At 35.8% G+C, this 72,089-nt stretch overlaps 1 protein-coding gene across 1 annotated transcript; it reads left to right on the top strand.

Moving 5' to 3' along the window:
• The first annotated feature begins 17,856 nt into the window (after nucleotides 1-17,856).
• LOC143589965 (cysteine-rich receptor-like protein kinase 8) lies at nucleotides 17,857-64,415 on the top strand. The gene is made up of 7 exons (XM_077070577.1): nucleotides 17,857-18,652; nucleotides 19,679-19,804; nucleotides 62,678-62,802; nucleotides 62,891-63,101; nucleotides 63,304-63,541; nucleotides 63,642-63,792; nucleotides 63,873-64,415. The coding sequence occupies exons 1-7, from the start codon at nucleotides 17,857-17,859 to the stop codon at nucleotides 64,188-64,190; spliced, it is 1,965 nt and encodes a 654-aa protein (XP_076926692.1). The 3' UTR covers nucleotides 64,191-64,415.
• Nucleotides 64,416-72,089: the final 7,674 nt, after the last annotated feature.

Here is a 72,089-nt window from a genome sequence, read left to right as displayed (position 1 = left end):
CTTTGTCATTTTTAATTTTAGCTCTTTGAATAAAACCAAATGCTTGTTATTTTATTTTATTTTATTTTATTTTTATCAAAGACCCCATCTTGTATGCAATTGGCCAATTGGGTGATGTCCTTGTTGCAGAGATTATAAGCAACCCATCCTTATAATAAACAAAATATGTCCCAAATAAATAGCATTTAAGGTGGTTGGTTTTGACATTGGATGACTTGTATGATTCTTTTGAGCTAGCTTCCTTTACCATTTTAACATTTTTGAGTGTACACTAACTTTTGCTCAAAGTTATAACCTATTTCTTTTAGGATTACCATTTAATAGCTTGAAAATATATGATATCACCCTAATATTATATATGTAATCAACAAATATTTTTTAGTGTGGCAAGAAAATCACTTAGTTTATAACTTGGGTGAGAATTGTGTTAGATTGACTAATTGAGATTCTTGAGCCTAAACACCGCCCATATATTTATTTGTGTAAAAAAAATTAAAACTGAATCCAACACACTTACAACCATCTAAGCAAAACGCAAGCATGTGACCCATTTAGCTAAACAAGTTAAATGAGTTGGCGGCTCAAAACAGGTTGACATTTGTAATCAAGTCGTAAATGAGTTGTAAAAATGTTATAAGCGGTTACCTAGATTGAATTAACAGATTCTATTTTACTTTTGCATTTTAACATTAAACAGGTTAGTTGGGTCGACTTGCTTAATTGTAGCATAGTCTGACACAACATGCTTGTCAAGTGTGCTAGATAGGTCAATCTAGACACAAACTTATTTGTTACGTGTTACACTAACGAAATCAAAACATGCTTATTTTTGTGCTGACTTTGTATTATGCTTATGACTTATGAGTCATTGAGAAACAGTCATCCTTCTTTATATAACACATCATGGGTGGTTTATGGGTAAGTGTTTGGCATCCTTGCTAAAGTTCTAGAATTCTCTAGCACATCTAGTTACCAGGTGTACGTTTATTGAGTTTTCTATAGAGAAGCATTATTTCGGTGGTTCTGGTTTCACTTATGCAAAAGAAAAAAAATAAGATACTTTATTATAAAATCAAATATTTATGTTATTTATAAAGTTTATTGGTATAACAGCTGATAAGATGACGTTGAAAATATGAAAAATGGTGATGATTAGATCGTGTATGTATTGGAAAGACGCTAAACATTTAAAGACTATGAACAAAGAAGGGGGTTGGTGAAAATGGAAGCTAGGACAACTTTGATGGTGGATGGTGGTTGAATTAAGGTGAAAAGATTTTGTTAAAAACTTGAAACTTGAATAGTAAGCAACCACTCAAGATGGTTGGATAATTAGTTACATAATAACTTAACTTACTCAAAACTTTTGAAAACCAATTCATCACCCAACTTTCCACCTTTGAAAGCATGTTAGAAGGTTTTACATAATATATTGGCAACTGCTTAAAACTGATTATTTGGGTTAAAATAAGTATAAATTGTGAAAGTGTCAAAACATACGAGGACAGACGCATCAAATGTACCAAACAATTTGTGTTTGTTAAGAACATACAATCATACGATTCAAGTTTAACCATGTCACTGTTATAAAATTTATAAGCTTAGTCAGTCCAATTGAGAGAACACCACCGACCACCATCATGTGTTGTCACCACGCCCTCTCTCACTACTGCCACCAACAGTGTCACCGTCACCTACAGTCCCACACCACTAGGCTACCACTATTGCCTCCACCAACGTAGTTGTCACCCATTCTCGTAATTGTCACCTCGCCAGTTGTCGTTGATTACCATCATCGCATTTGCGTTCATCACCACCTTCCACCACCCCTTCTCCCACAAATGTTGCCACCTCCATCATCTTTGTCGTCGCCACCCATCCCATTTTGCCATGCTTAGCTTTGACTAGCATAACAATACTTTTCGTATAGCTTAGACATATTTATTCCTTTCATAATTCGACCTACTTTTTATACATTCCAATAAGAGTTAAACTATTGATTGATAAAGTGAGGTGACAAAAAAAATCAACCGAGAGGCCATGATAGTTTTTTGCATCTACTTTTAAATACTCAGTTGAAAGTAATTTTAAGAAAATAAACTATAATAAAAAAGCAGATGATTTATATCATGATTAATTTTTTTCAAAATATATTGGTCCCACTACACATTTTCTAACAAATTTACTTGTTTTATTTTTTGCTTAATCATTTATATTTACTCATGTAAAGTATTAACTATAAATCTATCCTATTTCATTTAATAAAAGCTTGATGGAGTATTGCAGTGTATTCATATTCATAATATTTGGTGGCGTAGTTGGAGGTTTGTAGAGAATGCGTGTTTGACCTGTTAAGACGAGGTCATATTTGGTGTATACATACTTGGGTCCCACTTGTGGGACCTCCCACGTGATCAAATACCCTATTATTGTTTCTTCACATTTTTCTATTTTATAAAACTAAATAATCCCTCATATCACTTTCACTTACAAAATTTCAAAATATCATATAAAGCTACAATAAATAAAAAATCAAATGCTTATCTATAGTAGTTAGAAAAAAGTTTTAACGCCCAAGGGGAGGGGGTGATGTTGCCCAGATCACACTTGAGACCAAAGTTGTATCCATAACGCCCAAGGGGAGGGGGTGATGTTTCCCGCTACATATCGTCTTATGTTGTGTTACATATAGTTTTCGGGTTTGAAGTGTATGACTAAGAAAAATAATCGTAAGATTGCCATATTATAAACCTATTAAAAGTAAACTTTAATATTTATGTTTTATATATTTATATAAAATATATTGGTTATTACTAAGTAAACCCTATTACGTATAAAAGTATATGACGTAAAATGTAAGACATAAAATTACGTAATGGGTGCAAATAAGCATATCTCGAGTTCAGTACAGTCTGTGACATTCGTCAATTTCGGGTCTTGTTTGTATTCGTTTTTGTATTTATTTATTATGTAAACCGACCCGATTTGTAAACCGAAGCTTATGTTATAATCAAAATGATGGATTTATGTTACAATATTGTTTCACACTTGTTTGTTGGGTCTTGAAAACATCCTACCTTTATTTTTATTTTTATTTATTTATTTATTTTATTATTTTTTTTTTTTTTGTGTTTTTGTCTTGATCCATTTTGCATGAAAACTTGTGTCTCACACCCATATTTGACCACCAACATTACCCTATATATACACCACCTTTCCTCTTCATTTTCCCTTGCAACAACTCCAAAAAAAAAAAAACTCTCTCAAACATTAAAGATTCAAGGTTATCTTCTTAAGTGTTCTTGAAGGATTTTGGTCTTTCATCTTAATTAGTTTATGTAGCCTTATTAATACTTTTTTATGGTTGTGCAACATATATATAATATACACCCCTTGTTTACCTTTGGTAGTTACTTCTCCGATTCCGGTCGGTGAGGTTTCGGACCCCATAAGGCAAGGCTTCATGGAGGACTTCGTGTCCTTGATATATATACATCTATATAACTTGTTCAAACATATTAATCTTGCTTATTTTAGTTTGATGGTCATGTTTACAAGTTCCATGGTTATGGGTTTTTAATAGTCTATGCTTCGGTTTAACCGTAAATAGCTCTAAACCGTAAACCGAACTTTGTTACTAGTTTTGTTTGTTTAAACATACTTAGTGTTAGATCTAAGTTTCTAAAATCATTTTTACAAATTCTATGGTTATGGGTTTGTAGAATCTTACCTCGGTCTTAACCCGAAACACGATCCGAACCGAAAACCGAACTTTTGTTTAAAGACTTTATTATTAACTTTTGGTATTTTTTTTATTTGTACATACAAGTTCTTTAGTGTTTGGACCTGTGGAAACCATCTATGAACTTGTTGTGAGATGGAAACCGAACCAAACCGATTCTTGCTCGCTTAAGACACACAAGTGTGGTTTTTTTTAGCCATCAAGACTTGTATATTTCTTTAAAAATAGTTACAAATTGATTTTGTTAAAAATTGTTAAAAATATAAGAATAATGGAAAAAACAGAAACTTCAAAAAAAAAAAATTTTTAAGTTAAAAATAGTTTTTAGGACTTTTTAAGTTTTCTCTTTAAGAGGAGTTTTCGCTGGATCCCACCCCTATATATATATATATATATATTATATATAGGATCAGGATCATGTGAGAACTTTTTGGGAATTGAGAACTATGAGAACCATTTTGGACCACAAAAAAACCCAATAATAAAAAAAATCATAAAACACAAAAATAAAAAAAGTAAAAAAACCAAAGTTCTTATTTATCATCCCGATTTCTAAAAAAACGTAAAAAAAAATTCTCGGTTTAGCTAAATTATACATATACGTATATGTATAATATGTACATATATGTACACACATGTTTTTTTTCATATACACATATGTATAATTTAAGGTAAATGATAATGTACATATGTGTATATTACATAACTAGAGATTAAATGAAAGTATACATATGTGTATAGGTATAATACGAATTAAAAAGAAAAAAAATCGGTTTTTTTTATTATACATATATGTATAATATGTACACATGTTTTTTCCTATACACATATGTATAATTTAAGGTAAATGATAATGTACATATGTGTATATTACGTAACTAGAGATTAAATAAAAGTATACATATGTGTATAGGTATAATACAAATTAAAAAGAAAAAAAAGTTGGTTTTTTTTAATGAAACCGGAATGAAATATAAGAATTTTGATTTTTTTACTTTTTTAAAATTTTCGGTTTGTTTGTTTTATAGTTTTTTAGAGGGTTTTTTAGTGGTCCAAAATGGTTCTCAAAGTTCTCAATTTGCCAATGGTTCTCTTAGGATCCTTACCCTATATATATATATATATATATATATATATATATATATATATATATATATATATATATATATATATATATATATATATATATATATATAGGGAGAGGATCAAGAGAAAACTCACCTTTTGAGAGAAAACTTAAAAACTCCTAAAAAATTATTTTTAATTAAAAATAAAAAAATATTTTTAAATGTAACATCCCGAAATTTCTAAAGTAATATTTAATATATTATTTTGTCGGGTGAAATAAACGAGTTAGTAGAACGATAATAATAATAATAGCAAAATATGAAGACTTAGTAGGATAGTTAGATGGTATTAGATAGGGACCAAAAGGAAATATGGGCTTTTAGTCCATGGGCTTAAGGGAGTATAAATACCCCCTTAAACCCCAATCATTTCCATTCCATCCATTTATCCATCCTAATCTCTACACACCCCAAAACACACAACCCGAACCAAGATCCAAAGGCGAGGACCTGAGCTCGTTGGTGCTAGATCGTCGTGACGAACCAAAGCAACAAGACCAGCTCGTGTTCGTAGTTCGACTCATTTACGGTACGTTTATATCGAGAACTTGTTCGTTTAGGTTTGGATTAGTATAGAAATGATAGATCTGTGTTTGTATGGTAAAAACAAATCCAACAAAGCTAAACTTACTGAAAATGGTTACGATTTGATGGGTTAATCGATTGATAAAAGAACCCGTAACCTATATGCCTAAATCGCACCCTTTAAACATCGATGTTAGGTCGATTTGATGGTTGGGGTTTGTAGGCGCTGGTCAGACGATTCCGTGGATACCTAAATCGAGTTATTTGGTTAAGAAACGAAGACGATTAAGGACGAAGAGTAGCTGCAGCCGACAACTTCGCCTGCAAGCTAAGTTCGCCTGATGAACTTCGCCTGCAAAGCTAAGTTCGCCTGATGACAACTTCGCCTAAGGTTTAACTTCGCCTAAAGCTAAGTTCGCCTAAGGTTTAACTTCGCCTAAAGCTAAGTTCGCCTAAGGTTTAACTTCGCCTAAAGCTAAGTTCGCCTAAGGTTTAACTTTTCCTAAAGCTAAGTTCGCTTAAGGTTTAACTTCGCCTAAAGTTAAGTTCGCTTAGAAAATAAATTAAAAACCTAATGAAAAATGTGTTAAGACAGTTAATGGAAATAAAATTTTTCCAAGCTGACCTGGCAGCTCGACCCCAGCCAGGGGCTCTGCCCCTTGGACCCTGCTAGGGGCTGCCGCCCCTAGACCCCGCTGCCAGGGGCGCTGCCCCCGGACCCCCGTTCGTTGTGGGTCATATAAAGATAGAAATACAATATGAGTAGTGATAGTTAATTGATACGTATACTTGTTATACAGTCAGCCGTGCACAACTGAAGAAAGGGATTACGATTAACGGTGAAACGTAACCGTGTTCAGGTGAGTTTCTATCCCCATTTCCTTGTTATGTTTTCGGGGATGTGTGCATACTCGATGTGAAGTGTGAATACACTTACCTTAAGTGGTAAGTGTATGCTATAGATGTTATACGAGGTAGCTATTATATAATACTTGTTGGTGCGTGAACGATCTTCGGATATTGCACGCATCGCCAGGGATAGTGATTGCCAAGTGGTTATTAGTGTGTATGAATGCTATGATGTGACTTGCTTATTATGTAAATGATATGAAGCATGTTGTAGACAAGTAGAGGTAGAGCGTGTTAGAAGTGGCAAGAGTGTAGTAAGAGTGTTAGTGGCACGACGATAGTACGTGGTAGGGTAAGCCTATACGTGACTACGTTATTAAAGCGGCAAAGTGGCAAAGTGGCATAACGTTATATGTTATCAAAGTGGCAAAGTGGCATAACGTTATACGTTATTAAAGTGGCAAAGTGGCATAACGTTATACGTTATTAAAGTGGCAAAGTGGCAAGGTGGTAGGTGTAAATAAGAGGCTAAGTGGTAAGGTAAGCAGGTTAGATAGTGGACTACGTGTCTGCGGATACGTATATGATGCATGTAGTGGTTGTATGATAAGTTGCTTGATTAACTAGAACTCACTCAGCGTAGCTGACTTTTAGTATGCACGCAGGTGATCAGACCAAAGAACTAGCATGAGGATGGCACATGGTATGGATTGAACGGCTGGCATCTTAAGATGAAAGAAAAGATGTTTTAAATATAATGATTTGTTTTATAGTATCAGAGAAGAGATTGAATGTTTTGTAACGAATGCTTCAAGTAAACGTTTCCGCGAAAGTTTTAATTAACTCTGATTGCAAGAACTGTGTTTATGAGTAAATCCGACGCTAAAGTAGGGCTACCGGGTTCAGGGCCTTACATTAAAATTCTGCTTTAGCCATTATTCTTATATTTTCTTACATTTCACTCGGAAAAAATAAAAAAATAAAACAAAAATAAAAAAAACCGCTGTAGTGCACATACGTATTACTGTGTGATACCATTGTATTACACATGTGTATTACTATGTATTTTTGAGTTTAATAGTGTTTTATTGCATATATTCAATATTTGTGTATTGTATATGTGTAGTAGTGCTGTATTATATGGAAAAAAAATAATAATAAAATAAAAGTCGATGTGGTGCACATGTGCGTTAATGCTGTATTACACATACGTACTAATGTGTATTCGATGTGTGTATTAGTCTTATATTGCATATATTCAATAGTGTGTATCAAATATGTGCAATAGTGTTGTATTCTATGCAAGACAAACACTTTTGCATATATGCAATGCACACTATTACACATGCGCATTATACCGACGAGGTTACCGACAAGTTTTTTTTTTTTTGTTGAACCAATAACAACATATAAGAATAATGGAAAAGAAAGAAACTTCAAAAAAAATTTTTTAAAAAGTTAAAAATAGTTTTTTAGAAGTTTTTGTAGGAGCTTTTAAGTTTTCTCTTTAAAAGGAGTTTTAACTATAACCCGTCCCCTATATATATATATATATATGTATATATATATGTAGACACATGTTAAAATATATTACATATTCGTTGCATTAATCCAAGTCATTTGTTACATATTTGTTCTATTCGTCTAAAATACTTATTAGTTATTTACACGACTAAAATTAACATCACACGCCATATTAACTCAATATCACAAGTTGAATTATGAAGCAACATAAACGTGTCATTGCAATATATCGCAACCCGCAGTATTCCGCGGAAACTTAACTAGTATGTGTGTGTGTGTATATATATATAAATATATATATATACACACACACACACTACTATATAGGATTAGGTTCATTTCAGAAGTTTTTTTAGTACGAGAAGTGATTATAACCAATCATAATTTTTCTTTTTATTTTTTTTATATTATGTATAAGGGTGTATTGGTAATCTTTCCTGTTCTTATATATGGTAAATATTAATATTTGAAAGTTTCATTTTTTTTTAATATTTCTTTTGTAAATACAATTTGTTATGTTATTATACGACATCCTTAACCATTCAACAACATATACATCCTCCCTACTCATAATCCCATAAAACTAATTAAGATCAATACATATCAAATATCATTATATCATATTACATAATATAACATATTCATATACGTGCACACACGATCAACAAAACCTAGATTACATATATGACTTAAAATCTTGAATTACTTTACAACTGCCTTATTACCTAGACATTACATAGGATAAAATTTAAACATACATAATTCGAAATACCACCTACACGGTACATATGTGAACCTAAATTATAAATAAATGCTCCTACATATGACAAAATTTAAACATACACAATTCGAAATACCACCAACACAGTATATAGATGAACCTACACATGATAAAATTTACACAAACGCAATTTATAATACCACATACATAGTACATATATGAACCTACACACGATATAATTTACACATAGACAATTTGAAATACCAACTACACAATACATATATAAATTTACACACCCTACACAGTAAAGATTTATTCCTACATACCCTATATAGTAAACATAATTATCCTGCACACCTAGCATATAAAGTATTTTATCCTACATACTCTACATAGTAAGCACAATTATTCTATACATGTAATATTTGTTGTTTGTTGGTGAAAATCAAATGAACTAAAAATACCTTAACATTGAACTAATCCCTACAAGGTATAATATATGTACCAACACAATACATAATTCAAAATACCACCCTACACTGTAAATAATAATTCCTACATATCACACAATACACTACTATATAAACATTTATTCTACCAAAACATACAAATTTGAATTCAATAGTTAACTATACTTTCACGAAACCCCTACACAAAACTGTATGTTCCTAATTTTGGTATGTAGGTACTTTATGAAAAATCCATAATATACAACGTTAACGTAATGAGAATATATATATATATATATATATATATATATATATACTTTATTGCAAAATTTAATGAGAAAAATTAAATAGTATTAGTCATCTTATGAGCATTAATTATGCAAGAAAAAATAACCGCTGAATAAATTAATGTCTGGTTTAATAACACCAACACCACAAAAGACATGCATGTCCTTTTTAATTGAAAATATGTCATAAATATGTGTCTTTATTTACGATAATGTCATTTCTATTGTTGACCATTGATTAAACACAATCAATTGTCTAGATTCATTTCTCACATTTCTCGTTATAATATCATTTCTCGCATGATCCATCCCATATATATATATATATATATATATATATATATATATATATATATGTATATATGTATATATATATATATATATGGTTAAGTTCATGCGAGAAGTGATTTTAATGCGAGAATACGAGAAGTAATTCCAACCAATCAAAAATTTGCTTTTTATATTTTTATTAATTTTATTACGAGGGTATAGGAGTAATTTGGAAAAAAGATTAATTTAGTAACTACACTAATTAAGGCATCTTCTTTAATATTAACTAGTGTTTTATCCAGCGCGTTGCGCCCGGCAGGTCGGTAAAACTCAGGCGTTAATAAAACCCAAGCATTGTAGATCCTGGCTTTGAGGCGGTAAGTCGAAACGAATTCGGTCAGTTTTGGTCATGTGCATTATGGTATCAGAACTAAAATAAAAAGCAAAACAAAAACTATTTAAAAACTGAGGTGAACCAATGGGTGGCTTCTGTTAGTAAAGCTCGGGCATTGGTAAAACCCAAGCGTTGTCAATCTCAGGTGTTGGGGTAATGAGATTTGGTCGGTCTCCACCACGTTCGTTACGGTACCATAACTAAAAAAACAAAAAAACAAAAATAAAAACAAAATTGATATTCGGCCAATTTTTGTTACTATACCGATATTAAAACAAAATGCAATGCGGTTTCATTTAACAACACAACTATCTGGTCCACACCAAAGTTATGTTGAAAGACAAACCATTTTAAGATACACAAAAACATAAATAACACACTTAAAAAACTTAAACAATTCTAAATTCTAACGAACACAAAAGGCATAACACACTTAAAAATTTAAAATTAGCACGTCCGCAGCTTTAGAGAGTCGAACCCGGGTTCCAACCCATTACATGCACTTACACTTTTACCAACAAACCATCCAACCAACACTAATCTATATGCCAAGTACCAGAACTATTAATACATATACAGAAACAAAAATAACACCCTTTGTGGCACCAAAGTTCTTAATTATACTAATTTATAATTATAACTAGCTTTAGAACCCGTGTATTGCATGAGTTTTGTCAATGTGCAAATTAATACAATTAATTATTTGAAATAAATAAAAAAATCACTAAATATTAAACATAAGAACATAATCATGTAAAAAATGTATTACAAATATATTAAAATATATATACTACAAGTATTAAGAAGTTTATAATTTACAAAAGTGAGAAAGGTAAAAAGGATTACTTGCAAGAAATTGTCATAAACATGAATGTAAAATGTATTTTTTTGTAGATACAGTTAGTCTCTCAAAAGTAAACCTCTTGTTAAAAGCCGCCCAAAAGAGCAATGATCCCAACCGCAAAATGGATTTTCTTTTGCATTGGGCTTATTGTTAAACATGCATTTTATCAATTTAGTAAAAAAGTTACAAATAAAATAGCTCACCCGTGACCAATGCCACTGTGGCGCTAAAGTTTGTAAAAGTTTAACAACAAAAGAAGTTGATTATGAGTCCGCTGAAACATTTATTTTCGTTGGAATGTTTGATATGCAATTGCATAATAAATCAAAAGAAAAGACTTAGATATGAAAACTTAAAATAATGAAGGTGTAATACGCTTGATATAATTCAGAACACATTGATCAATTGCAAAAGTAATATTCTCAATTAAAATTGTATATTTTTATATATAAGGCGGATTAGAGAATAGTTCATAAAAACAATTCGAATTTTGTTATATTAAATAAATGTTGGGTTGATCAGCTATTATTATCACCAACCTATTAATTTTTTTTTTGTGATTTAAATATGGTTTTTAAATATAAAAAGATTTTTTTAGTTAAATAATATATATGTATGTATATACTTATTGTTATGCAACAAAATATAGATATTTAGAAAAATTAAAGATACTAAGGAAAGTGATTTAATTTTTAAATGAAAACGTAATCTAAGAAATCGTATATTATTATTATTATTATTGGTACATTTATTATTATTATGCATGAAATCATTATATATAATAAATTAAAATTGAGATTGATTAAATATTTCAATTCCAATTTTAGTTTTATATTTTCTCATCTAAATTGCAACAAACAATATTTGTTTTATTAGGAATTGTCTAATTTTAGAATTTATAATCTTTATTTATATGAAAAGTTCCTAAGAGCATTCTCATCAAACTCCTTATTTTATGTGAGGGGTGTTTTTATAATTTAGAGAGTGATTCAAGGTGTTGTGAGTGAAGAGTTTTTATATTTTAGAAAAAGTAGTGATTTTTCTGTATATTTAAAAAGTTACTGTTCATCCCTGTAACATCCCATTTTTTTTAAATATTAATAAAATATCTTAGTTTATACTGAAGAATAGTTAAAACATGTGCTTGACAAGTTAAATGAACTTTTAAGATATTGGATGTTTATATGAGTATTTAAATATTGTTAAATGAGTAAATAATGAGTAATATGGTTATCTAAGGTATGAGATATTGAGACAAATGATTAATATTATGAAATGCTGTGTAATAATAATAAAATATATCATATTTGACCCTGTTCCATTTTTAATGAAACTTAGGTTGAAACGTAGAGAAATATGAGCCTGTTTCAATGACATATTTGTAATTTTATAAAGGGGAAAGTGAATACGGTGCTGTTAGACGTCCAAGCTTACACGTGAAACCCATCAAAACTACGTAGTTTTGATTAAAGGTTTCATAAAATTCCTCATTTAACTAATGTAGTTATCCCTTTAGTTCTTTCTCTTCAACTCTTACTCCATTAGGGGCTTTGGAAATGGGCTTGGACCCGGGTATCAATTCATGATGGTGAATCCGCCACCACTTTGGTGGTACTCCTAGCAGTTCTTCACAAAGGATTTTGAAATGAAATCAAGATGATATGGAAATCTTAAATACATTATTTAGCTATCCAAGGGTAGGTGTAATGTGAGTTAGTTAACAAATAATTCACACAAAATTGTTAGATCCATAGCGTTAGTTCATCATCATCCGTCTCCTTTTTTTTACATGGACATGGGTTTTTCTTTTCTCAAGTAATTAATGGGTTTTTCTTTTCTCAAGTAATTAATGGGTTAATCTTTAAAATCTTGTATTATTATATGAGATTTTAGTTAAATGAGGAATTTTAGGAAACATTTGATCAAAACTACGTAGTTTTGATGAGTTTTACGTTTAAGTTTGGACGTCTAACAGCACCGTATTCACTTTCCCCCTTTATAAAACTTTATATTTTGAAAGTTACAAAACTAAAACGAAATTTAAGCTAAATTAATTATGATAATATGATAATAATCAAAGTGTAACATTGTGTAAACCAAACTTAATGCCCACGCAAAAGGATTTTTTTTAAATTCAAGCAAATCATCTGATATCATCACATAAGTCGGCAAGAATAAATAAATTAATTAATAAAACGACTATATATATATATGGTAACCATGTAGAATCTTAAGTATCTTTCACTCTCAAATATCTTTCACCAGAAAACGGAGCTAACCAGGCATGCGTTATTAATATTTTAATTAATTAATTAATTATTATATAATAATATTCGGTTATTGTTTTATTAGACTTAATTTAGGAACCTCGGGTATAAACCACAGGATAGAAATTGTACCCCTTTAATGTTTTAATAATAAATTGTCTTAAGAGTTAAGGGTAGCAACCCATTGAAGTAGGGCGTATAACCTTAGCATAACCTGTCTAGTACGTGCATAACTGGCTTTGTGATATGATATGACCGCTTTGATCATAACCGGTCATAACCGGTTAAGATAAAATGTATGTGAGTGGGTATGGTTGTTGAACCATAATATGTATGGGCTAAATTGGTTGTGCACGTTAATGATGGTTGTTATGTAAAAGGCCTATAAATATTAGAATATTACTTATTGGACATGAATAAGTAAACAAGTATATTAAATCCTAGATTTCAGTTGAAGTGGAAAGAGACACACTAACTGAAGAAAGTCTGTTCAGGTGAGTTACTTAAAATATTTTCAAAACTCTGATACATGCTCATAAAACTATTTGGACTGTGATTGATCATGTATTTGCATAGCGCATATGGTGTGGCACCCAAGGTGCTATATATATTATAATGATCATTATATTTTCCCGAGGGGACATGCACTTAATACAGCAGCAGGCGTGCGTAAAGTCTGTATGTGCGAATATATAATGCTGGCCCGACTTTAACGTGAAGCGGACGGGTTATAATTATGGCATGACATGCAATGAGCTCATACTTGATTAATAAAACCGTTTTAGTATCAGTTTATTAGATGCGTCGGTTTATGTGACTCACCAGCTGTGTGCTGACGTACTTTTATCCCGAGTATGCATTACATGTTGATAAGTAAGGAAGGGAGGTTAGCTGCTAAGTGTTGGGCGAGTTAGAATGTTTTACTTTTTGTTGTATTATAATAGTTAGACATGTAACAAATATTTTAGTTTTTATATAAGATTATGTTTTCGCTGTAAGTCTGTGCTGACTGGTTACTCTAAGGGCCCCATCCTGGGTGGGGTGTGACAATCTTCTATAATTTTTTAATATATTTTGAAACTGGTTGTGAGTGGATAAAAAAGAAAATATCATTATAAAAGGTATAAACAGTATTATTTAATTGAAATGGAGAGAGAAAATGTAGTGAGTTTTTGTGTAATTTTTGGTTTGGGAATAGAGGGTGGGATAAGAATGCTCTAAAATACCTATAAAAACATATTTAGAATTTGAGCAGGAAAATTAGCTAAGAATTAATATGGGACTGCAACATCATCTTAATTATTTTCTTTTATTAGTATGGGTAAATTATAATTCTCTCTTTTAGTTATAAAAATTAAAATTTTGAATTCAAAAGTGAATACGTATTGTATTGAGATATCTTATGGTTTTTTGAAAATTAATAATTCCTAACGATTATATCTAATTCAATTCAAATAATATATTAGAGTGCAGTTAATCTATACTTCTCATATTATTTCTTTTTTGTTTATTTAAAATCTAAAAAATAATTTAACTGCAACTAGTTTCATTGGTGATTTTCGTTCTCTTTTTTACGTTGAAAAAGACCACCGATGTAAAGTTAATTGATTTGAAATATCATTTACCATTCACCTCCAGGTTAATACCAATAAATACATCAACTAATTTCTTATTTATTCTTTTATGATTATTCCTACACACAAAAAAAAAGAAAAAAAAAACAAAAAGAATAGAAAAATAAAAACCAGACTAAAGTCACCTACAAACTATTTATTAATCTTTTGTTTTTTTTTTCTTTCTTGATATTCGTTAGCTAAATTCCTAAACACAAATTAAAAACAGAGTAAAAAGAATTATATTTTCTCACACACCCTCTAAGTTTCTTATCTTATATATTTACAATCGTCCTACACTTTTACATACTTTCCTACACATATTGATTGGTTATACTACACAAAATCCATCTTATGTATTTACAATCATTCTACACTTTCTTATAGTTTCCGACACACACATATATATATATATATATACACAACACCTAGACATCGCATAGTACTTACATTGTTTGTATATCCCAGCACATATATATAACACCAACACAAATCATCATTAATTACCTACACATATCATCATCACACATTGCATTCTATTTCATCATATTATAAACAAACAGTTTCAATAGTATATATTATTTACTTATCACATATCCCTACACATACACATATAATACCTACATTGATCATCATATATTTGCCCTTAGCATTTTGTTTCATCGTGTTGTAAACAAGCATATCTTTTATTCCTACACAAAATCATTATACGCCTACAAACATCAAAAAATTATCACCGCACCGTCTATATATCCCTACACATATTTGCAACATCTACACAGAACACGTGTTAAAAACAAACAAAATAACAACACATGTTGTCCTATATTATTCTAATTCTTCCATTATGTAGATCCATAAAGTAAACGCGCAGTAGTTAGTTGCTAATAAAAATTATGCAAGCTACCAATTACACTTTATAGTTTCTACTCTCTTATAATTTTTGCTAGGTTTATAAAAGAAAATATTTTTCTTAACAAATCGAATTGAACATAACAACCCCAATTTTAAACAAAAATAAATAAATAAATAAATAAATAAACAATTGAAAAATGTAATGTAATTATTAACTATTCAGCTTGTGAGATCATTTATGAACTTAAATATTTAATAAAAAAATATAAAAAAAACAACTAAAACAAAAAAAGCCAAAAAAATAGTTTCACATACAATGCGAGATAATGAAATCTTTAAGTAATGTAGGAATTTTTTTTATGAATTGTTGGTAGGCTTATAAGAACTTCCAGCAAGTGTGATTTTTTAGGAAGTTAAAAATTAAGTTATGATTAGGAGACATTTAATGGATATGATTGCATTTTAAATTCTATTATGAAGAACAAAATACCAACCTATCCTTTTCTTTTAAAAGCATTAAAATTAGACATCAAAATATTACAAGATTGTCATCTAAAATGTAAACCTTAGATCAAACATAATCAATAGTTGTAATTAATTTCTCGTATTTCTCGCTATAAAATGACTTCTCTCCTGAACCATCCCCTATATATATATTTATGGAAACATGATCAAATACATTTTATTCTTAACATGATAACGGTGAGAACCAATTTGCTGTTATCATTAGGTTTATTTTTATAGGTATTTGCTGTTATATTTTGTTCGTATTTGCTAATTTTCGATCATGAGACGTTATAAGTATTTGTTGATTTATATTTTGTTGTTATTATTAGATTTTTTCTTTTGCTGTTATAAGTATTTGCTAGTATATGATGTTATTATTTTGTTCTTGGTTTTGATTCTTTTGTTGTAATTTTTAGGTTTTTTTTCCTTTTTATTATAAATCATTGTTTATGTAGATTGATATTGTTTCTTATTTTCTCGTTTTTTTTTATAAATTGGTATTATTTCTCACGTTCTCATGTTAAGATTAAAATGCACATAAACCTTCCCCTATATTTATGTTTACATTTTTTATTAACTTTAATTGTAAACCACAAGATTCAAACTTTAATTAATAACAAGTGGTTGAGAATGAGTTTCTAGAGTTTTGACAACTCAAATGGGTTTTTTTAGCCTAACCCTATATATATATATATATATATATATATATATATAGGGGTGGAATCTAGAGAGTACTCCTCTTAAAGAGAGAACTAGAGAACTAATAAAAATTATTTTTAAGTTTTAAAAAAAATATATTTTGCGATTTTTTTTCTTTTCTCCCAATAAGATGATATTATTCCTAAAAAACCAAAACAAAACAAAACCCTGACGTAGTGCATATGTGCACTAATGTGTATTGCATATATACAATAGTGTTTTATTGCATATAATACAACACAGTTGCATTATACAATACACACTATTATATATGCAAATACAACACTAATAGTTGTACTCAAAACACACTATCGTATATACATAATACAACACTAATGCACATATTTACTATATTGTTCTTTTGGTATTTTTGTATATAATATAACACCATTGCACCAATACAATACAAAAAATTGCATATATGCTATTCAATATTATTGCACATATTAAAATAAACACTAGTGCACATATGCAATAAAAAAAAGTCGATGTATTGCGTATGTGCACTACAACGAGTTTTTTTATTAATATTTTTTTATTATTTTTTTTTTATTTTTTTCGAGTGAATGATAGCAAAATATAAGAATAATGGCAAAAACGTAAATTTTAAAATATTTTTTTAATTAAATTAATAATATTTCTCTATTAGTTCTTTAGTTCTCTCTTGATCATCTTTCTATATATATATATGTATATATATATAGGCAAAGCATAAAATGAAAACACACTTGAGTTGTGAAAACCCTATGTAACATCGTTTTTTTTTTGTTACATGTAATATATGTTTTTACATTTAATAAAAAATATCGAAAAAAATAAAAAAACATGTTTTGTTATTTTTTTTACATTTTTTACTAATTTTTATTTATGTTTTCATGAAAGAGAAAGTGTAAATTAACTTTAACACTTTTTATTAACTTTAATTGTGAACAACAAAATTTAATCTTTAATTAAAAACATGTGGTTGAGAATAAGTTTCTGGAGTTTTCATAACTCAAATGAGTTTTTATTCTAACATAACCATATATATATATATATATATATATATATATAGGGAGAGGATCAAGAGAAAATTCACCTTTAGAACCCACCCTATATATATATATATATGTATTTGTGGCCTCTAAAATTCTATTTTCCCTCGTCAGGATATCTTTCTTCCCCACAAGAGCGTGAGAAGAAGATGAGAATTATGCTCACCGGAAATTCACTTCTGTTTTCATGTCTTATTTTCATCTACTTTATTACTTTTCTCATCAAAGCCCAACCTGAATACCCTTTCCCTGTATGCCACAACGATAGTATTTACGATACAAATTACAGCACAAATCTTGATACCGCTTTGGAAAAGCTGCCGGGCTCCGACTCAGGCTACGGCTATTTCAACTCTTCCGAGGGTCAAGGAGCTGATATAGCCAATGTGATCTGCCTTTGTCGTGCCGACGTGGAGGATCACATGTGTCGAAGTTGTTTTAAGGAGGCCGTTTTTCGGTTAAGAGTATTCGCTTGTCCTAACCAAACGGAAGGCGTTATATATTATGAATTTTGTTTATTAAAGTACTCTAATGCCGAGATACTAGGAACTAATGACATGAAAAGAGATTTGTTATTTTTGTTTAACAAAGATACCTTCCCCGATAAAAATCAATTCAATGGGTTTCTCTATCCATTTATGAACAAGTTGAGAGACGAAGCAGCTGCTGGGAGTTCACTTCTGAAGTTTGCTATGGATAACACAAGCGGGCCTGATACTTCCACACTATATGGCCTTGCTCAGTGTGTTCCAATTTTATCGGAGGCACAGTGCAAAGAATGTTTGGCCTATGCAATAAATCAATTGTCATCTTGTTGTGACGGGAGAATTGGTGCACTAGTTCTTATGGCACGTTGTAATATCAGGTACGAGATTTATGAATTCAACATCAACACAAGACCTCTCCCGCCACCATCATCGACCTTCGATCAGTCATCTCCGCAAGGTACCTAAATGGTCACTTTACATTCAACCGTTTATTTTATAGGAAAAGTCCTTTTCAATGTGGTGTAGTGGTAGGGAGTTTGGGTTTCCTAATGGAGACCCAAGTTTAATTCTCACTTATAACACTTTGGGGGTGGGCTTTCGGGCAGGTGGGTTTTCCCCGGAACTAGAGATAACTTGGAGGCGATTAAGGGCTACGTATGGCTGGGTTGGGCCAGCTGGCGGTGGCCTTTTGTCATTGGGTCACCCCGTACGAAGTTCCTGGGCATTTTATGTTTGTTGGCCGTAAAAAAAAATTATAGGTAGAGAGTTTTGATTAATCATTTTATATAACAATCAGTTTTATACAAATATAGTTAAAATACTTTACAACACTTTTTCAAAATAGTGTGTTAATTTTTTATTTGTTTATAACTTTATATACTGCTGCTCCTGCTACTGCTAAACGTTTAAATCTAGAGTTGGACATTAAGTGGATAGAAGAGTCTTTTTGGAATCTAGGAGATTGGTCTCAAATTAATACTAAGTATTTGTTTTCTTAATATTTTTATTTTAGATTATAAATTTTATATTGGTAATTTTATTATATATTATAAATGATATATTGGTAATTTTCCCATATAGATCATTGAAGTAATTCGTTCTAACAGTTAAAAAAATGGCAACTTGAAGAAACTAAAAATATATAATTGCCAGGGATGAATTTTATTGTTCAATAAAAACTTTTTTTGAAAAGAAAATGTGTGATAGAAATGAAATAATAGTAGTAATAGGGTCAACGTACAAAACGTCTATTTAACTCTCAATTGAGTTCTTAAAGTGTCCATATATATTTTTAAAATTCCCAAAATGTTCATTCATAAATGCCCATGGTTTACCGTTTAAATTGCACAAGAACGCAACAATATCCAGCTTTGTTTATCATAATTTTTTTTTAAGTTTTTTTTTATTTTCATAATCTATTGGTTTATTTATTTTTTATTTTCAAATAAAATTCTTTATTCTCTTTCATTGGTATATTTCGCAGGCAATAAAAAAACAAGTGCAACTCGGACAGCAATCTTCGTCATTATTCCGACTGTCATTGCAATACTAATTGTTTCCATCTGTATTTTCATTGTATTGAGGAGGAAGAAAATTCTGGTCGAAAAGGGTGAGATTAGTTTTTGGCGAGTATCTCTACAAGTTAATATCGTAAAGACAAACCATGTCGTTAAAACCTTTGATAGTTGATTAGGTTTAATGAAAAAGTATTAATCTTTAGTCGTTGATTTTAAGCCATTTCATATACCACTTAGGCACTTTAACAAAGCATGATTCCTACAAAAGTTAAGAGGAAAATGGCTATATACGTGTTATTCTATATAGGATCAGGATCATGTGAGAATTTTTTGGGAATTGAGTACTATGAAAACCATTTTGGACCACAAAAAAACCCAAAAATAAAAAAATTATAAAAAAAACACAAAAATAAAAAAAGTAAAAAAACTAAAGTTCTTATTTATCATCCCGGTTTCTAAAAAAAAACGTAAAAAAAAGTTCTCGGTTTAGCTAAATTATACATATACATATATGTATAATATGTACATATATGTACACACATGTTTTTTTTCCTATACACATATGTATAATTTAAGGTAAATGATAATGTACATATGTGTACATTACGTAACTAGAGATTAAATAAAAGTATACATATGTGTATAGGTTTAATACGAATTAAAAAAAATCGGTTTTTTTATTATACATATATGTATAATATGTACACACATGTTTTTTCCTATACACATATGTATAATTTAAAGTAAATGATAATGTATATATGTGTACATTACGCAACTAAAGATTAAATGAAAGTATACATATGTGTATAGGTATAATACGAATTAAAAAGAAAAAAAATATAAGTTTTTTTTAATGAAACCGGAATGAAATATAAGAATTTTGGTTTTTTTACTTTTTTAAAATTTTTGTTTTTTTTTGTTTTATAATTTTTTTAAATATTTTTTAGAGGTTTTTTTAGTGGTCCAAAATGGTTCTCAAAGTTCTCAATTTCCTAATGGTTCTCTTAGGATCCTTACCATATATATATATATATATATATATATATATATATATATATATATATATATATGGGTTAAAATAAAAAGAGATAGTAAAACTAGGAATAAATCATAGCCATTTGATCATACTAACCAATGGTTGAGATTTAAAATTACCAAGAACCGACATAGTTTCCTAGAATTATTCTTTCACCATTATAACCGACATAGTTTCCTAGAATTATTCTTTTATCATAGATTTTAATGCCATATGTCAAAAATCTATTGGTTCTTACAATTCTTAGGAAACTCTTTATTCTTATTTGAACCATTTTCTATATATATATATGTATATATATACACACACACATATACACACACACACACACACACACATATATATATACAGGGGAACATTTATGTACAAAATGATCGTAACATGAAAACGTAGGAAACAATATCAACTACAATACCAATCAACCTAAGCAATGTTTTATAATAACAAAGAAAAACCCAAATAATAACAACAAAATAATCAAAATTAGCAACAAAATAATAACAACAAACACTTATAACAGCATAAAAAAAACCTAATAATAACAAAAATATAAATCAACAAATACTTATAACGTCTTATAATTGAAAAATCAAAAAATATGAACAAAAAATAACAGCAAACACTTATAAAAACAAACCTAATAATAATAGCAAATTGGTTCTCAATGTTTTAATGTTAAGAATGATTTGTATTTGATTCTAAAACTCTCTCTTTCTCTCTCTCTCTCTCTATATATATATGTATAGACACAGATGTTCATCTATATTAAATCTATAAACTGGACATTTACACAAATAACTAACGTATACAATATATTTGTCTATGTATACTTACTACTCCCCACAAAGTACCGATCACTCGTCCCCATCAGGACATGCTCTCACTCGTCTCCATCGAGACATGCTATCACTTGTCCATAATGGACGTGCTATTCGTCTCAAGGGACAATATATTTTTAATTACATAACATAACGCATAACTTTACAACTGGAATATATATTAAGACATAAATATATAAACGTTCACATTCATTGCTGTCTATATTACAGTATGCATGCCAGCCCTAAAATGTATTTTAAATACATAAAAAGGGTATCTAGAAACTCACTTGAATCTTGTTGTGTACAGAATTAAGAGTAACTTCCTTAGATGAATACGACTAACTGCTAAACAATTAGTCGTCAATTAATGATTCAACAACTTAATTATATATACTTAATTAGTCGTCATTAACTTAACTGTGCCATTCCCATTTGCAAATACCATTCTAATTTGCAAAGACCATTCTCATTTGCAAACGAGCATTCCAATTATTTTTATGATCCAAACCTTACTCATTTAACATGAACTTGTCCAAACAACTCGTTTATTATAAAGTTTGAGACTTTAACAAGCGTTCCATCATGATCTTGTGGCATTCAAAATTTAATGAAAAACCGTCTTCAATGACCCATCGTTTTTACGAACCAAACTTGACTTTTTTAACAAGACCCGTTTATTATCGATTTTGTTACTTTACCATTAATCTGACCTGATCTATCATCCTACCAACTTTCATATCAAACCAAACACTAAAAGTTTCCTTTTTAACGAAACATACCTTTAATGAGTGAGATCCGAATCATGGAGACGCCGTTTATGATACGGCTTTTACGTTTCTTCTTATTCTTTGTTCGATCCATACTTTACTAAAGTCTGATCTTAAATTTTCTCCAAAAACGAAACTTGGATTTGTTGGAGCTTAGGTGTGTTTGGATGGTGAAATATGGAGAAGCGAGAGTTTAAGGGTTTATGGACCCTATTTATACCCTCAAGCCAACACTTTTAAAGTCTATTACTAAAATTACTAGCTAAGTCCATAAGTAAATAATAATAAACCTTTGATTATTATTTCCTCTGAAATACCGAATGTTACAAGTCTATCCTACTCACATAAGGTGCTCGTCCTTGAAACCTGATGTTACAAATCAACCCTTTCTTTAAAAACATTTCTTCCTTGAACCTAATAATCCTCTCTCGTTGTGATACACCCAGTATCATAGTGATTTCTGACTCTTGCTTTAACTGGTCATTCAAGACGTCTTATTTCATCAATACCTTCAATTTTATGACTTACGTTTGCTTGAACGATGATCATGATATATAGTTATATAAAAGGAAGCTTAATCCGAATGTTCATGGCAACCCTCAATACAGCTTACTCATGCCCTCAGTCAAGCTGATTCTTTAGGAAATTCCTTAGGGAATACCTTTGAATGTTAGGAAATTCGAGAATCCTTTCTTCCTTGCGTCTAACTTTTGCATCGACTCCATACAACTTCTGAGCATCATACCTTCGTTGTCTGCAACTTTCATGTTTTGGTTATGAGGATGATCCTCCTGGCCATCGAAGCCTGCTCCTGGACTATCAGCTCCTGCCTCAAGGTGAGTCCACACCTTTCATTGCATCCTCTAAACCTTGACTTAGAAACTTTTCTTCACCTACTACCACGAACTTTAATACTAACACAACGATTCTTACCAAAAGAATCTCATAACTAAAACTCTCGGGTTTCCCTGACTAACCTTATCGATTGTGGAGATTTGGTCACACTCGCCCTTATTCCTAGATTAGGTAAAAGCATAACATTCGCATTATAATAAAAGAAAACTGTCATACATGCAACCATAACTAGGTCGAACACGAATAAAGTCAAGTGCACATAAAGTTAAACACATACAACCCAAAAGTTAAAACATAACATAAGCAACCCTAACTCTCCTCCTTACCCCCTTTATCCATGTTTTAGCTTACTGCATTCCTTTGTCACGTGTCCATTCTCACCACATCGGTAACAGTTAACAATACCTGGGCACTCACGGGAGTAATGCCCAGTCTCTACGCATTTAAAGCACATGTTCGACCCCAAACAACATTTACCAGGACGTGTTTTTCCACAAGTTGTTGTCCTTAACTCTTTCCTCAACATGTTCTAAGGCCTCTGTTTTCGCCCTCTTAGTTGTTTTCACTTGCTGCTCCTTAGGTTCTTCAGAATCTGGATCCCTATTGTCAATACCATCCCAAAAAATTCCACTCAAAGTAGTAACTGACTTGAACATCTTTGGGTCATTTTCATTTACATAAGCTCGAACCTTCTGCGGTAAGCCTCTGATGTAACATTTCATATGAGCTGCCTCGGTGCTCACCAAGTTAGGTACCAAAATGATGTAACATTTCATGATGAGTCATGTTGCCCATTCTTAATCCTAAGAGTTCCATCTCAACCCTCTCCACTTCACTAGGCAGACAAAATACTTCTAGAACTAGCTGCTTCAGATAATTCCACCTCAACTTTTCTGGTGCTTCAGTATCGGTATTATCGTTCTCGGCTTCGCACCTGAACAAATCTTGATCTTCAAAAGAATGTACAGAACACATTATGGCTTGATCCTCTCTACACTAACTCATCTTAATTCCAGCCTCTATAGCAGTGATCCACTTGATAGCAGCCACCGCATCCTTACCACCATCAAACTTAGGCGGGTCACAGCCTTGAAGGTCCTGTAGAACCTTGACCTGGTGCTATCACAGTCTGAACATCATCATCCTTGTCATCAGCATTACCAGTTACCCTCGAGTTCCTGATGTTGACTCTAGCTGCTAGTTTTGCCTCCCTTGCTACTGTCTTAGCTTCTGCTTTCTGTGTTTCCTAATGCGCTTGCTCTTAATGCCGTGATGCTTTCAACACTTCAGATAACATGAAAACCAAGGTAGTCTACATCATAGTTGCAATCTCTTTCACAATGGTTTCCTTCACCGCTGGCTCAAATGTAAATTGTTCCTCTTCCTTAAGATGAGGTTGAGTTACTGATTTCATCTTCATTAACTGTATCACTTGCGACGTCATAAGCATGGCCATTCACTAACTTTTCTGCTTTTGTCAAGACATTACGACGGCCTCGGCCGTCACCCCTACCTCGACTAACAGTGCCCTGATCTGCCATCTCAATACCTAAGAGATATGAGATGTCAATATTGTCGTTAATAGGTATAAACTTAGAACACAAATAAGTAAAGTAAACCGTTAAGAACGTTGATCAAGTGCTACCAACCTTTACGTTACTACATGGGTTCTAACCTCTTTTTCTATCTCAGAAAACTGTACAAATAAACTTTAACTTATGCAACAAGTTTTATCTCGCCTTTTACAAGGAACATCTACACTATACTCTTTACTGAACTTTGTCAGCTTGAGCTATCCATGCTGGAATCCTTAACTGGTCTCATTGAACACGAAAATCAGTTGTGAGAATCATGTTTGGTGGGTAGACAAACTAGGCATTTGTTTCCAGCCATGACCTTATTTAGAGAAATCCAACCTTTAAAGTTGGTTCATGGAGATTTGTGCGATCCCATAACTCCATCCACTATCTCCGGTAATAGGTATGTCTTTGTTATTATAGATGATTACTCGTGATATATGTGGGCATTTTATTGAAAGAAAAGGGTGAAGCATTAGAATGTTTTAAGAGGTTTAAAGCCCTAATCGAGATGAAGGTGGGCTTACCAATGAATACACTCCGAAACGATAGGGAGGAGAATTCACTTCACATGATTTTAATCAGCTTTGCAACGAAAGTGGAATTATTTGGCATTTAACCGCCGCGTACATGCCACACAAAAGCGAAACCGAACTTTAATGGGATAGTGTTGAGGCGATGCAGGTATCGAATTATATGTGGGGAAAAGCCGTATGAAACTCAACAAATCTTGATCAATCGGGTCCCAACTTGGGCTTTGGTTAATCAACACCATAAGACTGGCTCAAGAAAAAGAAACTGATTATAGAACACGCTCGAGTATTTGGGTGCATGGCCTAGGCTAAAGTTGATAGTATACATCTAAAGAAGATTGACAACAGGTCGAGACAGCTTGTGCATCTTGGGTCAAAGACTGGCTTAAAAGCATGCTGTATCTTTGATCCGAACACCTGAAAAATAGTTGTTAGTCGGGTCATTGTGTTTGACAGTAATAAAGGGTGGAATTGGGTAAAAAAAATGAGACGAATGACTATGAGTCGGGTATGCTTTGTATGGTTTAGAGGGTGTGGTTGACAAAGGAATTGGTCAAATCAAACCTATTATTGAAGAAACGTTTGAAAGCAACCCGGGAAGCCCAAGCTCCGAACCTGCATCATCGGTTCAACCTGAGTCCAATGGATCAGTCGAACCGAGTCATATCGGGCCTTAGCCCACTCTCAATTTCAGTTGACAAGTAATGGGTCACAGGTCCACTCGGGTGAAAACGAGGCCCAAAAGGGTCTAAGACGTTCAACCCGAGTCTCGAATCTACCAAGAAGATTGCAAGAAGATTATGTGCTACAGGTTAATTCCGATTATGAGCAATTACTTCTCACAGCAAGTGGCGAAACGATTAGAGATTTTGAGGATAAATCAAACCAATAATGGGTTCGTGCTATGAATACCGAGATCAATTCAATAAACAAGAATGAAACATGGATGTTTTTCAAACCTTCAGAGGGTGCAAAATATATCGGGTTGAAGTGGTGTTCAAAATCAAATGAAATATGGATGGAACGATAAACAAGTACAAGGCTCAGGTGGTTGCAAAGGGTTACATGCAACAATCCATAATTGATTTTGTTGATGTTTTCGCTCTGGCATCCCGAATCGAGACCGTTCGACTACTACTTGCACTTGTTGCATCTAACGGGTGGGAAATCCACCATGTTGATGTTAAAACGGCTTACCTTCATGGTGATTTGAAAGAAGTTGTGTTCATTTCACAACCCGAAGGATACGAGAATAAGGGTGAGGAAGAAAAAGTTAACAAGTTGTCAAAGGCCTTGTACGGGTTATGGCAAGCTCCCCGAGCTTGAAACACAAAGCTCGATAACATCCTACGAGACATGAAGTTACAAAAATGTTTCAAGGAACAATCGGTTTATCAAAAGACGGGTGAGAAACATTTTTTGATCGTAATCGTGCATGTGGATAATTTGTTTGTGAATTGTACAAGCTCGAGTATAATTTACAATTTTAAGAAGGGTATGGCGACCAAGTTTGAGATGTCAGATCTCGGGAAGTTAACCTACTATCCCATAATTGAGGTATTCCAACGAGAGGATGAGATATTAATTACACAAGAAGGATACGCCGAAAGAATTTTGAAGGAGATTGGTATGAAAAATTGTAATCCGTCTCATGTCCCGATAGAATACGGTGTGAAATTTTCGAAGGCCGAGAGTGAAACTGAACTCGATACAACTGAGTACCGAAATGTGGTAGGTTGCTTACGTACTTATTACACACACGAACAGATATGGTGTACTCCGTGGGTATTGTTAGTGGATACATGCAAAGCCCACAAGAATCTCATGTTATGGAAGTACGATGCCTATTGAGATATTGAGAAAACGGAGAGTTACGGGATCAAGTACGGGAAGAATGGGTCCAAACGACTTGCCTGGGATAGTGAAAGTAGTTACAATATAGATGAGGATGATGGTAGAAGCACCATTAGGCACATGATTATTTATGGGCAATCTCCAATTACATGGTGCTCACTAATGCAAGCGGCAACTGCACTCTCATCGTGTGAAGCTGAGTACATGGCGGTTTCGGGATTCGTATGGCTCTTAGAGTTGTTGAGTGAGTTTACTGGAGAAGCGTTGCAGAAATTTGTGTTGAAAGTCGATAACATGTCCACAATAGCCCTTGTGAAAAATATGGTTTTTCACAAAATTGAACGATCATATAAAGTGTTGGTTTCATTTTATCCAAGATTGCTACAATGATGGCAAGGTTGATGTTGAGCGCATTAGCGGAAAAGAGCAATGTGCCGATATACTCACTAAAGAACTCGTGAGAATCAAGTTCACGAAGATGCGCGAGTTACTTGGAGTTGAAGACCTTTCTAATCCGAATAAGAAATTAAGGTGGTGAACGTTGGATTAATTTATATATCGGGCTACAAGTCGGTAAACCGGGCCCAAGAGGTTTTAACAAGACGGTTATAGGTTAAGTGGTATTATAAAACTTTCTTCCATCTCCTTGGTGAACGAGTTGACGTTTGTTATGAATTAACAAATAAGAACACAAAATTGAACTATTACACAAAAGATTATTATTACCGATTAAAAATGAAAGTGTTTATAGAATTAATTGAAATGAAAATCAGTAATCAATACAATTGGATGCGAGCCCTAATACAACCCTGATTCCAAATTAATCCATAAACAGACTTGTAACAACCAAACTTTGCAGATGAACACATTTAGCCCCTGGAGTTTCAGAAACTTGACTCTTGCATTTGCAGCTTTATTATAACTAGAAACTATTCTGAAATATGCCTCAAGAACCCCTCCAACTTGTGTTGACCTTTAATATGACGATCTCCACCTTAGATTCAAATTGACCTTAACCAACTCCTAACATATAAACACAAAACAAGAACTTTGGACCAAGAAGAACCTTTGTGAGCATATCAGCAGGATTATCTTCAGTTTTTACCTGATCCACTTTAACTTCTCTTGACTTAACAACTTCTCAAAATGTAGTTTAACACCAACGTGCTTTGATCTTTCATGAAACATACTGTTCTTTGATAACTGAACAGCTTCTTGATTGTCACAAAAGACTATGACATCTACCGAAGCTTTCCCCAAATCTAATACAAAACCATTTAACCACAATGACTCTTTTACCCCTTCTGTCAGTGCTATATACTCTGCTTCTATAGTACTTAAAGAAAAAAGCCTTTTCAATTGAGCTTTTCAACTTAATATATTACCAAGCACCTTAAAAGCATAACCAGAAATTGATCTTCCTCTGTCTCTATCTTTAGCAAAATCTGCATCAGCATAACCAATGACTAAATTTCCCCTTGTACAACATCTATCCCCATCCACTAACCCAACTTCTTACCTAACAGGTATCTAAAGATCCATTTAACTTCATTCCAGTTGTTTTTACCAGGATTTGCTAAATATATACACACTATACTAACAGCATAGCCAATGTCAGGTCTAGTACAGACCATTAAATACATCAGCTTCCTACTGCATTCCCATATGGCACATTCTTCATAAATCTCTCATGTTCATCTGTTTTTGGAGAATCTAAAGTAGACAACTGAAATGTGCAGCCAAAGGAGTTTTTACTGCATTGCAATTTGACATTCCATAACTTGTCAAAATTTTATGCACATAAGAGCTTTGAGTTAATTTAAGCTCTTTAAGGCTTGTATTTCTTTGAATTTCCATATCTTGTTAGCTTCACCTAACTCTTTCATGTAAAATTCTGATATAAGCATTCTCTTAGTTGCATCAGTCTCTTCTTTATCTTTACAAGCTGATAGCATGTCATCAACATACAACGACAAATAAACAAATCTTCCTTTGCTATACTATTTGTTATAGGCACAGCTATCATAAGCACTCCTGGTAAAACCATTATTTACCATATACTCATCAAACCTATAATACCATTGCCTTGGGACTGTTTCAAACCATAAAATGATTTCTTCAATAAGCATAATTTCTCTTCATGACCATTAACTACATACCCCAATGGTTGTTTCATATAAATTTGTTCTTTTAAATTTCCATGAAGAAATTGTTTTAACATCTAACTATTGTAATTCCAAATCTGGAGAAGCAATTAATGACAAAATTACCGTTATTGAAGAATACTTGACTACATGAGAAAACACCTCATTGTAGTCAATTCCAGCTCTTTGTGTAAACCCCCTGGCCACTAATCTTGCCTTAAACCTTGATTTTTCACCTTCTTTCACAACATCTTTTACTTTGTAAATCCACATGCAAGATACCAGTTTGACATCTTTTGGTTTTTCAACCAAAACCTAAGAATCAATCTTATAAAGAGACTCCATTTCTTCATTCATGGTTAGGCACCACTTGTTTGTAAGACCCCGAATCCTGGGAATCCTACAGTTAGTGATCATACATGAAACTTAAAAAATTCTTAAACTAAAAACAATTAATTTCATTTCAAAAACCATTTCAGAGTATAAATCAGCGGAAAAATCATAATTATTAAAACAAGTTCCCAAAACCTGGGAATTATACCAAAACCAAATTTCAATGTCTTAAGTATTAATTGAAAAGGACAATGTTCGTTAACAAAACTTTCCGACTAGATATGCCTTCAACCGTCCCAGTAGCCTTGAGCACGTCCAAGCGGTAAGCATCCTCCTCCTAACCTGAAACTAACACTAACATACACACAAAGTCAGCTTGAGCTGAGTGAGTTCAAGTTTTAATAATTGACATTCATATTAATCATTCCAAGTTTTAAAATAAAACGGGATACGAACTGTTAGGCCATCGTCAACAATAAGTAGTCATACTTATATATATGTACATCTATATAATTATATCCCTATAGATATCATCCAAGTAATAACATCAGGTTCGAGCACACGTACAACCCAAACACATAATATCCAAGTAATAACATCAGGGTCGAGCACACGTACAACCCAAACACGTATCATCCCATTCGATTGTGATCATGCCACACGAGCCTCCCCCCCTTACGGGCTTTCCAGGGCCTGTCACAAGATTTAAGAACCTGAGTAGTATAGTTTGGCCCGGCCAAGATCACCATCCATCCGTATGCAAACACAAAGTAAACATACGCAAACATCCTTAGTCGATAACGACTAATTAACATCGCCAATTATTGGCCATACAATAATACATGTATAATCATACGTACAAACATACATAAATATCATCCCAATGCATATTCTATACAAATAAGCCTATGCAAAATAATTTAACTGTTCATCAAGCAAAATCGCTTAAGTGTGTATGCTAGCCCAAAACTTGAAAAGAGTAAAAAGGGGCATCATGAAATCACCTGACACAAGGCACGAATTCACCAAGGGCTAGAGAACCCCTAAGTATCCTCACAACTCAAACGCCTGTCGGTTTACATACAATCATTACTAACGACATCGAAAGAACTCGTTTATCCTACGAGATGTTCTAACATAGTTCGAGTTACCTAAAGCCTCGACCTCATCAACTCAATCATAACAGCCCCCGGGGCCTTACAATTACCGAAACGGCCCATAGATACTCCCGGGAATAAAGAATTCCCAAATTACCCCCGGAAGCACTAGTTGAGACCAATATGCTCGTTTAAGAGTTGTTAGGTACATAACATCCAACTCAGCCCCGTGTGGACCCAATTAGATAAATTCACAACCAATAAGTCCACACGACGCTACACGAGTCGAATGGGTCGATAACTCGCAAGCACAACGCACTAACTATTCAATAAACGCTAATACGCGTTGTACCAACCCATTTGAGTAACCGACAACCAATTCAGCCCCATTACTTATAAAAATAACTTTTCAACAGCCCGTACCTCAAACCGAGGTCACCCGAACTGAATTGTTCATTAATTACTTCAACCTTCGCGTTAAACGCAACAATTCACTATTCTAGATAACCGAAAACTAATTTTCAATCTACAACTAGTTGGCCAATCAAACGAACACCAATGCACATGATTTTAAAGTATGTTATATTGGACATACCTAGGAAGATTGTGGAGCAAAAACCTTAGACAAAACAGCCCCGAAAGTACTCAAAAGGACAGCCACCCGGTAAGCCTAAAAACGAACTTATCGATCAATATGAGTATAAAATGCAGATTTTAGCATGCGAAGATGTATTTTATTACATAGGAAAACCAAAGAAATAAATTATGAAATTTTTACCAGAGTTTAATACATGTCTTAGGCTTTCAAAAATATTTTTTTTATATTTTTCTATTACACACAAAAATCATAAAAATTCCTCCAACACAGAACGGTACGTTACCTATTTCAGCGCGCAACAAAATGGTTTTATTTTTATAAAAATCATTACCAAACCAAATTAAACGATTCCAATTGGGTTTGATTCCTAACTCAAAATATTAAGTTCCAAAAGTGGAACCAACCAATTTGGACATTTCAAAAAAGAGCTATCATGTCAGGAAGACAGACCAGAATCCGTCATCCCGCATCAGCTTTGACACTCGATCTTATAAAATCATAAAAAGCATTCAAATCTCGTCCAAAAATTACATATTATACCTTTCTGGAAACTAGACTCAATGTAGAACATAATAGAAACAAGAATAGACCAAAACAAATAAATTTTCATCTAGTTACAGACCGAGCAATAAACGATTACGAATCTGTCAGCAACTGTTTTAATCAAAATTCAAACCCTAACATGCTCAACAAAGTGTTTAATGGTGAAAAGGACCTGTATTAGGGTAGGACCGACCTTGAATTGAAGTTTGGCACTGCGAATTGGCTGCAAAAAAAGAAAAAACGAGCCCCTATGGTCTGCTCTCTACTCCGATCGGCCAAGGAAGAGGGAGGCTAGGGTTTTTTTATTATAATGTGAAATATTACACTCTAGTCCCTTGAGTTGGAAAGATGTAACAAGTTGTATGAAAAGTAAATTAATTTTAACGCACCGGAATGACGAGAGGGTCTCCGAAGAATGCCGGATAAATTCTGAGAAATGTACAAACTCTACTAGGTTTAAGTCTTTTAACGGAAATTTGCGGGCGTTACAAGTTTACCCCCCTTAAAATGGGATTCGTGCTCGAATCCCGTTGCAATAGGAACAAACACGGATAAAGAAGAAATCTAATCATATTATTGCACAAGAGGACGGTAGGGACGAAACCTTTACTAGCGCCCGAGTCAAACAGAAACGAAGCTTAAAGTTCAACAAGTAAAAAAGGAACCTAGAGTTACAGCATGCTACGCATCAGCTAAACAATTACGCGCTCGAGAGGATGAAAAACAAACAAGAGAATTTAAGGAACGAGATGAACTTTAACGCTAACGACACGAGCATTAGCCATATCCTATCCGTACAAAGACAGAACCCTAACACAGTCAAGCACAAGTAGTATTTAGAACAAGGTAGGTAACGGTAAACTGCTAATAACGTTGAACAATTGTTATTAATTGTTTACTTTTTCCGCCCATCCTAAGCACCCCCTGCCCCTAACCCTATTAGCATACCATCTAACACTTAAGCAAATATACACATAATAGAACCCTAATGCTTATAAACATGAATAAACAAATATTAAATGTACCTCTTGGCGTGCAACTACTCGCGGTTGGCATTTCTAGTCTTTTCTTTACAGTTCGAGTCCAAGCATTCAAGAATGCTCGGATCCCTCGAATTATGGCTCTGATACCAACTTGTAAGACCCCGAATCCTAGGAATCCTACAGTTGGTGATCATACACGAAACTTACAAAATTCTTAAACTCAAAACAATTCCTTTCATTTCAAAAACATAAATCAGCAGAAAAATCATGATTATTAAAACAAGTTCCCAAAACCCGGGAATTACACCAAAACCAAATTTCAATGTGTTAAGTATTAATTGAAAAGGACAATGTTCGTTAACAAAACTTTCCGACTAGATACGCCTTCAACCGTCCTAATAGCCTCGAGCACGTCCAAGCGGTAAGCATTCTCCTCCTAACCTGAAACTCACAGTAACATACACACAAAGTCAGCTTGAGCTGAGTGAGTTCAAGTTTTAATAATTGACATTCATAATAATCATTCCAAGAGTTTTAAAATAAAATGGGATACGAACTGTTAGGCCATCGTCAAGAATAAGTAGTCATACTTATATATATATGTACATCTATATAATTATATCCCTATAGATATCATCCAAGTAATAACATCAGGGTCGAGTACACGTACAACCCAAACACATAATATCCAAGTAATAACATCAGGGTCGAGCACACGTACAACCCAAACACGTATCATCCCATCCGATGGTGATCATGCCACCTAGCCTCCCCCCTTACGGGCTTTCCAGGGCCCATCACAGGATTTAAGAACCTGAGTAGTATACTTCGGCTCGACCAAGATCACCATCCATCCGTATGCAAACACAAAGTAGGCATACGCAAACATCCTTAGTCGATAACGACTAATTAACATCGCCAATTATTGGCCATACAATAATACATGTATAATCATACATACAAACATACATAAATATCATCCCAAGGCATATTCTATACAAATAAGCCTATGCAAAATAATTTAACTATTCATCAAGCAAAATCGCTTAAGTGTATATGCTAGTCCAAAACTTGAAAACAGTAACAAGAGGCATCATGAACTCACCTGACACAAGGCACGAATTCACCACGGGCTAGAGAACCCCTAAGTATCCCCACAACTCAAACGCCTGTTGGTTTACATACAATCATTACTAACGACACCGAAAGGACTCGTTTATCCTACGAGATGTTCTAACATGGTTCGATTTACCTAAAGCCTCGACCTCATAAACTCAATCATAAAATCCCCCGGGGCCTTACATTTACCGACACGGCCCATAGATACTCCCGGGAATAAAGAATACCCAAATTACCCCCGGAAGCACTAGGTGAGACCAATATGCTCGTTTAAGAGTTGTTAGGTACATAACATCCAACTCAGCCCCGTGTGGACCCAATTAGATAAATTCACAGCCAATAAGTCCACACGACGCTACACGAGTCGAATGGGTCGGTAACTCGCAAGCACAACGCACTAACTATTCAATAAACGCGAATACGCGTTGTACCGACCCATTTGAGTAACCGAAAACCAATTCAGCCCCATTACTTATAAAAATAACTTTTCAACAGCCCGTACCTCAAACCTAGGTCACCCAAACTGAATTGGTCATTAATTACTTCAACCCTCGCGTTAAACGCAAAAATTCACTATTCTAGATAACCGAAAATTAATTTTAAATCTACAACTAGTTGACCAATCAAACGAACACCAATGCACATGATTTTAAAGTATGTTATATTGGAAATACCTAGGAAGATTGTGGAGCAAAAACCTTAGACAAAACAGCCCCGAAAGTACTCAAAAGGACAGCCACCCGGTAAGCCTAAAAACGAACTTATCGATCAGTATGAGTATAAAATGCAGATTTTAGCATGCGAAGATGCATTTTATTACATAGGAATACCAAATAAATAAATTATGAAATCTTTACCAGAGTTTAATAAATGTGTTAGGCTTTCAAAAATATTTTTGTTATATTTTTCTATTGCACACAAAAATCATAAAAATTCCTCCAACACAGAACGGTACGTGCAGCTATTTCAGCGCGCAACAAAATGGTTTTATTTTTATAAAAATCATTACCAAACCAAATTAAACGATTCCAATTGTGTTTGATTCCTAACTCAAAATATTAAGTTCCAGAAGTGGAACCAACCAATTTGGACTTTTCGAAAAAGAGCTATGTTGTGGAGAAGACAGACCAGAATCCGTCATCCCGCATCAGCTTTGACACTCGATCTTAAAAAATCATAAAAAGCATTCAAATCTCGTCTAAAAATTACATATTATACCTTTCTGGAAACTAGACTTAATGTAGAACATCATAGGAACAAGAATAGACCAAAAAATATAAATTTTCATCGAGTTACAGACCGAGCAATAAACAATTTTGAATCTATCAGCAACTGTTTTAATCAAAATTCAAACCCTAATATGCTCAACAAAGTGTTTAATGGTGAAAAGGACCTGTATTAGGGTAGGACCTACCTTGAATTGAAGTTTGGCACTTGGAATTGGCTGCAGAAAAGGAAAAAAACGAGCCCCTATGGTTTGCTCTCTACTCCGATCGGGCAAGGAAGAGGGAGGCTAGGGTTTTTTTATTATAATGTAAAATATTACACCCTAGTCCCTTGAGTTGGAAAGATGTAGCAAGTTGTATGAAAAGTAAATTAATTTTAACGCACCGGAATGATGAGAGGGTCTCCGAAGAATGCCGGATAAATTCCGAGAAATGTACAAACTCTACTAGGTTTAAGTCTTTTAACGGAAATTTACGGGCGTTACATTGTCATTATTAATTGAATTAATAGCTTCATAATAAGACAATGGTTCATATAAACTTTCTATTTCTAGTCCCATAAAAACTACAGCAGAAATGTTCTCTGAATCTCTAAATCTCAGAGGAAGAATGGTATTTCTTCTAGTCCTGTTTCTTGCCAAACTAGGACTTTCATCTAAAATACCTAAGTTACCCCTGTGACCACCTATTTCTATTTCACTTGAATCACCAGAAATAGGATCTGAAGTTGTCTCCACCTTAATTTGAACATCGTGATTATTGACTAAATTACCCCTGGATGAACCCTCACCACTGATTATCACATCTTTGTAGACAACTTCTTTATTAAACTTAAATCACTACTTATAACAACCCTTTGATCTTTTTCGTTTAATCTTCATACCCTATAACCTTTTACACCTTCTAGATAACCCAAGAACATACACTTAATAGCTCTAGGCTCTAATTTCCCTTGGTTCACATGAGCATAAGCTACTGATCCAAAAACTCTTAGACCACTATAATCATGCTTATTAATCTGACCAAGCCTCCATTGGTGTCATTAAATCTATGGCCGCTTATGGTGATCTATTGATCAAATATATAGCAGTAGTGACTGCTTCTGCCCAAAAATTCTTTGGCAGGCAAGAACTAATCAACATACATCTCATTCTATCACATATTATTCTATTCACCCTCTAAGTTAACCCATTCTATTGTGGTGTACCATTCACAGTTAAATGCCTTGCAATACCATGTGATCTGCAATATTGATTGAAATCATTACTACAAAACTCTAACCCGTTATCAGTTCTTAGTTTCTTCAATTTTTTCTCGGTTTGATTCTCAATCAATGTTAACCATTCTCTAAAATTTTCAAATGCATCACTATTTTTTTGATCATACACACCCTCACCCTTCTAGAGTAATCATCAATGACAGACAAGAAATACCTAGCACCACCTAGAGAATCATGTTTAGCAGGACCCCATAAATCAGAATGCACATAATCTAATATGCTTTTAGTGGGATGTTTACCTTTACCAAATTGACCCTCTTGTGTTTCCTAGCATACATCCTTCACAAAAGTCAATATCACAATTTTTGAGATTTCCAAGAACTTGTTGTTTGTTTAGCTCAACAAGACCTGGAACACTAATGTGAGCTAACCTTTTGTGCCTCAAAAAGGCTGCACTAACATCAACATCTTCTTGTGGTATATTAAGAGAACTATACTCTTTGGCATTATCATCTAACAGATAAATGTCATTTTCTTTCCTAGTTCTTGTTAATACTACCATTGATCCCTTAATCACTCTAGCCTTACCATATCTTAAATTCACATGATAACCATTTCTTTCAAATGTACCTAGTGATAAGAGACTTCTTTTCAAATTAGGGATGCACCTTACCTCTTTGAGATCTATTTCAATCCCACTGCTCATCTTTAAAGTTGCTGAGCTAATGCCAAGCATTTAACAAGTACTATTATCTCCCAACTTGATAGAACCAAGATCTTGCATTCTTATGTCATTAAAGAACTTCTTAGCATGTGTAGAACATCCTGAATCTAAAACACACTGATAATTTTTCACCATCTTCAACAAAATAGACGTCAGCACTGCCACATCCCTCAGATTATTCATCCTGAGAAATATGACTATTATGCCCCTTAGATGAACTTCCTTTTTCCTTTCTTCTTCTTGAATCTAGGAAAATCTCTTTTAAAATGTTCATCTGAATTACACATATAACACCTCTTCTTGAATTTAGACTTGGACTTATGAAAGAGCGTTAAAGAACGTTAGGATCGACGCGTATAAATGTGTAAGAATGATATCTACTCTCATGGATATGTGCAAAATCCATAATCAAGGTGAAAACACAATAGAAATCTCTTTAATCTTCTCTTATTCATTGATAGAAGTGAAGTACAACAAGAGATGACATATATAAGAACATGTACAAAATGGACCAAAGTCTTAGAACATGAATGACATGATAACCTATATATAGGAGATCTTGTGACTTATACACCGTATAAGTTACACGAAACATAAGTTATGCGCCGTGTAAGTGTCTTAAACGGCGTATAACTCTCTTGTATTCGACACATTGTAATCTATTCCAAATCACTACTATCAAGACCTACAACACAAGACCGTCACCACCATCGACTTTGTAATTTGATCTTTTCTTTGGTTCTTTTGAGTTTAGAGCAACCAATACCTCTTTCATGGTTAGGGTTTCTCTACCATACATCAAAGTATCAACAAAATTCTCATAGGAGGAGGGCAATGTTGTCAAAAAAATAATGGCTTCAGCTTCTTCATCTAACTCCACCTCTATATTCCCAAGATCCAACACCACTTTATTGAACTCATCAGTGTGATCTTCAAGAAACTTTCCAGAAGTCATATGAAACGTATACAATCTCTTCTTCAGATACAGCCTATTTGCCAATGATTTGGTTAGTTACAGGCTTTCTAACTTCGCTCAAACCCCTTCTGCAGTGAATTCTTTAGAAACGTCACGAAGAACCATATCTCCAAGACTCAATATGATCGCTGAATGAGCCTTCTCGAGTATATCTTTCTTTTCCTTCTCCGTCAACCCGTCTGGCATGCTCGGCTCACCCAATAGTGCTTCAAAGATGCCCTAAAGAACAAGAAGAGCCCGCATACTGACTCGCCAAAGGCTAAAGTCGTTACGACCATCAAACTTCTCAAGATCGAACTTCATAGTCACTATTGAAACCGTTCAATTGCAGAAAGAATGATCATCCTCCTCAATCTAAGCCAGCATGGCTCTGATACCAAATTGTTATGAATTAACGAAGAAGAAAACAAAATTGAATGATTACACAAAAGATTATTATTAACGATTGAAAGTGAAGAATGTTTAAAGAAGGAATTGAAATGAAAATCATTAATTAATACAATTTGATGCAACTCCTAATATAGCCCTAATTCCCAATTAAGCCATAAACAGACTTGTAACAACCAAACTTTGCAAATGTACACATTTAGCCCTTGAGTTTCAGAAACTTGACTCTTGCATCTACAGCTTTATTATAACTAGAAACTATTCTGAAATATGTCACAAACACCCCTCCAACTTGTGTTAACCAACGTTGACTTAGTGAATTTGATCTTTAATACTAAGAACCTTGTTGGCCAAGTTGACTAGTTGAGACATAATTTATGTTTATGCTTGGTGACCAAGTTGGGTGACTACTATATATACATCTACAAAGTTAGTGTTAGATATCACAACAATCACCACCATCACAACCAAAGCTATTGTAATCAGTTTTTTGAGCTATATTTTTCTGGTTATAATATAATTGGTTATTCTGGTTATAATATAATCAGTTTTTTGAGATCCATGACTTGTACCCGTTGACTATTGACTTTTAACCCAGGACCTGACCCGTCAAGATTACCCAGCATAGTTAACATGAAGATCTCTCATATACTTCATGTATCATTTGGTGTGTCCTCTTGGTCTGATTTTGTTTGAATAATCGATTGAATGTTGGAAAACCTTCGGTTCCCATAGGGGATGAGTTTTTTAGTAAATTTTGTTTGATCAGGCAGATTTTATGAGGTTGTGTTTGTTGGCTCAATTGTTGTTTGGCCCAAGTGTGAGGCCCAGCCCAAGAATTATTAGGGTTTTGTAGGTTCCTGGACGGATCGTACACGGGATGTCGCTAACAACGCAGGTGCGGAATCCCTGCGTAGGTAGATACGAGTGTAGAGTATGTAGAGATCGAACACACAAGCAATAAACCAACCACGTTATATTGATAACAAACACGTGACCCGAGGTCACTGTTACAGACAATGACACGTAACACGTTCACTGAACAACTGAAACGAAAACCTAAACGACCAACAACAAACTGTTTCGGCTGAAACAGTTTATATACACGACAACTTCGCCATAGGCGAAGTTGTCAATAACTTCGCTGGTTCAACAAGTTCGCCAGAGCGAACTTGTTGACAACTTCGCGTATTACTAAAATAAACATAATCAAAACATAATTGCATTACAGACTCGATTACAAATGCTAGACTATGAACTACTGACACACATGTACCAACAGACTCCCCCTTGGCAGTAGCTTCATATCTTGATCTTCAAATCTTGAGTCTTGTAATCTTGCATCTCTACGCGTGCGCTCCTTCTCTAACACATACCGACACCACCCATTGATATTTCCTAGCTTGATCCTTCCAAGCAGGAATGTAGAAGATCTTCTTCTCGTTGAGCACTTTCAGATCAGCCTGCGATAGATTAACAAGATGCATCGGGTCGTAAACCCGAAGTACTTCTTGTTCATCCTCATCTTCCATTACCGCCTCAGCTGTCTCACAATCCACGTACCACCATTTTAGATCTTTGAGCACATCCTTGGGCATGAACTTCATCGGTACTTCTTTAAGGCACCGGATCGGTTTGTATTTCATGACCATCCAAGGTTTTCCATCAACTCTCAGACCTCTTTCCTGTCTTCGACAAGTTTCCCCTTTTGTGGTTTCAGTAGCTCAAACTTTTTCTCTTTAACGCACTCTTTCCACACGATCTTCGCAATGATTCTAGCCATGTTGTCTTCACTTCTGTTTACCAATCCCAATCTGGCTAAATCTTTTACTTCACATTCTGGCAGTGTGTTTAGAGATCTCAACTTTCTCTGGAAGTACTGAATGCCATCGTATCTCTTGATCACAAAGAGCCGCAGCTGCTCGTCGTATAACCAGCAGATAATACCTTTCTTGGCTTCCGCGTATCCCTTAATATTGTAACTTTTTCTGAACATCTTAGGGACCGCCGGCTTCTTCGTCTTTACGAACCAGTGGGCACAACCCTCCTTCCATCTCGGTTGTTCCTCCCACTCAGCATCTTCCTCCACGTTCTCATCACCCAACTCTGGTCTCTCAACCTCCGGAATCTCGTGTTCCACGGAGTCATCAACAATCTCACCTTCTTCTATCACGTTTTCAACCGTAATCTGCTCTCCAATCCTCTCGATCTCATCAACTGGCAGCACATCATCTTCAATCATAAACTCATCATCCTCCTCATCCAACTCTTTCAATGCGTCGATAACATCTTCAACATCAGCATCATCATCACCATCTACAACGTCGTCACCAGCTGCATTTGTAGACTCCCCCTCAGCTGTGGAAGCCCCAAGAGCCTGAGAGGTTCTTGGCAGCTCACCACCTGCACCTTCCGGTGCATTGGGATCATCGTCATGATCTTCTCTCCGTTTCGTCCTCAACTCATCTCCCCTACACGTCTTCTCCCCCTAAGATGCCAAGAATGCCTTGAAGGCATCTATTACCTTTCCGTGTTCAACCAGGAGGGCTGCTTGTAGTCGATTGGATTCCACTAGGCTCTGAATGGTCTTTGTCTGATCAGCAACAATCCGCTCTAGTGATGTAATCCTCTCAGAATCTGAAGTAGGCGTTGGAGTTGGCGGGACATCAGCAGCAGAAGTGACCGCAGGTGGTACACTTGGTAACCCTGCAGTAGTAGTGACGGTCGACTCCACAAATCGTGCAACCACCACCGGTGTAGTAAGCGATTGGGGTGGTAGAGACACAACTGCTGGGGCCGACGTCTCGACAGCAGTAACCTGTGCTGTAGTAGGAATAAGAGACATACCAGACAAGGCAGGTGGAGCAAAACGTACCAGCCTTGAAGATTCTCCAGCTCCCGAACCCATACCTGTCTGTTCTCTTCGTGAACGTCTGAGCACAATCTGCACTGCCTCCTCTTCATCAACTTCGTCCTTATCCTCGTCTACAGTTCTCGGCCTCTTTCCCGTAATTCTCTCCCGAGACACCATAAGTCGTCTCGCTTCAGCAAACGTTTCGTCTAGATCGGAGTCAGCTACCGAAGTAACTGCTCTAGTAACATCCACAAACTGAGGACCCGAGACATCCATATCAAACACACCCAGTACGCCAAAAGCAGCAGCAAGATCAACGTCTTCAGCAGTAGACACAGCAGGAGATACCGTAGCTGGCACAGCAGCAGAGGCAACAGTAGATACAACAGGCGCAGCTGATACAGCATGTGGTGCTGCCGCCTGATGTGGTTGCGGGTCTCTGAACTCGTCCCCTCCTGCAGGAACATACCCCGGGTTGATAAGATACCCGAACAGTGGAGTATGCCTGGGACGCAGCTCAGGCTTGCTACGAGTGCTCGAAGTGCGGCACTGAGCAAAGATACGTTTCGTCACGCATTCGACGTATCTAATCGGGCGTCTCTGCGGTAGCGACGGAGCGACATGATTCAAAATCATCTGCAAGAAACGAGGATACATAGTGAATCGCTCGCGCGCCACAGCCCTTCGCTGACGATCGATCTCGTAGAATATCAGCTGACTAAAAGAATATCGGCGGTTGTAAGTCAGCGCTATCATGGCTGACTGCATCGTCGCGCCCATCCCATCTGTTCCTGCCTTCCTGCCGGACATGCATACAATCAATACATGCATCAGGAAGCGCCATTGATCCAGCAAAAACCCTTTCCTCCTCTGCGAGTCCCCCAGCGGACCCGAATAACCCATCCTCAAATAAGCTCCATCACGGAAAGGAGCTACGAACTCTGTTGGGTCATCTCTTGTTTCTTCACCGAACTGCAGAGCCAACCGTATATCTTCCGAGGAAAACTGTATGTTATGACCATTTACGGTTGCTCGCATCACCGGAGGCTCAGGCCTGCAATCATAGTACACTGTCCGCCAAAAGTCTTCAATGTTAGGCAGAGAAATGGGCAGTGTATTTGTGATTGCATAAAAGACTCTTGATCGTTGGAGAAACGTGATAATCTCCCTGTAGTCTTCTACGCCTCGTGCGTCTGGATCTAAAGTGATGTACTGGTTATGGGCTGGAAAGAATTGTCGTTGATCATCACCGTCGTCACCACCAGCACCTCCAACAGCAGCCATATCTGCACAAAACAAAACAAGTTAGAGAACAGTTAAGCAACTAACAAGTTCGCATTGTACCACGAGCGAAGTTGTGATTAAACCTGTACAGGCGAACTTATAGGTGAGGCGAAGTTGGGAACAACTTCGCGTCAACTGTAAGTTCGTCAAAAAAACTGTTAAGTATATGGGTATAGGCGAAGTTGGTGATAACTTCGCCTTATCACAACATCGCCACAGGCGAACTTGAGTTCAAGGCGAAGTTACGGAGAACTTCGCCACAGGCGAAATTAATCTCCTGGCGAAGTTGTGGATAACTTCGCCTAAACCTTAACTTCGCCTGTATCTGAAACGGCGACTGTTCAGATTCAAAGGCCATAGATCCGATGTTTTCGCAACGATTTGACGATCCAGGAGTAGAGAACAGCTTATATTAATGGTTTTGAGACGAAAAGGTCGTCCATGAACACGTAATACATGGTTGAAAAACTAGGTTTTGAAGGTTCGACGACCCGAGGTCTCGAACCGGGTAAAACTATAACGAACGAGGAAGTTTGGGACCGATATTGACCACACATACCGTCAATAAACACTAGTAACTGGAAACAAAGATCGAAAACGAAAAGGAAACAAGATGTCCGGATTATTTGATTTCCGAATATAAGATCGCCGGAAGTTTGAAAATAATGTTACTGTTCCAGAAAAAAAATCATTATATAGGGCAGAGTCTGTTCAGGCGAAGTTACGCTTAACTTCGCCTAGGCGAAGTTAAGCACAACTTCGCCAAATTCAACAACTTCGCCCGTAATTTCAAAATCAGCCCTTTATGTTTGAAAAATCTTGCACTTAACATTAGAAGTTTCCAAAAAGAGTTAAACAAAAATGATCATGTCCAAGTAACCAGTTTTACAATAACACAACTACAGAAATAGAAAAACTTATAAAAAATTTTTTAACGAAATAAGGGATCAAATTTCAGTCTACTCAGGGACTACTACGTTTTAGAAAAGATCCTAACAGGAACCATACTAACTGTGTGACTGTTACATGGATCCGTGTTTAGCTGTATTATGACATAGAGAAACAGGTCGTAAGCATGTAAATAACTTAAATGGTTTTCATCGTTTCTGTGATACGGATTAAGGTTCAGTTAAGCTCAAAATTTTAAGTGGGCAACAACTCAGAGATAATGATGTCTTCTATCTATTCTCAAAGCGTATTTGGCTATACCCAAGTCACCCCGAATTGACTTCGACCCATAGTGTCTGATTATCTTGTATATACTCGTTGTCTGCTTCCCGTTCTCTTCTTACTCCAGAATTGAGAAGTCTTGATTGTTACTATGTCTCATAAGTACTAAAAATATACATGTATATATATATTTTATTTTTTTATTTTTTTATTTTTTTATTTTTTTTTAAACCAAACATTCTTATTGACTTCGGAGTACTAAACCACTGCAAGTCCCGAATCTGGATCACTGCAGTGTCTTGAAATGTTTTCTTCACGGGAATCAGAACACTCACGGGCTCGTGTATGACTGGGTAGTCGCTTTTCTGCCTATCATTCGGAAAGATATGTGTGAGGACATTCAAAACTCTTAAGGAGTTTCCACGTAAATTCGAGTAGTTTAAGTTAGTATCACATACACTATTACGCACCATAAAAATTTACCATGACATACAATGACTGTTCTAAAGCCTTTTAAGCCTAATAACTTCACTAGTTAAGCACACACAATCAGTATATATATCATTTTCCAAGGTTGGATCAATTTTCTGTTAAAAACAGCAAAGAACTTCTTACGAAGTATTAGACTTGAAAAGTAATTTCATTTCCCTTAAAATTTTTGATTTCAATCGCCCCGATCACGTCAAAGTCGTCAGGTAAACGGCAATCCTGAAGATCCAATGGATCAACTGGACCGACCACATACAAGTATGTGTCCTTCTTACTAAGAATGACCGACTAATTTTCAGCAACTGAAAGAACACACGTCATAACTGCCCCGGTCACTTTCAGTCTTCCGGTTAATGGCTATCCTCATTCTCTAAGTCGAAACGAGGACCAAAACATATCCGAGGATATGTCCATTAAACTGAGGTAACCGACTAATTTTAAGCAATAATGACAAAATATTTTTTTTTTTTTTTTTTTTTTTAAACACAAAGGCATGGTTACTCGGGATTGATCATCCCGTTCAGCTCAATTAGGTTTTGAAATCTGGATTTATCAAACGCTTTTGTAAACAAGTCAGCAAAATTTTCAAGTGTATCAACTTTTTCGATCTTGATTAGTTTCTTCTCAGCACAATCCCGTATGAAGTGATGACGAATGTCAATATGCTTAGTTTTACTGTGCTTCACGGGATTGTTAATTACTGAGATGGCGGCAGTGTTATCAATTAAAATAGGAGTGAGTAAGAAATTCAGACCATAGTCGCGCAATTGTTGCTGAATCCACAAAACCTTGAGAGCAGCAGTTGGATGCTGCCATGTATTCAGCTTCGCATGTTGAAATTGCAACTGATGTCTGTTTCTTGCACTGCCAGGAAACTAATCTTCCTCCAAGAAACTGACAACCTCCTGTGGTTGACTTCCGACTCTGATTGCATCCCCATAATCAGAATCTGTATATGCCACCAGTTCAACGTCTCCTCCCTTCGGGTACCACAACCCCAGCTTCGGCTTGCCCTTGAGATACCGTAGTATCCTCTTTGCACCTTTCAAATGAGATTCTTTCGGATTTGCCTGAAAACGTGCACAAAGACAAACAGCAAACATTATATCAGGCCTAGAAGCAGTTAAATACATTAATGAACCTATTATCGCCCGATACAGAGTTGGGTCCACATCTGCGTCACCATCTGATTCAGCACCCAATTTGTGATTGACGCCGATTGGAGTATCATATGGAGAGCTGTCCTCCATCTTGAATCTTATCAGCACATCATGAACGTACTTCGTTTGATGAATGAACATCCCGTCCTTCTTCTGATCAACCTGCAATCCTAGAAAGAAAGTTAGTTCACCCATAGCACTCATCTCGAATCGTTTTCTTCATGACAGCTTCAAAATCCTGACACATGGATACTCTTGATGCAGCAAAAATGATATCATCCACGTAGACTTGACCAGTAGGAAGTCACATCCTTCTCTCTTCACAAACAACGTACTGTCAATCAATCCCCTTTCAAAACCATTTTCCAGCAAGTAGTCCGATAACGTTGAATACCAGGCACGAGGTGCCTGATGTAACCCATACAATGCCTTGCTCAATCTGTATACGTGATCAGGAAAGTCTGGGTCAGGAAAACCCGGAGTTGCTCAACATACACAACCTCATCAACTTTCCCGTTTAGAAACGCGCTCTTCACATCCAACTGAAATACCTTCATCTTTTTAAATGCAGCAAACGCCAAAAACAATCGAATCGCTTCTAACCGGGCGACAGGAGCAAACACTTCATTGTAATCAATACCCTCTTGCTGATTAAATCCTTTAACAACCAGCCTCGCCTTATTTCTTACAATAATTCCCTTATCATCTCTCTTACACTTGAACACCCATTTTGTGCCTATAGCATGCACATTCCTTGGTTTTTCAACCAAGGTCCAAACTTCCATTTTCTCGAACTGAGCCAACTCTTCTTGCATGGCCTCGACCCACGAGCTGTCCTTTAAAGCCATTTGATAATTCTTTGGTTCAATTTGGCTTATAAAGCATGAGTACAAACATTCATCCATTATACCCGTTTTCTTTTATGCTTGTATAAACACAGGTGTGCTCATTCAAGCAACTTCTGGTTTGTACACTGGAGGACACATCACCTATAATATTCTCCAATGGGTGATCTCTGTGAATTCTCGTGGTCGGAACAGATCCGACATGCAAATTATCTTCCAGATTTGAAGAGATCTCATCTATGGTTGTTTCTGGCTGAGAGTGAAAAGGATTAATAAATTCATCTTCAGTTGAGACCGCAGGGGTATCGATAGGGTTTGATGTGGAAGGTTGAGATTTCTCAAACATCTGATGTTGCAATAGATTCTCTTCCTCATCAAGTATCATCTTCGTCACAGCTCTTTCGTCTTCTTCAGAAATTTCCAAATCAGGTACGTTAAACGACTTAAAAAGTTTAACATAGTCGAAAAGCTCAGCAGGTCCATTGCTTGGTTTTGGCGGTTGGTAACTAGTAATGTCGGTGTTACAAACTACCTCCACCTTGCAAGTCGACGTATTGAAGACCCGTCTGTTGGGAGTCCCAACAACATAACCGACTAGGATTCCCTCATCGGCTACTTCACCAAATTTCGAATTAGTCTTCAAAATCGAACAAGGAGACCCAAATGGTTCAAGACCGCACAAGTTGGGCTTCCTTCCGTGCATAAGCTCGTAAAAAGTTTTTCCAAGTCTCTTAACGGTTAACACCCGATTCAGAACATAGCAGGCTGTAGCAACTGCTTCAGCCCAGAACATCACAGGAAGCTTCGAGTCAGCCAGCATAGTTCTGGCTCCTTCAATTAACGTTCGGTTCTTCCTTTCAGCCACTCCATTCTGTTGCGGAGTATACGGAGCGCTGTATTGATGTTCAATTCCCTTCTGAAGACAGAAGATTTCCATTTCAAAGTTCTTGAACTCTGTCCCATTGTCACTTCTGATGAATTTAACTGATTTGCTCATGACGTTCTCAACTTTTGTAATTAGATTCTTCACCATTTGAGCCGTCTCATCTTTCGTTTTCAGAAAATATACCCACGAATATCGCGAGTAGTCATCAGTGATCACCAAGCAGTAAGAGGTACCTCCTAGACTTTGTACATTCACGGGACCGAAGAGATCCATATGAAGTAGTTCTAGAGTACCGGCAATTGAGTTAATCTTCTTGGTGAGAATGGGATTTCTGTGTTGCTTTCCCTTCTTGCATGCTATACATTTGTCTTCAAAGTTAAAACTTTTAAGGGAACGCCCATCACAAGCCCATTCTTGACAATGAAGTTCATCTTCCGAAGATGAATATGTCCCATTCTCCTGTGCCATAATTCTGATTCTGATTCGCTTGCTTTTGTCATTAAACAGGATTCTCAGTGGCCATTTCAGTAGACCTCATATCCATCACATATGTATTCGTTTCACGTGGAGCTTTCATTACTATCCATTCGTCTGGTATTTGAAAACCAGGCTTCAATACTATCGCTTCATTCTTCGTGAAATGGACAGTGTATCTTTATCACAAATCTGCGACACACTCAGCAGATTGTGCTTAATTCCTCCACAAAATTTACATTCTCAAGTGTCATTCTCCCATTCGACACAGTTCCTCTACCAGTAATCCTACCACCGCTCTCACCAGCAAAACTAACTCTTGCTCCCTGAACAGGTTTTAATCTTGCAACAAGTGTTTGTTGCCCGTCATGTGCGGGAACAGCCGCTATCTACAATCCAAAGATTGTTGGCAGCCCTGTTCAACTGTTCCTGCACAATAAAACAAAGAGTTAGAATCTTGGGACCCAAGACCAATTGGTCTTGGATCGATACGTCCCGTACCCTGGCTTTCTCAAGTTAGCATCAGGATAATTTATGTAAGTCCTGTTAGGGAATCTCCCTGCAGATTGAGTGTAATGCCTTCCAAACCTTTGAGAATTGAAAGTGTTATATCTTGTGGTTTGGTTGTAAAACTGAGGTTGGTTTTTATGAAAACTTGAATTCGTTACATTTTGGCATTTTTTAAAGTTTTCATTTTTAGCAGTAACAAAATGACGCTTATACTCAGTTTTATTTGGCTTCACACCTCTGAATCTCGGCTCCAGAGGGCAATCTGCAACTAAATGCCCTAATTTGTTACATCTAAAGCAACACCGACTCTCCATTTTCTTGTCAAATGTTGGTTTGGATGTAGAGGCAGTGTTACCAGCCGTTCGTCTCACATAAGGTGGGACGTACGGATTGAGTGGAGAACTCTTTTTAGAAACTTTATTTTTATCTCCATCGGTGGGTAACCCTACCTTCTCTTTTGTCTGACCAGATTCGGACAACTTATCCGAATCCGATGAGACTGGACTTGAAACAGAAATATTCACATTAGAAACCGGCGAACTTGTTTCGCCACAGCTAACACTTGGTTTTACACTTGTAATCTTGATTGGAGTTGTCTGAGGAACTTCGAAATCAACAGATTTCTGAACACTCGGATTATAAGTATAGTTGTGGTTAAAGGGTGGTGGAACTTCATTATATCCGATTCCTCCCCTCTTTGCAGAGGTACCTGGATCACTCACGAGGTGATCAAGGATGGCCGAGGAATTCCGGAACTGCTCAAGTTTGCGGTTCAGTTCCACCACCTTCACCTGGTGGTCAGCAATCTGTTTATCTCGATCAGCAATCAATTTTGTTTTTTCCTCCAAAACTTCATAACTAAGATCAATTATTTCAATTTTCTCAGCAAGTTTAATTTTTAAGCTTTGAATGTCTTTTTCACATGCTTTTATTTTAATTTTATAACTTGTTTCTCTTGCTTTCGTAAAATGGTGATCTTCTTTAATAGTTTTAAAGTCAGCATCTAAACGGACATACTGATCAGTTATCGTTGTAAGTTGCTCAGACAAATTCTCACAACTAGTATAAATATTCTTAGTACTTACCTCGGAGCGATTATCCTTGTCGTCTGCCATGAAAGCTGTTTCTTCTTCAGTAGCTTTCTCAATTCCATCAACCTTCTCACATTCTTTAACTTCAGCCTCAGCCATGTTCGCTTGCTCACCAGAACCACTTGAATGCGGGTTCCAGTTGTACTCACCTGCTTCTCTGGTCAACATGGCGTTAATCTCTCTGTTAACTCCAGAGTGTTGTGTAGGCCGACCTTGTCCTCGTTCAACCCTCTCATTTCTGCATTCCTTGGCAAAGTGCCCGTACTGTTGACAATTATAGCACCTTACCTTGGATTTGTCGAACCCGGGTCTACCACCAACAAACTTTCTCCCAGTTTTGTTCATAAACCGTTTTACACGCCTCACAATCATTGCCATTTGCCATTGCAAATCCATCTCCTCCAGATCATCAGCATCGATCTGGTCGTAATCCTCATCAAGAGCAGCAGGGTCCACAATCTTCCCCTGGATGTAGTTTTCATAGGAAGCAATAAATGATGCATAGACTGCAAACTGCTCTTCAGCAGATTTTACACTCATAGGCATCTTGGAATAATTATTGCTTGAGGCATTTGCAGAAAAACCACTTGAGGATGCTTGAGGCTTTGAAGTACTTGATCCTCCAGCAACGAAACAGACATCGCCGTTTGAGTTTACAGAAACGTTTCCTTCATGAGAAGAGTCAGAACCTGACTCCCCTTTTGAGTAATAAGCAGCAGATTCAGGCCTCGAACTCGAGCCTGAGTTAACCTTTGCACCATACATACCAGGGTCTTGTATCTGATCTGTTGGTGTTTCTTTTCGAACCATATTAAGCTCATAAGTTCTGAGCTTGTTTACTGCCGTTTCAAGATCACAATTAGGAAAGTCTCTGTCTTCCCTCATAAGAACGGTGTACATTTCCCACTTCGGTGGGAGAGCATCGAGAAGCTTTTCAACGATCTCTTCTTCTCGGTAAGCAATCGAATAATTGCTAAGCTCTGTCATTAGATGATAGTATCTGGTGATAATATCATCCAGTGATTCGTTCTTCAAAAATTTGAAGACGGAGAACTGGGTCTTTAAGAGTTTGATCTTTGATGCACGGATACCCACATTCCCCTCGAATCTATTTTCAAGAGTATCCCAAAGCTCTCTCGCAGAAGTGTACTTTCGGAACGTATGGAGAACCTCTTGAGGAAGTGCCATTGTTATCGCAGCATGGGCCTTGCTTTCGGCCTCGTACATTTTCTTTTCTTCGTCCTCCATTTTGCTGTACTTCTTAACCACATCACGACCTTCGTATTGCGCAGTTGGAGGGATATATCCATCCTGGATGCACACCCACATTTTGGCATCCTGGTATTTGATGTATTGGATGAATCTGTCCTTCCATGCCACGAAGTCAGTTCCTTTCATGAGCCTCGGGGCCTTAGTGGCAGACCCCGCTTCTACTTCCATCTTGACCAAATCGGAGATGTTAATTGACGACATCCTTGCGAAAACCTGAAAAAACCTGAAAATACAAAAAAATATTAAAACAGCTCAGTAGGCGAAGTTAAGAATAACTTCGCTTGAAAGTTAACTTCGCTGAAAAGAGAACTTTGCTGAGTTCTTAAATTCGCTAGACTTGGCGAAGTTAAAAATAACTTCGCTTAGAATGAGCGAACTTAGGAGGTAAGCGAACTTGGGTGGAAAGCGAAGTTGCGGATAACTTATGAGGTAAGCGAAGTTGTGGTTAACTTCGCTAATCCTTATATCTTCGCCGAAACCCTAATTCCAGTGACGGCAACTTCGCCTGAAGAATGGTAACTTCGCCCGAAGAACGGTAACTTCGCCCGATGAACAAGGAAACTGTTCAGATCTGTTTTCGTCAATCCAGCAGTTTCCGATCAATGCAATGGCTTGAAAATGACTGTCAAGCACGAGCAAAACACAATCCCAACAAAAACACGTCCCGCGAATAGGTCAAACGAGACGTTTTCTACACCCGCGTGAAATCCCGAACCTCACAATCGAGCCGATGGCTCTGATACCAATTGTAGGTTCCTGGACGGATCGTACACGGGATGTCGCTAACAACGCAGGTGCGGAATCCCTGCGTAGGTAGATACGAGTGTAGAGTATGTAGAGATCGAACACACAAGCAATAAACCAACCACGTTACATTGATAACAAACACGTGACCCGAGGTCACTGTTACAGACAATGACACGTAACACGTTCACTGAACAACTGAAACGAAAACCTAAACGACCAACAACAAACTGTTTCGGCTGAAACAGTTTATATACACGACAACTTCGCCATAGGCGAAGTTGTCAATAACTTCGCTGGTTCAACAAGTTCGCCAGAGCGAACTTGTTGACAACTTCGCGTATTACTAAAATAAACATAATCAAAACATAATTGCATTACAGACTCGATTACAAATGCTAGACTATGAACTACTGACACACATGTACCAACAGGTTTTATTATATTTGGTAATGTATTTGCTAACAAGTTTGGCTAGTCTATATAAGCCGAGTTATGGTTAGACATTAGATTATGAAGTTGGTGCAACCGAGTTAGGGTTCATTAAGAGTCAAACTAAGTTAGGATTTTGAGAGTTGTAATCAGTTTTTTGAGTTATATTTTCTGATTAATATAAACGAGAGTTAGTCATTTACTTGGTGTTTGATTATCGATCTGGGACTTGAATTGGTATCAAAGCCAAGTTCAAGAAATCGATAATCAGTCAGCGGCGATCGTTGGCTTGAGAGGAGCTATCAATCGATGAATATCGGAACCAAGTTGGGTTCTTACTAATACGTCGGAGTAGCGGCGTGGTTCCTATTACGGCAGCGTAACAAGTACATTGCGTTGTTCATGTGGTAGCAACTCGGAAGACAACAGGTTTCTGGTTGCGGATTTCGGCGAGTTAAGAAGTGATCAACGGCAAAGATCATAACTGTGAAAGTTTTTTGTTTTTTCAATCGGATCGGTTTCAGTGATTATATGATTTTGTGATTAATAGTTCACAAAGTCAACGTCTTTGGACTTTTGTGGAGGATTACAATTTTCTTTGTTTGCAATAGGTTACGAAAAAAAAAATCAAATAATATTTTAATTTAGAAATTTAAGATTATTTTATTTTACGAGCAAGTTGGTTCAGTTCTGAAAAGTTGTTCAGAATTTATTGGTTTGTATTTGTTCCAACAAAGTGGAGCAAGGGGGTTCGACATCAATGGCAGGTGACGAAGAAAGACCACTAATCCAACCCAAAGCGAGTGGGGGATATCACTACAGGTTCCAAAGTTGAATGAAACTAATTACGTCACATGGGCGACTGTGGTGGAAGCGATTTTGGACTATCAAGAGTTATGAGAAGTTGTTCAACCAGAAGAGGGCGCGGTTATTGATGCGAAGAAGAATAAAATGGCAAGATCATTTTTGTTTCAAGTGGTGAATGGTGATATTCTTCTTCAGATTTCTCAATATAAGAATGCCCAAGAAATATAGATGGCTTTTAAAGCACGGTATGTTGGGGCCAAGCAAGTTCAAAAGGCTTGACTACTAACGTTGAAAAGTGAATTTGAGAAACTCAAGATGGCGGAAAACGAGACTATTGATTAGTTTGCAGGAAAAATAACAAGTATGTTTTCAAAGGCAGCGAGTCTAGGTCACACATTCGAGCAAAATGTCTTGGTGAAGAAGTTAAAGGATGCGGTTCCAGATAAGTACTTCCAACTCGTAGCCTCAATCGAGTAAAGTGTTGATCTTGATAGTTTGATGTTTGAAGATGTTGTTGGAAGACTTAAGGCATTTGTGGAATGTCTACGAGGGAGAGAACGAGCATCTAATTCACAAGGTCAGTTACTTTTCAATCAATCGGAAAGTAGTTACAAAGGCAAGTCGTATAATCAGTCCGGTAGCCGAGGTAACGGTTGGCTGAGTTCACAGGGACGTGGGATAGGCCGTGAAACCGGAGGTCAAGATCGAGAAGATGAGGATCAAGATGGTTGTGACAACCGAGATGGTAAACATTGTGGGTCAAGGTATACGATTTAAAGAAGAGCGAATGATCGTCAAAAGGTTAGAAGGGATAGATCACAAGTTCAGTGTTACCATTGTGATAAGTTCGGACACTTTGCGTATATGTGCCCGGAACGCATGAATAAAAAGGAAGAATCTAATTTGAAAAAAATTGATGATTTTGATCCATCTATATTTATGATTAAAGGTGATCAAATGATAGTTTTACTAAATGTAGACGGTGTGATTCCAAAGCATTTCAAAACCGAGCCGATGGAGAAAGATGTTTGGTATCTCGACAACAGAGCATCGAATCACATGACGGGTGATAGAGCTTATTTTTATTAGTTGAATGAACAAGTCACGAGAAAGGTGAAGTTTGGAGATGAATCTTGTATTGATATTCGGGGAAAAGGTTCAGTCTCAATTGAAGGGAAAACAGGGGAGCAGCGCGCTAACCGATGTCTACTACATCCTGAGCCTACAGTGCAATATCATAAGTCTCGGTCAAGAAACGGAAGGTGGATGCAAGATTCACATGAAACATGATTTGCTAACCATTAAAGATGATGCAGGTAAGCTTTGATGAAGGTGACAAGGACCAAGAACCGATTGTACAAGATTAGCCTCAAGATAACAAGTCCCGGTAAATGAGCTATCATTGGAATGAAGAATTTTGCAGGTTGGGATCTTCAAAGTATTTGACTGAAAGAAGACAAGCCAGGTACGAGTCAGATTCCAATCAAAGATCCAAGTTCCAAAATTCAAAATCCAAAGAAGAGTGTTCAAGAAACTAAACATATGGTCAAGAAAGCGATTCAAGCCCAAGAGAAGGTGTATAATGATCAAACGAAGCAAGTGTTTCTTCAAGCTAAGTGGAGACCAAAGAACATTGCAAGAGATCAAGAAAAGCCTCGGGAGAATCAAGAGAATGATGACTAGCGTGAAGTTGAAGATCCGCCAATTTCGAGTAGGAAATTAGGGGGTGAGTCAGATACAACAATTGGGGGGGGGGGTTGATTGTTGGCTCAATTGTTGTTTGGCCCAAGTGTGAGGCCCAACCCAAGAATTATTAGGGTATTATTATATTTGGTAATGTCTTGGCTAACAGGTTTGATTAGTCTATATAAGCCGAGTTATGGTTAGACATTAGATTATGAAGTTGGTGCAACCGAGTTAGGGTTCATCAATAGTCAAACCGAGTTAGGGTTTGGGAGTTGTAATCAGTTTTTTGAGTTATATTTTCTGATTAATAGAAACGAGAGTTATTTGTTTACTTGGTTTTTGATTATCGATCCGGAACTTGAGTGTTGGGGGGCTAATTTGTTTTACAATTTGGGTTATGAGAACTATGATGTGGCATACTGAAGTAATTTCTTGGTTGTTTAGGTTTGTGGGTCAGATCTTAACTTGAATCCCCATTTCAATCTCATTAAGAAGTTTTTTTCCCTTTACTCCAGTGCGCACCATTTTCCTTCATTTAATATCATGTTTCGTCTTACCCAATGTTTCCTTTTTTGAGGATCAAATAGCTCCTATCTTTTGTATCTTCTTTGACACCGAGTAGACCATCTTCTCACTTCTACCATCCAACATTTTGATATAAGAACCTAGTGTAGGAATCCGTTCGTGTATAAAAATAAAACACTTTTAATAAAGTGATTGCAATACAAGGAATCAAACCTATCTAGGAAAGCAAGTAAATTACAATACGAATTACACTGGAAAAATCAAAATTACGATACAATTGAAATAAAATAATGCAAGAAAGGTATAGAAGAAGAATGGTGTCGTGGTCTTTATGGCCGAGGATCGTGTTTTACACGGGGCCCTTAAAACAAATTCCGGGTCTCTCCCCGTTTTGTTTCCCAGGGTACAACGGCCTAAGCAATATGTACTGCCGGGGAGGGCTCTAGCACCCGAATAGTACCTTAAAGAAAATGATGAATATGATCAAAAATGTTGGAATTCTTTAGGGAGAAAGTTGGAGAAAACACAAGAGAGAATGTGTTATTTTGTGTGTTTTGTGTATCTACAACCAAGGAGCTCCCTTGATATTTATACTAGTAGAAAGTTGAAACCATTCAACCATCATTAAAGAAAAAAGTGAAACACTCCAATCAACATTAACCAATGCATTTAAGTTTTGACCAAAACTTAATGACATGTTAAATGGTCTTGACTAAATAAAAGGTGTTTCAACTAATCATAAAATAAAAAAATTCAAAATTAAAAAATATTTTATTTACACAAAATTTTCCAACAATCCCCCACATGTGAAAATAAAACTCATTCATTTCCACACATTTTCCAACAATCCCCCACATGTGAAAACAAAACTCATTCATTTTCACATTGAGATCAATCCATACATGCAAGTTTCTTATATTCAATTCAACGGTTGAGCATTGCAGGATAGGTAGGTGTTACCCTTTGAACCTTCCTTTGTGAAGCATACTTAGTCTCCTAGCGGTGTGTAGACACGATGTCTTTGAACATACTCCTATTTATGTAGACGACAATACACTTCACACAACACTCTCCTTGGTCTGGCCAACCCCTCACTGTCGTGTCCTATTATGGCCCTTGAACACTAGCGTGGTTCTGTGAGAGCTCTAGGATTTTTGCCCTAAAATTTATTCGAACCGACCCTGGTTCTCTCTCACATAGGTGATTCTCGCTCGAATCATTAAAAGCAATAGGTTTGTTGATTTCCACAAATCATTAACCTTTATTATGCTTATCCTTACAACATGTGTCACTGATTGGAATGGACTAGGACGCACGCACACGCAACACCCTTTAGTTTGGTTTGGGGTACTCCCCCATAGTAACCACCCTTGGTTTCATGATTAAGTTGTCCTATTGAACCTAGATCTTGGGATCTCCAGTCAAATAGGTTAGGTTCCTTCATGTCCCCTTTTCCCATGGGCTTTAGTCCCATTCCTTTTGACGACTTTCTAACTAACTCTCTGCTTAAGCCTTTTGTTAACGGGTCTGCAATGTTATCTTTTGACTTCACATAGTCAATTGTGATAACACCCGTTGTGAGTAGTTGTCGTACCATGTTATGTCTACGTCGAATATGCCTTGATTTGCCATTGCACATCACGCTATGGGCTCTACCAATCGCTGATTGACTGTCACAATGTATACAAATAGCCGACAAAGGCTTTGGCCATATTGGAATATCTTCCATAAATTGACGTAGCCATTCCGCCTCTTCACCACATTTATCCAAGGCGATAAACTCCAATTCCATAGCGGATCTAGCTATAACCGTTTGCTTAGAAGACTTCCAAGCAATAGCTGCACCACCAAGTGTGAATACATATCCACCTTTTGATTTACAATCTTTTATATCCGAAATCCAATTTGCATCACGGTATCCTTCGATCACAGCTGGATCACGGTTATAATGGAGTCCATAGTCTCTCGTGAATCTCAAGTATCTTAGCACTCGCATGATACTTTTCCAATGTTCCCTGCTTGGATTACTAGTATATCTACTTAACCGCCTCACGGCATAAGCTAGATCGGGTCTAGTACATGTCATAAGATACATTAAACTCCCAATGATTCTTGAGTATTCTAATTGAGCAACACCCTCGCCTCTATTTTTAGATAGATAGTGGGTGGTATCAATTGGAGTTGACGCGCACCGCGTGTCATCCTTATTGAATTTCTCAATAATCTTGTCCACATAGTGAGATTGACTTAAGACAAGACCATTTTGGGTTCTAGTGATTGAACCCCAAGAATCACGTCCGCGAGATCCAAGTTTTTCATGTCAAACCTCGCTTTCAACATATCTTTTGTAGATTTAATCATAGTATCATTACTCCCAATGATAAGCATATCATCTACATAAAGACATAAAATGACATAACCTCTCGGCGTGTCCTTCACATAGACACATTTGTCACACTCGTTTATTTTGAAACCATTGTCAAGCATGACATGATCAAACTTTAAGTGCCATTGTTTTGGAGCTTGCTTCAAACCATACAATGATTTGACTAGTTTACATACTTTGCCCTATTTCCCTGGGGCGGAGAAACCCTCGGGTTGCTCCATGTAAATCTCTTCATCTAAATCGCCATTTAGAAATGCAGTTTTTACATCCATTTGGTGAATTTCCAAATTTCGTGAGGCCGCGATTGCAAGAACCAACCTTATTGAGGTTATTCACGTGACCGGCGAGTAAGTATCAAAATAGTCTAGACCTTCTTTTTGTCTATACCCTTTGATCACTAACCTTGCCTTGTATTTATCAATACTTCCATCGCCTTTCATCTTCCTTTTGAATATCCAATGATATCCAAGGGGTTTACAACCCGGCGGAAGATCTACTAACTCCCAAGTATGATTTTGCAATATAGAATCTATCTCGTTCTTAATTGCTTCTTTCCATTGAGGTGATTCCGCGGAGGTAACCGCCTCGCGGTAGGTATTGGGCTCACCCTCAACCATGTAGCTCACGAAATCGGGACCGAAAGATTTTTCAATCCTTGGTCTTTTGCTTCGTCTAAGCTCACCTTCCTCAATTTCGGGTCGTTCATGTCTCTCATCATGAACCGTATCATCAATCGCTCTTGATGTACTTGCTTCATCCACCGCTCTTGATGAACTCGCATGTGTTTTCCTTAAATAGGGAAACACATTTTCGAAAAAATCATTGGTCCTCCACTCAACAATAGTGCCTTCATATACATTGGGATTCTTGGACTCATGTACAAGAAACCTATGCACATTACTATGGTGTGCATATCCAATGAATATACAATCCACGGTTTTAGGTCCTATCGTTAGTACCTTTGTTGGCGGAACCGGCACCTTGGCAAGGCACCCCCACACTCGAACGTATTTGTATGAAGGTTTTTTACCCTGCCATAACTTCTACGGATTCACGTCTGTTTTCTTATGGGGTATCTTATTCAAGATATAATTGGCCGAGAGAATAGCCTCCCCCCCCCCTCGCCCACAAGTCATAGCTCACGCCCGAGCTAATCAACATGGCATTCATTATCTCTTTCAATGTACAGTTCTTTCGTTCCGCAATGCCATTTGATTGTGGAGAATAAGGTGTGGTACGCTCATGTATTATGCCACTTTTTGCGCATATTTCCGCAAATGGTGAAACATATTCACCACCCCTATCACTTCGCAAAGTTTTTATTTTCCGATTTTGTTGATTTTCAACCTCATCTTTATACAAGATAAACTTGTCTATTGCTTCATCCTTACTTTTAAGTAAGTATGCATAGCAATACCAAGTACTATCATCAATGAACGTGATGAAATACTTATTTCCACCTCTTGTGGGAGCGGCTTTTAAATCGTACACATCGGTGTGGGTTAAATCAAGGGGTTCGATTATTCGTTGAACCGATTTGAAAGGCTTTCTCGTTAGTTTGGATCCAACACATGTTTCGCATTTATATTTTGAATCGATTTTAAAATATGGAATACTATTTAATTTAATTAAACGTCGAATTGAATTAAATTTACATGTCCTAGTCTACCATGCCAAACATAAGAATTAGAATTTGACGACTCAAACATGTAAATAGAAGTTGCAATTTTATTCATAGAATTTTTTACAACAATTACATTCAATTTGAACATAGCATTGTCGGCATAGCCCTTGCCGACAAACATTTCATTTTCAATAAAATAAATTTATCCGATTCAATCACCAAGCGAAATCCGTGCTTGTTGAGCATCCATCCTGAGACAAGATTCTTGCAAATCTCGGGAACATAGAGAACTTTGGTCAACGTGAACTCCTGCCGGAAGTCCACTTCAAGACCACATCGCCTTCTCCCATGATGTTTGCGGTCACTTTATTCCCCATGTAAAGCTTCTGGTCACCCGCCGCCTCTTTGAAATTCTTAAAGGGTTGTTTGTCGCCGCAAACATGGCGGGTCGCGCCGGTGTCAACGTACCACCCTTTGGGAGCGTCTCCAACAACGTTGACTTCCTCGACGAAAGCCGCTTCCTCGGTAATCATCACCACGAGAGGAGTGCCATGTCGTCCACCAAATCCGCGTGCTCGCGCTTCGGTTTCTTGCACTTATTCGCCTGGTGCCCCATCTCGTTACAGTTGTAACATGGTCCTTAAAAAGGTGGAGGCTTCTTTTTCACAACCCCTTTTTTCACGCCAAGGTCCACTTTCGCTTTCCCTTTGTTACCTTTGTCTTTGCCCTTCTTGCCCCCTTTAGAGGATTAACCGTACTCGACTAAGTTAGCATTGACGGAAACATCCACTAGGCTACCTTTTTAAGCTCTCTTATTGTCTTCTTCTATCCGAAGTCGAACAATAAGATCATCAATGGTCATCTTCTTTCGCTTGTGTTTAAGATAATTCTTAAACTCAACCCAACTAGGGGCAATTTTTCAATCATCGCTGCCACTTGAAATGTCTCACTAAGTGTCATTCCCTCAGCAAAGATATCGTGAAGTATAACCTGCAACTCTTGGACTTGACTAATTACAGTCTTGGAGTCAACCAAGAAACGGGCAACAACAAATTTCTTTTTTCCCGCATCCTCCATTTTGTACTTTTTCTCTAAAGACTCCCATAATTCTTTGGCAGTCTTTATTGAAGAGTACACGTTATACAACGCGTCAACCAAACAGTTTAACACATGGTTTCGACATAAGAATTCCGAATGCTTCCACGTATCTACCGCACTCAAAGCTTGAGTGTCGGTCTCCCTTTCCGCGTTAGTGGCTAGGGGAGCGGATTCTGTCAGGAACCTCGCAAGGTTCAAGGTGGTCAAATAGAAGAACATCTTCTGTTCCCACCGTTTAAAGTGCGAACCCTGAGAACTTCTTGGTTTTTTCAGCGTGATTAGCCATGGTAGTCACTCCTACCATAACGGACAAAGGCGTACCGGAAACGTTGCTCGATGACGGTGATGCTATTTTTTCTGAAAAATAAACTATGCTAAGTTAGTTTTTTCGGAAATATTAATAGTGGTCGCTCCCACTAAATTAAAGTTACGCAAAACTTTTTAATTCGAACTCTCGAATTAACCCACCGAAGGTGTTCTAAGTCCAACTTTGAAGGGACCAAACAATGGGTTTTTCCAAGAGTTTAGCGTTAAAAAATCCGAGTTGTAACCGGTTTCCGTTTCTACAAAGTCGCTCCTTTGAATAGAAACAGAAAAAAATGTTTTTTAAAAACACAACCGCGTGAAACAAAACTAGTTTGAGTCACACGAAAATGTTTTAATACAAGAACGGTGATTTTTTAAAAATTTGTTTTAAGATTGTAGGAATCCGTTCGCGTATAAAAATAAAACACTTTTAATAAAATTATTACAATACAAGGAATCAAAAAAATCTAGGAAAACAAGTAAATTACAATACGAATTACACCGGAAAAATCAAAATTACAATACAATTGAAATAAAATAATGCAAGAAAGGTGTAGAAGAAGAATAGTGTCGTGGTCTTTGTGGCCAAGGATCGTGTTTTCACGGGGCCCTTAAAACAAATTCCGGGTCTCTCCCCGTTTTGTTTCCCAGGGTACAACGGCCTAAGCAATATGTACTGCCAGGGAGGGCTCTAGCACCCGAATAGTACTTTAAAGAAAATGATGAAGATGATCAAGAATGTTGGAATTCTTTAGGGAGAAAGTTGGAGAAAACTCAAGAGAGAATGTGTTATTTTGTGTGTTTTATGTATCTACAACCAAGGAGCTCCCTTGGTATTTATACTAGTAGAAAGTTGAAATCATTCAACAATCATTAAAGAAAAAAGTGAAATACCCCAATCAACATTAACCAATGCATTTAAGTTTTAACCAAAACTTAATGACATGTTGAATGGTCTTAACTAAATCAAAGGAGTTTCAACTAATCATATAAAATAAAAGAATTTAAAATTAAAAAATATTTTATTTACACAAAAATTTTCGTAACACCTAGCGCCTTAACATGCACACAACCATATACTTTCAAGAGTTTCTGGTGTGGTTTCTTTCTGACCCAAGCTTCATATTGTGAGATATCAAGGAGTGCCTTTGTTGGCAACCTATTGAATAGATATATACCGCAGATCTAACCTTTCAAAAATTCAAGCAATTGCCATAATGGTTTGATTTCACCTTTCTACCACGCCAAGTTGTTGTGGTGAACGTGGTGTCATAAGGTGTCTTTTAACGCCGTCTCACACAAAATAGAGTGAATTCTTTTGAAAGGAACTCCCTTGTTGGTATGAACACACTTTTTTAACATAAAACTGAATGCTTTTCATTAGTTTTCAGTGTTTTGACACTTAACACATTTAACAACCCATCTTTTCCTTGCATGATATAAGACCACGTCATCCTTTTTCATTCAAATGTCTGTCATGGTTTCTTTACTACCATGCATTCTTCACATAATTTCTTTGGATGCTTTATCATTGGAACTACCATATCTCTTAAAGCATATTATGGCTTGCTAAAGTCTTGTATTCTACAACCAATTGACACCATCCTGTGTTGACAAGGGACATGTTAACTAACCCGTTTTCACAAGAGTTCTAACCCAATAAAGAAAAACATCCCATGTAGGTTCATCCAAAGACCTTCTTTTATATCCATTTTTTATATCCATTTTTCAATCAATTTTTTATATCCATTTTTCAATCAAACAAAATAAAGCCTTTGCCTAATTTTAGTTCAACGGTAGATCCATCTCCAAACGTCACATTCTCATTTGCATCATCGAACTTCATTTTTATTTCGTCATAGAATTGTTTGCTCTATTGTTAAGTAGCGAACTTTATGTTCAATCCAGGATTCATCCCCCCCCCCCCCCACACACACACAATCAGCTTCTTTTTTTTTTCAGATATCACACGCGAAAATGATATTCACTTGAGTTTGTTATCAAAAAACTAAATGTTCGTTTGTTTAATAAACGAGCGAGCATGCATAAGGAATTTCGTTCGATAAATGAACAAACACAAACAAAGACTATGCTTGTTAGACTGTTTTTCTGAGCATTCGATAATGTGTTTGCTTACGTCCGCTTATGTTCGTTAAAGGTTTTTAATACCAATTAATAAGTCTTCCAATCTTATCATATTGATTTAGGCAAAATTATAAACTATAAGACAAAACACAAGAGTGTTATGTGACTAAATATATGTACAAATAAACATTATTATTTTTCTTTTTAACTTTTTTTTTTGGTTGAATTTCATCAAATAAATTATGAACGGGATAGTGGAGAATGTACAACTCTTTGTTTTGTTTTTATTCTTTTTTATTTGTATTTCAATTTTCAAAGGCAGACAAGGTGTCCACTTTCATGACTATGTTAATCCCCACAAGTCATCTTCATAGTACTGTCAAAGCTAGGACAAATGTATATATCTTCTTCCTAATGTTCAGTGTTCCTCTTATTTGAGTAGATGATACTATGGATATGAGCACCATTGAGTCATTGCAGTATGACTTTGAAGTTGTAAAAGTAGCTACCAATGACTTTTCTGACCAGAATAAGCTGGGAGAAGGTGGATTTGGATCAGTGTACAAGGTAATAACGTACAAGAATACGTTTTTTTTTTTCATACGTTAATAAGTGAAACGAGAACCTTAACTTTACATGAAATTTAAAATATTAGGGAACTCTTCATAATGGACAAGAAGTAGCAGTGAAGAGGTTGTCAAAGGATTCTGGACAAGGGGAAATAGAATTCAAGAACGAGGTCATGCTTGTTGCAAAGCTGCAACATCGTAATTTGGTTAGACTGCTTGGTTTTAGCTTAGAAGGATCCGAAAGGCTTCTCATATATGAATTTATGCCAAATGGAAGCCTTGATCAATTTATATTTGGTATATTTTTCTTTTTTTCAACAAGGGATTGAATTGTGTGCTACCAAAATTATCATATAACACAAACACTCATGTTTGAAAATTTTATAGTAATCTAGGTGGTGGAAATATTATGTTTGAAACTACTATTATTTACTTTAAATTGTTTTTGCATTTTTAACATAAACAATTCTTACTGAACATTCTGTCATGCTTATTTCAGATCCACCTAAGCGTTCGTTGCTTGATTGGAATAGACGTAACAAAATTATAAAGGGGATTGCTCGTGGCCTTCTTTATCTTCATGAAGACTCGCGTTTGAGGATAATTCATCGTGACCTTAAAGCAAGTAATGTTTTGCTAGATGAAGAAATGAACTCCAAAATTGCGGATTTTGGCATGGCAAGGTTATTTAATCTCCAAGAAACTCATGGACGCACAGATCGAATTGTTGGAACATAGTAAGTTAACTAACTTTGAATAACTATCATGCCTTCTTTGTCTTGACACCTTTCCAAACACTCATTTTTAATGAACTCTCCTTTCAATGCCTCTCTAAAGTGGCTATATGCCTCCGGAATATATCATGCACGGCCAATTTTCAGTGAAGTCGGATATTTTCAGCTTTGGAGTATTATTGCTTGAAATAATAACAGGTCAAAAGAACCAATGCTTTAAGATTGAGGGTAGAACGGAATTCATTCTTAGCTATGTAAGCACTGACGAACTCCCTCTATATATGTGTGTTGCATCGACCCAATGCTTATAATTTGACTTCCCGATCTCTTACAGGTGTGGAAATGTTGGAGATATGAAACTATAGCAGATATAATAGACCCAACATTGATGGTGGACTCAAGTTCACTACAGGAAATCATGAGAATTGTTCACATTGGCTTATTATGTGTTCAAAATAATGTTGTTGAGAGACCATCCATGGCTTCAGTTGTTCTTATGCTTAATAGCTCGTCAGTTACTCTTCAAGTACCATATGAGCCAGCTTTTTTCATGCGTAGCTCCTCAATAACAAGTGGGTCAGAAAGCTACAACCAAGTATCTTCTCACTCTTCGGGAAAAGATGCTTCAATATCCACAATTGTTGCAAGATAGCCTTGTCAATGTATTTAATATATAATTAATAATTATGGTCATGAATAAGAAACTTCAATATGTAATACATATACATATAATTGTATCAGTGGCCGCCTATCCTTTCTTACGTTCGAACTTGCGGTGGTGATATTTGTCTTCACGATGAACACCAAATTACAAGTCCTTACATGAAACTGTTATCCCCATGTTCTATATTATATTCAACTATCTCTTGAACCCGTGTATTATACAGGATTTGTTAAATTACCGAATTTAGGTATTTAATCATACATAATTTGTGGATTTTCTTTTGTATTTACAGATGAATTTTAATATTATCACACACTTCAAATGTTACATATTTAGATTTTACATTTTCCTAATATTGAAATAATTTTTTAAAATGGCATAAAATCATATATTAGTAATTACCTAAACATATTAAAGATGTTTTATATGGTCGTTACGAATTTAAGTTAAATAGTATATTTTTACAAATTCTAAGATTATAAATTTTGTATTTGTTCAACGAAATTTAAGGTGCACACATAATTAAATATCCAGTATGAAAATATGTCACTAATTATTATACGATAATAGTTCGTAAAACATGTTTTTAACTAATTTAATACTCTCTCCATCCCATTGAAAGTGTCCATATTTTCTTTTTTGTTTGCCCCATTACAAATGTCCATTTTCTAAATTTATTAGCCAATTTTCAAGTTTACCCTTAAACACACACAACTAGCATTATTAATAAACAAGATTGATTGACCCAATTTACAATGACATTATTGTCATTTGGTAAGAAAAAAAAGTAATCATTCAATCTACTTTGAACTTAGTGTTTTTTAAAGCATAAAACTTAAAGAGGGACGGAGGAAGTAATTCATTGTGTGATTTTAAACTTATTATAGATATTCAATATTTTATATGTTTTTTTAAATCATGGTCAAACTTTCTATATCTAATAGTAAAATTATATGTAAAAGTTTAGTAAAAGTTAGTTTGATTTAAATTACATTAAACTTTTTTTTTTCATATAGATTATAAGTAATGGGTCATACCAATTAAACTCATTACTCATGAATAGCATCGATAGAGATTACAAAATTGGAGGTAAATTCAAGTTGTGATTTGTGATTATGACACGTCATCCTCAATATTTTTGTCTATTAATATGGGTAGATTTCACTAAAGAACATGACGTTTTATTTTTTTTATACACATATATGGATAGGAATATCCATGGAATGTTGGAAAAAACCAATAATGTAGCCTAATTACCATTTAAATATTTATGATAGTCAAACAATCTAATTGAGCCTATAAAATATATGGGCTATTTGATGGACACACACACATATATATATATATATAGGGGTGGAATCCAATAAAAACTCCTATTGAAAAGAAACTTAAAAACTCTTAAAAAATTATTTTAAACTTTTTTTAAAATTTTTTTTGAAGTTTCTTTTTTTCTATTATTCTTATATGTTGTTATTGGTTACAAAAAAAAAATCTTGTCGGTAACCTCGTCGGTGTAGTATACATGTGTAATAGTGTGTATTGCATATATAATCTTATAGTATACAAAGAAGAAGAAGAGTTAACATCATAATAATGATGATGATGAAAAAAAGTAAATAACAAATTTGTAGACAAAATAGTACACGCCATTACTTTTAGTTTTTTTATTCTTTTGCTTGAATGTATTCGGATGAGTTTTAAAATTAAGACATAAATTATTATTTAAAACAAAAAAAGTAGTAAAATATTGAACAAGGGAGTAAATAACAAAAGCAAGATTCCTTCTTAAAATCTTGATGATATACACTATTTTGTATATTAACTTTGTCATATTTTACTTAAATATTATATTATAACAATATAAATTATAGACAGAGATGAACATTCCAAAAGCTGATGGAGGCAATAGGAAAGTGGAATTCATTTTTCTATGGACCATTATGCCCTTAAAAAGAGTATTTAGTAAGGATGACGTGAATGAATGAGGACCGCATAGTCGGTTTACAAAAGTTTCTTTCAACTACCTTGGGTTTTATTTTATACTTCCAATATATATATATAGCAAGGTTATAATAAAAAGTGAATATTTTATAAGAAGTGTAAAAGAAGATCTGAACCATTGAATTGATTATATAGGACACAGGGGTATGATCCTCCATAATTATGTAGTTATTTTTGGAAGGAATTATTTTTTAATTTTTAGAATTTTAATTAAAGAAGAAAAAACAATCCTGGCAACCATTTTAAACACCCGTCACCCACCCCCTATTAGGTTTCCGACGCCCCCACCTTTTCCGGCGACCCATGGTTTTCGGCGCCCCCACCTCCGTTCACCCTATGTCGACCACCGCCACCCAGCCACCAACCCTGATCCGGCACCAACAACCTTGCCACCAAGCCCCCCCCCCATCACCAACAACCACCACCCAACAACCGCCACCAAGCCACTTCAGCACAATCAATTCAGTGACGGTTGATAACCGGTTATGTTCGGAACGGGTTTTCGAAACAAGGGTTTGATTGTTCCAGACCTGTTTTTCCGGTGTACCACCCAGCAACCGCCACCGCCACCGCCACCGCCACCTTGCCACCAAGCCTCTCCGGCACCAACAAGGGTTGGATTGTTCCAGACCTGTTTTTGGAACAAGGGTTGGATTGTTTTAAACAGATGAATGGTGTTGGATTGGTGCCTAATGAGGCGCATGCCAGTTGTTTGACAAAATGCATGAAAGAGATACTTCATTAGTGAAGCGCACGCCAGTTCTTTGACAAAATGCCCGAAAGAAATACTTCATCATGGAATGTGATGATATGTGGACTTGCCACATATGGGCTCGGCATGAAAGATGATGTCGCTGACCACCGATTTTATATGGCTTGTTTCCGGTAAAGATTCAAATGACGAAGATGATGTGTTCAGAGTGTTTTTGTTCTTTATATTTATTGTTTGACGAATTATATATTGTTCATTAGTGTGTTTTACTTCTTGGTGTTGTGTTTTAAATTTGGATTAAAATATTGTGTTTTTTTAAATTTTGATTATTTTGATTTAAAACACACTGTTATATATCTTGTGATGTTCTTGGTGGTGTGTTTTGTGATGTTCTTGGTGGTGTGTTTTAAAGTTTGATTAAAAAAATGATAATTATAGATTGATAGTGTTTTCATATATAATATAACACACTGGACGATTATGCCCCTAGAGTGTTATAAAACAAGTATTAAAATAAAGCACACCGCCTACAAAACACACTTTCCATCTAGACCATCAGATCACCAAATCTAACGCACCAGATTACTTCTTACACTTTTTAGACACACTTCACTTCTTATTATAACTCCACCCTATATATATATATATATATATGGGTAAGGTTAAAATGAAACCCGCTTGAGTTGTGAAAACCCGCGAAAACACTATGTAACATTGTTTTTTTTTTGTTACATGTAATATATGTTGTAACATTTAATACAAAACATCGAAACATCAAAAAAATGTTTTGCTATTTTTTAACATTTTTTTACTAATTTTAATATATGTTTTCAAGAGAGAGAAAAAATTATATTTATATTTACATTTTTTATTCACTTTAATTATGGACCACAAGATTTAAACATTAATTAAAAACATGTGGTCGAGAATGGGTTTCTAGAGTTTTCACAACTTAAGTGGGTTTTCATTTTATACTTAGCCTATATATATATAGGGGATGGTTCATTGGAGAAGTCATCTTAGGACGAGAAGTGAATTCTAACCATGAATTAAGATTGATCAATGGCCTACATTGGTTATGGTATATTTGTAATTATTTACCCCTGACTTTAGTGGGTTTTAATAAAAAATGGCAATGTGGTAATTTCTCTAGTGTGTTTAATAAAGAAACCATTTTATTGTGAACCAAATTCCTTTTGTTATGCTAGAGTCTTCTGACAATCGAAAAAAAAATCCTCTCATTTCCCAAAACAATCAGCAATAATATTCAAAAATGGGTGTGGATTCATACAAATCGTGTGTAACATCCGCGTTCAAATTAACAAATTGATAAATTGATTTTATTTATTTACCGTGTGTTGTTGTTTAGTGTAAATTAATTTGATTAAATGATATGAAGTGAATGGATAAAGTTAGGGATTGTGGGCTTGAGAGTAAATTATGGGCCTAAAAGCTTTGAACTTAGCCTATTTAAATAAACCTAAAACCATAATCAATCATCACCTCATCATTTCCTCATTATCATCAGACAATCACACACGTACACACCCACTGCTCACATACAACATTCCATCTTTCATTCACTCAAGATCTAGAGAGGATACAAAGATTTATTTCCGTTCATTCAAGATCTAATCTAGTCTCATCCATAAGGTATGTTTAAGATCGAAAGTTTATCTTCTTTTTTTTTTTATCTTCATCTTCTTGTTCTTAATGGACATAAAGTAATAATGAACGAATGAACCTTGTAAAATGAAAGTGAAATGAACCTTGAAAGTAAGATAACAAATGAACCAAGTGACCCGACTCGGATAGGTTTTGTTGAACCATGCGACGGGTTTAGATTTAGGTCCAAATGATCTTTGGTTCGGATCAAAGAAAACCTAGGGTTCGAACCTAAACCGGTTTGAAAGAGTTACAGAACCCGATTCCCTAATTGGTTCGAATAAGGTTTAGGACCCAAATCCCAAGTCGGGTCGATTAAGGCTAAAGATGTTTTGACCCAGATTCCAACCGAACAATAAGTTAGACCAATCCAAGAGAGTTCCAATCGAAGGGGTCTTTATTAACTCGGCTTAATCCATGGACACGGGAATCGACTCGTGTTGAGTCGATGGATACAAAGAGACTCGACTCAAAAAATTGAATCGAGTAAAGGGAAGGTAAACTCGATTAGTTGACTCAGCTGAGATCAAAGGATCGACTCGATTGGAGTCAAATAATGGACTCGAGTGGAAATTGAAATCGACTAGAATGGAATTGTAGGTCGGCTCGTATAACCACTCGACTGAAACATAGGAACTCGATTCAAATCCCACTCGACCACATGACTCGACTCAACTACCTGACTTGACTCGACTGGATAACATAACTCGGCTCGATTGGAGGTTTGGCTCGATTAGGTAAATAATGGGAACAAGGTGAGGCTCGATCCGAATATTAATCCTCGATCCAAATCCCATTCGGATGGTTATGAGGCTTGGCCCTAGTGAGATACGAATAAGGAAGCTAGCGGTGGCAATGGTTAGGTAAGGGAGACGGGTGGGGGTGTTAGGGAATTCTTTTATAGTAAAGATGGAGGGGCGTTTTGGTAAATTTGGCTCAAACAATAATAACAATGATAATAACAATAAAAGAAACAAGACCTAAGACTAGAGGTGTTCAAAAAAACCGGTTACGGAACCGGTTTGGGCGGTTAACCGGAAAACCGGTTTTTTAAAAACCGGTTTTTTTAAAAACCGGTTTGACCGGTTTACGTAACCGGTTTACGTATCGGTTATACTTTTTGGAGCCAAAACCGGTTTTATAACCGGTTATAAAAAAAACCGGTTTTTTTTAATAACCGGTTATTAAAAAACCGGTTAACCGGTTTTTAAAATAACCGGTTTATAGCCGTTATAAAAAAACCGGTTAACCGGTTTTTTAATAACCGGTTAACCGGTTAAACCGGTTTTCGAACGTTACCAAACGGCTTTATAGCCGTTTTTTTTTTTTTTGGCCCGTTTTTTTAGCCGTTTTTTTGGTTTTTTTACCCCCACAAACATCTATATATAGTTTAGGTTGGGTATTGGTTAGATCACACTTGATTATACAACTCCAAAAGCTCTAAACGTTTATTTCATACGCGATTATAACTCCAAACGCTCTTCTTTCGTAGTCGTTTATTTCATACTCGAGTATACCACTCTTAATTCGTAGTCGATTATCATGGCCTCCCAAAGTGCTGCTTCATCGGTCAACATGGGTGCCTCGAACACGGGAGAAACCGTCGTTCGGGTCATCCCCACGAAACGAAACCAAGATATTTGGCAACATTTCGACCTATGCGAAATGTCTAACGGAACCCAAAAAGCTAGATGCAAACATTGTTTGAAGTTTTATAACAAAGAAGCAAACTCCAGTTTAAGAGCTCATGTAGAAAGGCCCTCTTGCAAGGTCTTGAAGGACGAATCCGGAAGTAGTTCGCAGCCGGAGATGACGAATCAAGGAACGGTGTTTACGTACGACCTTGAAGCGGTACGTCAACAGTTTGGCAACTTTGTGATTCAACAATCACTTCCTTTCAACCACTTCGACAACCCTCAATTCACGGAGATGATGCAAAAGTATGTTCAACCACGCTACCAACACGTAAGTCGTTCGACCCTTAGAAGAGATATGCTTAAAGCATGGAAAAACGCTAAATCCGAACTAATTTCATACTTTTCAAACTTACAAACTGGTGTGAACTTAACAACGGATGTGTGGTCGGTACCTAATGGTTCGCCCGACTCATACATTTGTGTGACGGCTCATTGGGTTGACCCCCGGTCGTGGCAAATGATGAAACGTCAAAGGGTAAACACCCCAAGCAGTGAACTTGGAAGGTATGGTGGTACCAACTTTGTGAAACACATGACTCCGGATGAATTTAGAAGTCTTGATTTGCTGGCTTGGTGGAGAGGTAAGGAGGATGAGTTTCCGATCCTCGCCGCCATGGCCAAAGATTTACTAACGGTCCAAGCTTCCACGGTAGCTTCGGAGTCTGCTTTTTCTGTTTCTGGCAGGGTTATATCGATTAGGAGGACTCGACTCACTCCAGCAGCTGTAGAGATGTCGATTTGCTACAAGGATTACTTGGACTCTTTAGACAGGGCACAACATCAACGCTCACTCGAGGGGGAAATGGACTATGAGGCGGCCTTGTATGAAGACGAGGTCAATCAAGGACACATTCAACCAATGACCGATGAAGAAGCCGCGTACGACGATTACCTAAGGAATAGCTCGGGATCGGGGTAGCGAAGAAAATGAGTAACAAACATCAACTTGTTAATGTAATCGTGTCTAAGCATTCTTTAATGTTTGTATTTTTGAGTTACGAATATGCGATAACGATTTAATGTTTGTATTTTTAATGTAAAAGCTATAAATGAAAGTTATGTGTTTTTAATCTTCCAAGCAAAGAATGCTAACAACGAAACCCTAAACCCTAAACCCTAAAGAAAAGAAAAAAAAAAAAAAAAAAAAAAAAAAAAAAAAAAAACCGGTTAACCGGTTAGACCGGTTATTAAAAACCGGTTATAAAAAACCGGTTTAATAACCGGTTCTAACCGGTTTTTAAACCGGTCCAAACCGGTTTGGCCGGTTTGAGTTTTCAGCAATAAAAACCGGTTAATAACCGGTCCGGTTATTAACCGAACCGGTTTTTTTCTGGACAAAAAAAACCGGTCCGGTTAATAACCGAACCGGTTTTTTCAAAAAAACCGATTTGTGCACCTCTACCTAAGACCCGAGACCCGACTCGTTTAGAATCCGTGACTCGCCTCAAATAAATGAATATGAGTAGAATGTGAACCGAACACGAGAACCAACTCGTCAAAAAATGAAGTCACTAATGGGCATTAACGTATAAGAAATATAAATGATAACTTAAACCGAGCATGAGTCAAATATAAACCCCGACACGAACCCAAACTTGCTTAAGGGAACATTAACTCATAAGCGCGTTAAGGAATATAAACTAATGAAGTCGGTTCATTAACATAACAAAGTTAAGCTTCGCTAAGTTCGGTTTCGTTAACCGATAAGGTTCGGTTACTCAAAAATATAAAAGAAGAAAAGACAGAAAATTAATACGTGTTTTTCAATAAACAGTTAGTCGAGGTCAGTTAAAGAAAGGAACTACGATTAAC

The sequence above is a fragment of the Bidens hawaiensis genome, unplaced genomic scaffold (genome assembly GCF_021521415.1).
Source record: "Bidens hawaiensis isolate Kalapana, Puna unplaced genomic scaffold, B.hawaiensis_p1.1 tig00038071_1, whole genome shotgun sequence".
NCBI classification, from domain to species: domain Eukaryota; kingdom Viridiplantae; phylum Streptophyta; class Magnoliopsida; order Asterales; family Asteraceae; genus Bidens; species Bidens hawaiensis.
Note: the sequence above shows the minus strand (reverse complement) of the source record. Positions and strands in the feature narration are given on the sequence as shown.

Coding starts and splice junctions, on each gene's coding strand:
- LOC143589965 (XM_077070577.1), top strand. CDS start 17,857: ATGAGAATTATGCTCACCGGAAATTCACTTCTGTTTTCATGTCTTATT. Junction 19,805..62,677: donor GAAAATTCTGGTCGAAAAGG/GTGAGATTAGTT, acceptor TTATTTGAGTAG/ATGATACTATGGATATGAGC. Junction 62,803..62,890: donor GATTTGGATCAGTGTACAAG/GTAATAACGTAC, acceptor TTAAAATATTAG/GGAACTCTTCATAATGGACA.